This window comes from Eurytemora carolleeae, unplaced genomic scaffold (genome assembly GCF_000591075.1).
Source record: "Eurytemora carolleeae unplaced genomic scaffold, Eaff_2.0 scaffold923, whole genome shotgun sequence".
Lineage (NCBI taxonomy): Eukaryota > Metazoa > Arthropoda > Copepoda > Calanoida > Temoridae > Eurytemora > Eurytemora carolleeae.
In genome coordinates this window covers 4,429-76,517 of record NW_019396808.1, presented here as the reverse complement: position 1 = coordinate 76,517, position 72,089 = coordinate 4,429, and the positions used below count along the sequence as shown (strand labels likewise).

Sequence of the window (72,089 nt, the reverse complement as noted above, 5' to 3'; positions counted from 1 at the left end):
GCTCTAAGTAGCCTGTCCTATATTTAGACAGGAAGCGCTGCGCAAATTAACCATGGCGTCACAACACCTCTAAAACAAAGAAAGAAAATAGCTCGCCAGAATCAAGAAAAATAGAAACCTAGAAAGAAGAATCTTGAGAGGTGGGGAACCATGCACTAAGATGTCGGTTTTTACTCTACTGGTTGTGAATGTGATACTCAGTCGACTATAAAGACTGTCGAAAATGCCACATCCTGAAGCAACAATGCCAACAGCTCCCAATTTTTTAATGCGGTGCAACTAGGGTTGTTAATCGTTTTTGAAAACGATCATTAAACGATCGTTTTTTTCGTTTCCCTATCTTTTTTTGTTTCGTTTTCCAATTATTTTAAAAACAATCGTTTTAAAAACTTTTAAAGAAAACGATAGCTTTTAAAACGATCGGAAAACGAAACAAAAAACGATAGGAAAACGAAAAAAACGATCGTTTTTCAAAAAAAAATTAAAACGTTAACATCCCTAGGTGCAACTCCAATGGGGAAAAACCTTAAATTTTGTAGAGTGGGAAACACTGTAAAATCGGAGGAAAGTAGGGATTTTCTATGCTGGTCCCTCGATACCAATACTTCCTGACCTATTCAAACTTCCAACTCCTACACCTCAACCCTATCTTTTTGTCTCAAACAGTATTTGGAATTGAATTCTTTGTGGACAAATGTTGTGTGCTCCATGTTTAAGACTACTAGGTGTAACCAGGATTTTGACATGAAACTCAGAATATAATTGCAGAAACCTACAAACAAGAAACAAGAAGAAAAAATAACATTGCACATGAAAAATGGTAGGAACTCTGATGATAAGCTTTACACCATCAATTATCAATTTTCCTGTTGGGAAATGGAGAAATCATAGGGAGAAAGGGCGGGAGACGTCCCCCCCCCTCCATTTTACCTCCATTTCAGAAAATATATCTTAAGTATGAGTTAAATCTTAGTCAGCACTGTATTCACCTTCAATCACAAGTCAGGCATTCTTGAGTTAGGCAACAAACAAAACTGAAAACTAATAAAATGGAGCAGAGTGTCCCAATAAAAACTGGTTTCGAGAAATAAAATTTTTTTTCAAAATTATCAGAATCAGGGTCAGTCAACAGAAGGCAAAGAAAAAAGGAAGGAGAGAAACAATGACAAAAAGAAAAATCAAATCCGAATTTGTCTGTATCAACTGTATCAAATTTAAAAGATTAAAAATTCAAATAATAAATTGTTAAAAAAAACCATCATCCTTCGTTGAAAAAATATTTAGCATTCCCTGTATTTGTTCATTGCATTTTAATTTCTTATTATCTTTTTTATTTCTTAAATGTGAACCTTGCAAAACTTCTGTTCAGATGGGAACTCGAGATCTTTGCACAATGTAAAACTTGAAATGATGTGGTGCTGCTTTATTTAGCTGAACCTTAGGTCATAAGCTGTTTTCTGATCATGGCCGAGCCAATTGTGTCGCCTCAATCCAGCGGTCTTCAAAACATACAGATACTTTTAAAGACCACCCGATAGTAGAGCTTCTGAATTGTTTTAAGATACAAAAACTTCAACCTCAATTTTGTTCTGATCATTATTTTTTATTTCAGTCATCGTGGTAAACTGTACAACTACTGTAAAACTGATAGTAGTTGTGACCCCTGGTGCCCGGTTAAACCTGAACTAGTATCAGAGCTCGGAGCCAACACAACCTACTGTACTGAGGATATCCTAGCTGCTTGTGATGCAGAGAGAGAATCTAAACCTAAACCTACCTGCCCCTGTCTTGATGGAGGACAGTGGTCCTACAAGGGGATACCGCAGAGCTACTGTTCAAATCCGACCAATAGTAACAGGTATAGCTTTACGCTACATGCTCCACATTATTAATAATCCCACTGGGAGGGGATGATTCGTATGGTGTAACGTCTTAAAATAGTCTGAAGTAATTTCAAGTGACCCCACACTTGAGAAAAGTTGTATGCCCAAATCACAGCAGTACAATTTAAATATTTGTCTTTGCAAATATGATGTTTACCTTATTTGTTCAGTTTTAATTGCCACCCCAGACTAACCAGGGCGAGATGCATTTGGTTTCTCCTATTTATATTCAATCATGTGTTGGTCCATAATTCAAAAATCATTAGGCTTAAAGGGACTGTAAAGGAAAAGTGAAAGGGGGTATAAGCTGAAAGATATTTACTTTTGCTCTTGTTTGCGACCCATGAAAGTTATATCTGATGTTCCTGTCTCGAGAAATTGATAAAAAAAACAGTGTCAAATTTATACGAAAATTCACATATATAATTTAGTATAGAAATGGTAGGTTAGGTATTCAGCAAATACGCAACCAATCTGAAAACGCAGATATCCCAAAGAAACCTAATTGCAAAGAGAATAAAATATATATATTTGAGGGGAATTTACTAGAAAAAAGTGTAAAACGGCCATTTTGTTGTACTGTTTCCATACTGCAGGTGTACTTCACATATTTATTCTATATAAACTTTTGGGCCCTGGAATATCATTCTATAGAAAATCTAAAATTAATATTAAAAGAAAACCAAATTATGAAATAGGCTGGTTTCATAATTGACCAATGATCATTTCACATAGACTCTATGCCTTTTACTTTACAAACGATGATTTTCCGTTATAACTTTAAATCAAGTGATGTTTTTTATTCACATAATTCATTATAAAGTTTATTTAACAGCTTTAAAAAATTCAAAATTGAAATGGATAGTCTAGGGAACATACTGTATTATTGTACTCTACTGCATATAATTTGTGAACATTGTACACTTTGAACTCCCTTTCAGGCTGAAAGGGACTGAAAATATTTATACCGAGAGATTCTCTAAATTCCCCTCTAATATATATTCTATTCTCTTTGCCTAATTGTAACTTAGGTTTTCTCCAACTTTTATTTATGATTTTTATTTTTATTTCTAATAGATATAATTGATAATATTATTTATAAGTATGTATGACGTCATCAGAACTCCCACCAATGGTAGTGCAGTATACTGGTTACGTGATACAGACAGAGACACATGACCAGTATACTGCACTCTCATTGGTCATCAAATATAACTTTCATGGGTTGCGATCAAGAGCTAAAGTGAATAGCTTTCAGCCTTTACCCCCTTTCATTTTTCCTTTACAGTCTCTTTAAGTAGTTATCATTTCATAATTTTTTGTTTAACACGCATATGCCAACAAAAAGTATAAAAAAGAAAAGACGAAAAAATTGTTCTCAACATGTCAAATTGTGATCGAAAGGCACAGCTCTCTTGGATAAGGCCCAAACCGTTAAATCCCCTTGTTGCGGTTCTCTATTAAAGTGACATGCTAATTTGTCCAGTAGAGTCAAAATAGCAACTTTTTAAGGAAGAAATCCGACGATATTTTCCAATCATTGATGAAAAAGGGCACCTCTATGAATCGTCATGTGACGCTTTTAACTAAGGGACTTCAAAAATATTATGTGAAGATCTAAAAATGTGAATGCAATTTATCCACTCTAAAGCACTCTAAAGTGCAATTTATGTTGATATGGGATTTAGTTTTAACTGCTTGTAATCTAATTTAACTTTAAAGAAACTGCCATTATTTTCTTCTTTGAGATTACCTTCATTCTAACAGGGTTACGGATTTATTCCCCCCCCCCCTTCAACAAGAAAGGGGTGCTATAGGAAAGAATTAAAACTAGCAAATTCTACAAAAGATTGGAATTATATATTTAAGCGTTGATATATCTAGTTCACATACTTGATCAGACAAAGCTTTAAAGGGTTTTTAATCGAGAATTGTAATTTTTATATGCAGGGTCACATAAAATTATGCTTAATACAATCTCTAATTGTAAAATTTGCTATCGTTAACCCTATCCCTATTTTTGCCTAAAATAGATTTGGGGGTAACGCTTTCACCCCCTCCCTCGTGAGTTTTCTCTTAGAATTGAAATAGGGGAGTGTGATACATTTATCTTTAATGGTTAGGGTGCAAGGGAGGATTTTAAAAAAGTTCAAAAAGTACGTCGGAAAAATGTTTAAAAATACATATTCTTAATTTTGACAAGTGACACATGCTATTATATCCATTTTTAAGGGATTTTTAAATATATAAGTTTTAGCCATGTAGTTTAATTAATTAAAAACATTTCTGATGTCGGCCTTTTAAAAGTTATTTAAAAAAAACCACATGGAGAAGGGATAACACCCCCCCCCCCCCTCCATCATGTGAGGGTAGAGAAATATATAAAACAGTGGACATTTTACACCTTTATCTCAAGGTTTAAAATTAAAATTCTGTTATCAAATTGAATGAAATTTTCAACTTTTTTATACTCTAATTTATAAACTCTTTTACCTTTACTTTAGTAAGAATAACGTTTTCTTGAATTATCTTCAGACAATTTATTTCTTGTTGTCAGATAATGTTCCTGTTTTTCAACAGCTTTCTACTCTTTTTTTTGAGACACCCTGTGCAATTCAAAATTGACCTAAACCATTAGGATACAAAACTTACATATTTTTCATTCTCTAAAATTCACTCAAAAATGAAGTTCAAAAGAGTGAAATGCATGAAATTATTTTTCCCAAAAATGCACGAAAACAGCACAAGATGTAAGTGTCAAGATAAATAAAGCAGGAACTAAAATTTTGCATAGACCCAGACAATGACAAAATCTAGTTTTTTTCCCACAGTTTCACTTTTTTTGAGACACCCTGCAGGAAAACAGGAATTTTCAAATTTAAAACTTTAAACCTAGCAAAACTGCAATTGTTTCCACATTATTGATCAAATAAAGGTTTCAAAGGTACCGTTCCATGGATGATTACTTAAAATCAATCAGTCCCTTTAAACACCACTTCTGCAGGGCCCCCTGGTGTACAGTCCCTTTAAACACTACAACTGCAGGGCCCCCTGGTGTACAGTTCCTTTAAAAACCACTAATCCAGGGCCCCCTGGTGTACAGTCCCTTTAAACACCACTACTGCAGGGCCCCCTGGTGTACATTCCCTTTAAACGCCACTACTGCAGGACCCCCTGGTATACAGTCCCTTTAAACACCCCTACTGTAGGGCCCCCTGGTGTACAGTCCCTTTAAGCACCACTACTGCAGGGCCCCCTGGTGTACAGTCCCTTTAAACACTACTACTGCAGGGCCCCCTGGTGTACAGTCCCTTTAAACACTACTACTGCAGGGCCCCCTGGTGTGAAGACAATGATGGAAATGCTAAATATTGTCATGGAGATATAGAAGTAGCATGTAAGGAACTAGAAGGAACACAACCTGTGGATACGGAACTATGTCCTTGTCTATCTGGAGGGGACTGGACCCTGATGGGGAGACAGATGTCGTATTGTCAGCTTGGATCATGTCCCAAAACTCACAATGTGCTTAATAAGAACAATTGGGCCAAATGTGGGAAAAAGGTAACTGTTTCTTTGATTTATTTTATTTTTAGTCTTAAAAAAAAACATCAAAGCCAGATCAAAAAATGGCAGAAAAGATTATTTTAGCTTAAAGTAGGAAAGTAGCAGATTCTGAAACTGTGTCGAAGACACTTTAAATATAATTTTATAATCAAATAATTTCTGAATTTTAGAGTGATTTAAATCTGAATTTTTAAGTTAAAATCTCAAAGTATTTTATCCTTTTATAAATATATACTCAAACTATTCAAGATTAGCTACGTAGTTAAATCCACGGAATTTAACTAAGTTAAATTGTTTTAAGTTAATATCTCTTGGAATAGTTTTTAAATTTTTGATTTTCAATAACTTCACATTCTTTTATTCAACACTCAAATAATCAGAAACAAAGACAAAAGTAAAATAACTTACTTGTTATCTGTCAGATGATTTATTCACAATAACTTAGAGTATAGTAGTAATACATTATTCATACATGGTATTTATACTAAATCACAAAGTTTTGCGCATAACATATTGTTAACCATTAATTTAAAACCTCTATAAAATGTCGTCTTCAACTTGAATCTCCTGTCGGAGACAGCCAAACCAAATTTTCAGCCCGCAATTCCCTTTGTCCTCCTCCGACGGAGCTTAAAATATTTTCGTTGTTGTGAAATCATTAAAGTTAAGCAAAATATTTTCATAAGAAGCATAAGTGAATTTCGTTAAATATTCAACTGTAATTTTTCAGAAGTTAAAAAAACGTATTTCAATACTGATCAACAATAAGTCACCCCCGACCATCCTTAAATAATTCGTAAGATTTTTTCTACTATTAACATTCATTATAACATTGTACAATTAAACATGACCTATAATTTATGTTATTTTTTAGGAAATAAAGATTTTGTTATCGAATTTCTGAGACGGGGTTACTCTGTTGTGTGTGTATTTGTGCGGCCTATCGGGAAAGAATTGTCTGGGGATAATAAACATCCCCCACCAGAATCCTAACCGGCCTATTATCCTGATTTGTCTAGCGTGTTGCTGTTTTCCGTCAACACATATATATATAATACTATACAAAAATAACATCTAGCCTCGCTATACATTTTTCATTGGATAAAAAAGGATTTTACATCAAATTTTGTTATGTTATTGGTCGATAGAAATGGTTTCATGGTTCTATTGGATAAAGAAGAATTGTACGTCAAATTTTAGTCAACTATTGGTCGATAGAAATGGCGCTTAAGCCTAGCTTAAAGTTGGGATTTACTAGATTTTTTAGACGTCTAAAATATTTAAAGTATAGTTATTTGGAGTTAAAAAGGTGAGAAAATAAAAGGACTCTAAAATATAAAAGGTCTTAGACATAAGATTGTATAGATATAAGGGTAGAAAGATAATGAATGTGGCTAAAGATCAGTTCTCTTATACTATATTTATGTTTCAGTCTTTTAAGTTCAAAGAAAAAAAAAAGTTTTTATTTTTATTTTGACGTCCTTCGAAGATATCATTAAAAAACAAATACTAAATAATTAAGAAAAGGCCCCCTACCTTTGTTGTACTGAGAACCCTGTCAATTGATTTTAATCAAAATAATTAAGATGAAAAATCCTAATTAAAAACATTCAAATGAATTTTCTTTCTTTCTTTCATTTTCTTTAACTTTGTTCTTGCTTCTGAAAGAGATAATGAAAAGAAATCGAAATAATAGCTCAGCAGTTCAGCCTAGGAGAAATTGTTTATTTTCTAATTTAAAAACAGAAAAACTTTTTATCTTTTTATTTGTTCTATTTATCGATAAAAAAACTAATGATAAATTTTGAAAAGTTTAATCAAAAATTAGTTTTTTTGCTCCTTCTTGTGAAACATACAGTGAGAACCAGAAAACTGAGGAATAGGAAGACGACATTGAATCAATAATAAGTGTATTTGATGTTGTTACAAAGAAAATAGTTTTATGAGATGACTTAACATAATCCCCCCCCCTCTTATGATCTTATTTCAACCCATAAAATAAATATAAAAGAAACATTTTTCCACTTTTTCCACTTCGACAATTAAGCCATAAACCTTCCCTTGGGTTATATCTATTACTACAGAAAATGTGGGCCAAATCGGTTTAGTCCTTTTGACGGTTTTTGGATTTTAACAGACATACAAACAGACAAGCAAAATATATATTTATATAGATATATAAGAGAGAGGGGGGATAAGGGGGTTATGTGCATAAAGATTTGTTAAACTTCCAAATTCCAAGAATTATATATAGAGACTAAAATTAAGGTTTCATTATTATAACCTTAATGGAAATTATTAACGTTTTTGGTAATCCATTATTCTGTCTGATTCCTAGGTAAAACCGAGGTGGTAAAACGCTTTATTAAAAGTGTGTCTTTGAAAAAACGTAGTTTATACCAGAACCTTATTTTTGAACAAAGTTAGTGAGTCCTGGCAACAAACTCCAATATTCTTATTCCTATCTTCGCAACCTGTTGGTGTAAACCTTTGATATTTCAAACTTAGACTATATTAATCCAATAGGATTCATATGAAATAACAAAGATCTTTGACATAAAGTTAAACAAATATAAGGATTAAAAAACTCAGTTCCATTTATCTTTTTTTGGGCCTGATTTTAGCGAAGGAAGCGAGTTTTTGCCACAAACTCTACTCTACCCATGTTGTAAAGTGAATAACCTAGAATTATGTTGCATCAAAAAATGTAAGTTTGAAATATCAAACGTTTACACCATTAGATTTCAAAGATATAAGGATTGGAAAATGTAAGTTAGTGCAAAGATTTAATTTCTTTTATTCGCGTTTAAATTTTAAAGTTTACATCAGAGTACAAAATTATTACTGATCTATGGTGCAATCAGAAAACCTTTTATAAACATTTTTTGATCCAAAAATATTTGATTGAGGGTCTTACATGAACCAGCTTCAGGGATTTTTCTATAGACACTTCGTATTTTACTCTTGCACCTCATGAACTATTTAAACCAGAATTTTCAAGTTCTAGTTTTTTTAATCGGAAAAAAAAGAGAGAGAAAAGAGAACAAGACAAAAAAATTTAAAACATTTCAAATTCAATCAACAACGTTCTCCTCTAGAATTTAGTTCATATTAAAAAAATCACTCATCAATTCTCCAATCTTTTTATCTTTGCAACCTGATGTCTTTTTTATATTTCAATCTATAAATTTTGTCATGATCAATAAGTCAAAGGTTCACGGTGATCCAAAGGTTGCGACACTTCAAAGTCTTGAAAAAAATTTAACTTTTTCTGGATCTATGTCAGTTTAAACCTTCAAGTTGCAAAGATTTTAGGATTGGAAATTAGAGTTTGAGGCGAGTAATTAACTTCTTAGATAGGCCAAAAAAAAACAATTTTAGTAAAATATTTCATCTCTGAAACATATCATTTTCATTGGTGCAGGAGAAGGCAGCCTGTGATGTTCTAAAAAGTTTAGAGACTGAAGAGGGTAAAACTCAGCTCTTTGGTCAATACACCTCAGCTAGCACAGGTTAATAAAAATCAATGATTGATAAAACAATTTAGAAATAACAATTGTTTCAATGTTTTACAAAGAGAAAGGAAACGAAGGGTAAAGCCAATGTTGTAATGAAAGGAAAGTTATTTCAGAGGTGTACGCATTCTTTTGTACTGCAGTGTATACTCTCTCTGTTCGGTAATGTAAACACAAGACGGATGTCGAACCCTGATATGGGATCCATCTTTTACATCAAAATCAATGAAATATTCTGGTCATAGGAAACTATTATGTGAATCATCAAAATTATCAAAATCAAATGCTTTATCCTGCTTGGATACTAAACGAACACTGATGCATCTATTCTTGTTTACAAATTCCGCCCAGAGAGAACTGGTTTCCATATGTACGCACAATATACGCAACTGCAATTTACTTTCCTTGCATTACAACCTTGAGTAAAGCTTACCTCGGATGTACACAACCAACCACCCCATGTATTAGTTAATAGGGTGGTCGCTTGTGTACATCACAATATGTTTACATAGATAACCAAAGAGAATAGAATATATATTAGAGTGGAATTTACTAGAAAAAAGTGTAAAACGGCCATTTTGTTGAACTGTTTCCATACTGCAGGTGTAGTTAACATATTTGCGCTATATAACCTTTTGGGCTCTGAAACATCATTTTATAGAAAATCTAAAATTAATATTAAAAGATAACAAAATTATGAAATAGCCTGGTTTCATTATTGACCAATGATCATTTCACATAGACTATATGCCTTTCACTTTACAAACGATGATTTTCCGTTATAACTATAAATCAATTGATTTTATAAAGTTTATTGAAAAGCTTTAAAATATTCGAAATTGAAATGTGTAGTCTAGGGAACATACTGTATTAATGTACTCTACTGTATATAATTTGTGAACATTTACATGATTTGTACACTTTGAACTCCCTTTCAGGCTGAAAGGGACTGACATAATTCAAACCGAGAGATTTTCTAAATTCCACTCTAATATATATTCTATTCTCTTTGTAGATAACACTGTACACCTGTATATAGAGTGATCGTATTTCTAGGGGGGGATTTTATGGAATAGTGCAAATATAACTTGAGGGATATATGGTGGAGTCTCCCAACCTTAAAAGTGTTTTGGAATTTTTTAAAACTCACATTTTTACAAGACGAATTGTTCGTGTATTTTTTCGCGAAGCAATATTTTGTCATTTTGTCTGAACTAAACTGGAATGTAATTCAGTATACAACGCTGTGTTTACAATCCATTTTAAGTGTCTATCTAACTATCCATATACAAATATTCAATTATCTACATTTAACCACCCTCAAGATTTATGATTCCTATATATATAAGTGTACAGTGTTAGATATGTAAACAAATTGAGCTGTTAATAGGGTGGTCTGTTGTGTACATCTGAGGCTTTTTACCTCTTCGTTTCCTTTCTATATGATGTATTTAATCATACAAAATCCTCTGAAAGGCTAATGTAAAAAAGACATTTTTGACCTTTTTTCATTTTTTTAACCTCCGTGGAGAAAAATCCAAACCATAAGAGGTATAATTTTTATCTTATCTCTGTCTGAAGGAGGGTGTGCAGGGCTGCCATGAGCCCCGCCTATTGACCTTCAGAGCCTCATACACAAAGAATGACCTCGCGCGTCTGTCTGCCTCGGCTATGTCTCCAAGCCTCCGCCATTCTGGTCTCCAATAAAAATATTTCGCTTTTAAATCCACCTAAAGACTTTTTTAAACAATCTCAACATAATAAATAGTTTTTAATAATACATAAACAATCTATATATTAAAGCGTGTTTTACATTCAGATTAAGAGTTTTATTTTTGTGTTCTTAATTTCACATTTCAGTCTTATTTAATGGTGTGAGATGTAAACAAGTTATGTTCATTTAAATGAATATATATATATTTGAAATTTGTGGATTAAATGGTTCTTTAAACTATTGGGGATTCTACTATGGAGAGATATATTTTAATTTTTTGTCGGTTAAACCATAAAAGGTTAATGCAAAATAATACATCAAGTGGAGATCAAAATGCGGGGCATGTACGGACACAGAATGGCACAGACTTGGTGGCAGGGCTTGGATACGTTTCTGCTTATTAGGAGGCTTAAAGGTGATTCTGCATGGCTCATTGCAACTCTGCACCCCATCCCTTCCTGTCTAGGTTGTCCCTGCTGGTTTGATATGACCCGGACCGACTGCGCCTGCTGTAATGATGATGCTGTACAGTGTGGGGCTCCTATGCAGAACTATTGCTATAAGGTTATTTTCTAAGTAGATAATAAAAGTCCTAAACACTGATTTAAAAACAAATTAATGCCTAAACGATTAAACGAAAGACTTGATGATGGAGTTATGAGGGCAACATGTTGGAGGTTAATGAGAAATGTCAAGTTTCTTTTGTTTAGAAATGGGAGGGAAGGCAACGTGGATGTCCAGGGGTACCAGCAAGCCAGTACACACTCTCTACTACAGGTTAGTGTACAGTACTACCAGCGAGCCAGTGCACACTGCACAGTCTCTACTACAGGTTAGTGTACAGTACTACGTAATGATCATAATGTTTACACACTTTCTAAAATGATTATAGTGTGATCGAGTTGTTAAACAAGGAAATTAGGTGTATGTTATAGTTATGTTTGCACATACCATTTTTTTGAGGTTTTATTGGCAGAAAAAAACTTGCATTTTTATGTTTAATTTTTCATTTTTCCCCAAAGATCGTCAAAAAATCCCCTGGGGGAAGTAATTCTTAAAAATATACACCCCTATCAGTTTTTTGGCTAGTGCTTGGTTCCTTTTGTTACCTTAAATTTTGAAAAAACGATATTAGCTTCGTAGAACTGTGCATTGAAGAATTCTATTGAAGATAAAACAATCAATTTTCTCAGGTATTCACGGGGGTTTTGTACTGTAATGATTTTCTTCTTTTTTTATAGAAAATTCGTTTTAAATTTCTTGCAGATAACCAGTGTTAAACACTATTATATTACGCAGTAAGAATCTTCTTTTGGAGTAAACACTTTTCAGATGAAAGCTTTTAGGTTGCTTTGAAAGAAAAAAATGATGTGCATTAAATACATAGTGATTATCAGTTTTTTTATGAGAAATAATCCCGTATCTGTTCAGTAATGGTTTTAGCTTTAAGAATTGGCGTTCCTTAGTTTTCATTTCGGACCAGTCATAAAAATTTTCTTGGGGGAATGTAAGTTTCTGCCTCTCCTTGCTACAGAAGAAGAAGGAAAAATATATGCAACATTACAGATACGACTTTGTGACCTCGTAGCTCCTCTAGTGCAATTTACTTTAGTTCGACGTGTACTTTACGGTCAGCTGTAGTACATTTGAATATCCTAGCCAGGTCAACCTTTCCGGTCCCAGTTAGTACTGTATCACCCGGCCCGGACATTTAATAAATAATGAAGAAACTCAATGGGACTAGCTGTTGCAACAAGGTTGACGTGGTCACACTATGTTAAATTTACTTTTAATAAAGGGTCAGAGGTGCGTGACTACAGCTGTTTTTACGTTTATTGAATACAAACAAACAAACAGACTAATACAATCGATATTAATATAGATTTTTTTGTCAAAGATATGATTACAAAAATCAGTTCTAAGGATAAGATAGTATTTTAAGTTTTTTTTCTCTCTTCTTTTTTTTCAATTTATACTAATTCACAATAATGACGGTAAATTAGAGGTCCTGGTTTTAAGTCAGTGAGCCTCAACTTTACCACTCATTTTGCGATTACTTTATACATTTTTGTTGCGCTGTGTATTTTTAACATTAAAATACAAGTATATGAAAATACTCAAATACAGACAGGATGTACAGGATGTCCCACGAAACATGACAGTTGGTTAGTAGTTTAAAATGTCTTCTTCCATAATATGTCAAGTTGTTTGTTACCAAAGAAAATAATATTAAATATTTTATGGCATCCATATTTTAGTAAAATTGATTTCTAAGTAAAATATATTTGATTAAAGTTTTTATAAACTAAATAAACTGCAAAAAGTCTTTAAAAGACATTAAAGACTATTCACCAACTGTCATGTTTCGTGGGACACTCTGTACTTTAAAGTAAATAGTTTATACTGCAATATAAGTACTTTGTAAAATCCAGCCTTAAAAAAACGGACAAATCCTTAATATTTTTCAATTTTATTTTGAACAAGGGAAAAAACATTGAAAAGCTATACAGTGAGTACCAGAAAACTGCTTGCTTTGTTACAACATCAAATGAACTTTAGTATTGCTGCAATATCGTCTTCCTATTCCACAACTTTCTGGTTATCACTGTATTGCTGTCAATATTCTCACATAATCAATAAGTGTGTATAGGTCATCACTGTATTGCTGTCAATACTCTCACATAATCAATAAGTGTGTATAGGGCATCCCTGTATTGGTAACCAGAGCAGAACTGACTGTGCTTGGTGTGCACCAGGAAAAAAATTAGAATAATTAATGAAGATAAAAAATTTAGATGCTTACATAGATATTACTTTTACGGTAAAAATATTCAAATAATGAGAAGTCATTTTAGTTTAGAAGAAAGAAAAAGGGAATTAGATAAAAATAATTTGAATTGCTTCACCTTGGAAAATACCCTTAGATAATGTTTTCCGAAATGCCATTGGAAAATGGTCTTGGGAAATGCTCTAGGGAAATGCCTTCGGAAAATGCCCAAAGGAAATGTCTTTGGAAAGCAGTCTTGGTAAATGTCATTGGGAAATACCCTTGAGAAAAATTCTTGGTGCATGCCCTTGAGAAATTCCCTTGGGAAATGCCCTTGGGAAATGCCCTTGGGAAATTCCCTTGGAATTTGCTCTTGGAAATGCCATTGGGAAATGCCCTTGGGAAATACTCTTGAGAAATACTCTTGAGAAATATTCTTGGTTCATGCCCTTGGAAATGCCCTTTAGAAATGCCCTTGGGAAATGCAATGTGAATTCTCTGGGAAATGTCCTTGAAAAAACTACCAGAGAACCTGTCAGAGAAATGTTTCTGAATTCAACAATATTTTATCTTGAATACATTTATGCTTTCACAGACCTTTATTCCTCTTAGATAAATGATATTTTAGAAGAAAATATTCTTTTTCAAATGATTATTCTTTATGTTTGAGCGTGCTGATGATGTTTCATACAAATGTCTAAGAGAGCAGTGTATAAAATCAAAATATTTACGGTTTAAAGGCAATGTAACTGTAATCTAAAGTGACCCTCCTTTGATAGAGTGGCATTTGTGATTAACAACGGTACCTTAGATTGAAAATGCATTTTGAATCCCCGATTTTTGTTGAAAACTGGTTTTTTTATTAGCGGTTGCTCTGTAAAAGTGACATATGTAAGACAATTTTGAAAAAGTGATATACACATTTCTTGCTTCAAAAACAATATGGGGAAAATTATCAGAATCAAAAAATTTCAGCCAGCAAGAAACGACATCATCATTCATATAGTAAACAAAATTAAGGGGTTAAGGTTGTGATTCTGACTCTTTAAATGGAGGTTTACTTCAAATTACGTTTACAAGCCCTTTAAGAGGAAATATATTGATAAAGAGGAATTGTTGGCAAAGTCCACATCCGCTGACATTACATTAGGGTTAAATAAGATCTTGATTAAAGGGACTGTATGCGTTATTTCAAGCGACCCTTCATTTAAAGATGTCTTGATTCACAACGGTACCACCAAAAGCATTGTTTGATCAAATGTTAATTAGGTATCTATTACAGAGTAGATAATATAAGATAGATATATAAGGTATTATATTGTCTATAATTTAAAAACAGATTCTTTTCAATTGTGGTGGTTCCCGCATTTGTAGTCCATGAAAACATATGGGAATTATCAAAACTAAACACTTTTAAACCTAATGAACAAAAATATCTTCAACGTTGTGAATCGGACATTGTCATCTTTGCATGGTGGCTCACTTGAAATTAAGGTTTAGTCCCTTTAAGTTAGGAAGCACTCGAGAACTGATTCGTTGTTCGGGTCCGCCACAGTTTTTCATATTTGACAAAATCAAAATTTGAGAAATCTGACAAGCACAGTTCTAAAATTAATGAATGATTTTTTAAAATTAAGATACCAGCAAAGGTATCCGGTATTGCCCGTGCCCATACGATTTAGAATTTCTTTGATTTCCCATGTTTTCTCTCAAAAGTTTTGACCAAATGAGAGAATAAGGTAATCTTATCTTTCAAAAGTTTCCAGTTCTGCAGTAAAATCCTGAAAATTCAAGATAATCCATCCAAAATTTTATACCTTAAAACTATAATTATTGCTTCTAGATGTAAATACATTATGAATAACGAGTGTATTGAAGGATAGAAAGATGAGTAGGACTTCTCTGATTCCAACTTACAGATTTTTTATAATTTTCTTTTGGGGATTTCATACTCTACAATATTTCAATTTTTACCCCTGAAGGAGGAGGACAATGCAGAAATGAAGATTACGGACAAGGTGACATTTAAAAATTTATTAAAACAAAAGTTTTTAATTGATTAAAAGTAAGGGCTATTCTAAACTATCTTTCTATATGCTGCGTAGAGTGTACCCTACCCTCTGCAGCCCAAAACAGAAGTAACAAAAAATCTATTAAGTTTAAAAAATGGGTTTACTAATTATTCTAATTAAAAAATTAAAACATTAAAACATTAAAACATTAAAACCTTAAAACATTAAAACCTTAAAACCTTAAAACATTGAAAAATTTAAACATTGAACATTAAAATGTTAAAACATTAATACTTACAAATATAAAATATTAAAATATTAAAATATTGAAATATCAAAATATTAAAATATTAAAATATTAAAATATTAAAACATTAAATCATTAAAACATTTGAACCAAAAAACATTAAAAAATTCAAACGTTAAAACATTAAAGTATTAAAACATAAAAATTTAAAATATTAAAACATTAAAATATTAAAACTTAAACACATTAAAACATTAAAACCTGAAAACCATAAAATATTGAAAAATTAAAACAATAAAATATAAAAACATAAAAACATTGAAGCATTAAAACATTGAGCTAATAAAGCAATAAAACATTAAAAAAACATTTAAACATTTGAACATTAAAACATTAAAACATTAAAACATTAAAACATTAAAACATTGAAGCATTTAAACACTGAGCTAATACAGCAATAAAGCATTAAAAAACATTTAAACATTTGAACATTAGAATATTAAAACATAAAAACATAAAAACATAAAAATATTAAAACATTAATTTAGACTCTATACATGGAAACAGATGCTGGAACCCCCAGGTCAGTTGTAAAATGTAGTTGATTAGGCTTTTGCTTAAACATTTTCATTCTCTCTGTATTGATATTTTTAGTGGGGGGGGGGGGGNNCCCCCCCAACCGTATGAATGGGGTTAACAAATGAAACCAAAGCATAAATCTCTAAAATCACAAAATAACGTTATAGTTAAAGACTCACTTTTAACAATTTATTTTTAAATAAAATAAAATGGTATGAGGCATAGTTCATTAGCTTATAATAAGTTTGTCTTTTTTCCATTCGCACACCTGTCGGTTCTCATTTTTTCTTGATTATTTGGCCCGTTCATATAGTTTAGCACTGTCTTTTTTTTAAAGAATAAATACATCCCTTAGTTTTTTAATTAAAGTTAAATATGAAGTTTTTAAAGTAATTTACAAGTTTAAAATAATCAAATTTGGAATGTTTAATAAAAATATTTTTCTTGGAAAATGTTCAAATATTTATTAATTGTAAGGCTGAGTGTACTTTTGACCGGAAATTTGGCGCAAATTTAGAGATCTCCTCATGCAAATGTAAAACTGGATGGAAAGGAAACGGACTCGAGTGCTTCGACGAAACTACAGGTAGTTAAACTGCGATTATATCTATCCGTGGTAATCCTTTAAATACGTACATTTAACCTAAATTACGCTGTAAACATGTGCGGAGATAGCTTACTACGTTATATCCATCCTTGCTAATCTTATAAATACATACATTAAACTTTAACTGTGCGTAAATATGTAACATGTTTGTCATGTGATATAGATAGGGATGTTAACGTTTTCATTTTTCAGAAAAACGATCGTTTCGTTATGAAAACGACGACGAAAAATCGAAAACGAAACGATCGTTTTTAAAAACGATCGTTTTTTTAAAAAGTTCGTTTTTTAAAAATTGTCGTTTTTAAAACGATCGTTTTTCAAAACGCTCGTTTTTAAAAACAAATCGTTTTTCAAAATGATCGTTTTTATAAAATTCGTCGTTTCGTTAACGATCGTTAACGACGACCCTTCGTTAACGATCGTTACCGACGACCCCTTCGTTAACGATCGTTAACGAAGAGAGGAAACCGACCTGAAGGGCATCTGTACTTATCATTGAGTAGTTTTTAAGTAAAAATCAAGGAGTTTAACTCCCCCACAACTGTTAAACTTCATGTAAGACGACATTTAATAAAGTTGCATGTAATTTTTTTCCAAAAACGACCGTTTTGATAAAGTTCGTCGTTTCGTTAACGATCGTTAACGACAACCCTTCGTTAACGATCGTTAACGACGACCTTTCGTTAACGATCGTTAACGACGACCCTTCGTTAACGATCGTTAACGACGACCCTTCGTTAACGATCGTTAACATAATTGTCAATACGTTTTTTTAAAAACAATCGTATAAAAAACGGTCGCAAATCGTTTTAATAAAAACGATCGTTTACAAAAACGATCGCTATTCGTTTTCTAAAAGTTCAAAACGAGTGGGTCGTTTTTAAAAACGATCGTTTTTTTCCGAAAACGAAACGATCGTTTTTGAAAAAGAAACAAAAACGATCGTTTAACGATCGTTTAGCGATCGTTTTCAAAAACGATTAACAACCCTAGATATAGATAACGACGTAGGAATTGTAATTACATCAATTCACCTAAACTTTTAAAATAAAATATCTTGTTGAAGTTAGTTTATAGAGTAACTCCGTACTGTTTACTGTAAGAAATTAATCCTGAAATCCTGTTTTGATAAAACAGGTCGTCCCCATCATTTGGGATCAATATATAGCTTGTTTGATAGCTATAGGCTTGTGTCCCTGTGTGACGTTTAGAGCGGATCGTCCCTATCATTTGGGATCGATATATAGCTTGTTTGATGGCTAGGCTTGTGGCCCTGTGTGGCATTTAGAGCCTGGATTAATAGATATCGCGTGCAGTGGTACTGGCATTGATAGTTCGCGGGATTGTAACCGTGTGGATCGTGTCCTGGTTGACTTTGATAGCGGACGGGTTGTACTTGGATAAATACGTTTCGAGAACTTGTTATGGAGTAGATGTTTACTACACTTCTACATGCAAAGAAGACATTGCCGATTCACAGCGGTATCCTCAAAACCTTTATCTGAACAATGTGGAAGACATTATCGGTGTTCAGGTTTAAGAGTGTTTAATTCTGATAATTTTTATGTTTTCCAAGAGTAGAAACGCGCAAGTAACATTATTTAAACACACACAAAATGATCAGTTTTCAAAATTATAAGCCTTGATATATAATTCATCATTGATCAGTCAAATCTTTTCAGGGTAACGTTCTGAATCAGGCATTACAATCTTTGAAATCACGCTTACAGTCCCTGTGAAAAAAAAGGAATTGTGTAAACCACCTTTTTCGACAAATTGTAATAATCATGTTTGTGGGATTGAAAGAGGTTTCAGACTGGTTTAGGTCGCTTGAAAATATCTAAATCTTCGAAACTTCATATTAAATCCTTTTAGTTGTTATGTTAGTCTTCACAATAACAAGGGACTGTAAGCATAATTTCAAGGGACCCTCCATGCAAAGATGGCAATTTCCGATTTATGCCGCCCTTTAAAGCCTTTTCTGATCAAATATGAAATAGATAGCAATTGGTTTATAATTTGGAAAACTGATAATTTTCAATTGACTTGCGCATTTCTAGTGCAGGAAAACATAGAGGAAATATTAGAACTAATAATCACTTTAAAACATTGAAAAACGAACATTTCTTTCACATTATTGATCAGATAAAGTTTTCAAGGGTACCGTTGTGAATCGACTTGAAATTACGCTTTAGTCGTTAAACAATAATTGGTACCATTAGCACCAGAGTGAAAGATCTGAACAATCTCTTTAATTAAATAATATTTAATTGTTTAGGAGAAGCTAGTGTGGAGGTAGAGGGAGGAAATGGTGTCGAGTTAACAATAGGAATTCATTTTATCAATTTAGTAACTTTTTCAACGTCTATAATTTTTAGTTTTAAAAATAAATTTTGTCAAAGAACTAAATATTCATCAAAAATAAAAAAAATATTCTCTAGAAAGAAGGTTAACTGAAATTTAAAAAAAATATAAAATTATTTTAAAATTATTAAGATTATTTTTTTCTGAATTGAATATGCATTTTTCTGCCCCCCCCCCCTTCTTTTATCAAATTTAATACGCCCCTGCGTGGAAGACAATAATTTATTCATTGAATTGGATATATACAATTTACAAAATTCTGTAAATTCTAAAATAGATATCGGGTGTTTCCATTTAATTCATCCTTGTATCGTTTCCAGCTAGAATATACAATTTATAGAATAGATAGCGGGTGTTTCCATTCAATTCATCCTTGTATGGTTTCCAGGTAGAAATATACAATTTATAGAATAGATAGCAGGTGTTTCCATTCAATTCATCCTTGTATGGTTTCCAGATAGAAATATACAATTTATAGAATAGATAGCAGGTTTTTCCATTCAATTCATCCTTGTATGGGTTCCAGCTAGAAATATACAATTTATAGAATAGATAGCAGGTTTTTCCATTCAATTCATCTTTGTATCATTTCCAGCTAGAACTATTAAATTAAGCCTTAAAGGGACAGACCGGCAATGTAAGCTAGTTGAACTGAATATTCGTTAGCCCGTGATGGTTATACCCTGCAGGGATAACTGTATTGCAGTGATCAAGCATTGATCCTCAATTTTTAAGTGAATATTGGATATCGAGATTAAGCTAGTTCAAGATTAACATGAATATCAATTCAAAAGTTCTGATCTTATGTAGCAACCAGTCCCCCGGGCTCGCTTCCTGAATCCATGCATAGCAATTGATAAAATAACCCTTGATACTCAGTGTTGAGTAACGAAGTGTACACCAAAGGCAAAGAACCGGTTCCTCCTTCAAAAACAGGTAAATATTTACAGGGTCACTCTCCACTGAACTCCACTATTTCTTCGGTCAGAGTACTAAAAATCACTGCTGTACACACCGAAAACTTAGTCGAGAGTGGGGTACCAGTAAAAATATGAAGACGACAAGTAAGCCACAGTGAGAACCAGAAAATTCTGGAATATGAAAATATATAATTATAAATGTATGTTGAGCTGAAAGAGGGGGGGTCTCACAGTAAGATGACTATTGGTTGCAAAGATTTCAGGCTTTTAACTAAATTTGAAGCGTGAGCGCTGCACGTGAGGGTGTTTACTGATCTGTCGTTGGTATAAAATGTTTGGTTTGGCCACCGCATAAAATCTTGGTCAAAGACGACCTTGCAGCGGAGTAAGCTTAATTGTTTTTGGTTAACAATGTAAGTTTTTAAATCTAACTCATGCTGCTAAAACAATTTGTTCAGCAATAAAAATGGAAATATAATCGGTGTTTTAATCATTAGATATATATGTAATATATACATATTTTATAATCTGTATGTATATAATGATAATATATGATATATATGTATTATAGTCTGTATATATAAATATATAATTCCACAGTTTTCTGGTTCTCACTGCATATCATCAACAGCAAATAGTTTGAGCTATTTTGAGCTATTGAGCTATTATTGAACTTTCATGTAATTTTTCGATTTATTTTTTAGGCAAAAAACGAAAGCTTGACTTATTTTCAAATTTTGAACAAAAATATTTCTCAAAAAACTGATGGTTTATTTTTTAAAATCGATGAAGATTGCAAAATCAATGAAAAAAAAAGAAAAGAAAAATCATTCCATACTGTTTTCTGCTTACCACAGTATTTGATATTCAGGATCTGAATTGCTGTCAGCTGTCAACAGTATCATCACAGATGGACAGCAGTGTACAACAGATGAAACTTGTGACGGAACGTTTGCTGTTTTCACAAAGAAACCTTAGATCATTATAAGGATTTGTCTACATGTAACTTATTCATTAAAAGTCTTGCTGACTTAATTACAGTTAGTTTTATTGATGTCAACAAAGCATTTTTGAATCCTTGCAAAAGAAAATTTTGGGACTGCAGAGTGCAGGATGAAAACAATCTTGATCTTTAAATTGCAAGATTTTTAATTTTATTGCGACTGACTGTATACTACTAATAGTATATTGTATACTTGGTTGTTATGTATCTAGTGTTTATATATCCTGTAAATATCCTGTAACCTTTAATAAACAATCGCATACTTTTATTTTCATTTTTACAAGAAGATGTCTAGTACAGGAACCCAGCTTTGTCTGGAAAATAAGTTTTTTCTTTAGAAAAGTTCGCCTTCTCAACTTTAAACTTTTGAACCAAGCTAAAGGGTGTCCCAATAAACATGGGAATTCAGTGAAGAATTCGATATCGTCTTTTTAAATAATTCTTTGATTTAGTATAGTGATACCTACTGAGAAAGCTGTAATCTGTAAGAGTTTTGTCTGCTATGTTCACATTTTGTTTGTTTATGTTTTGGCTGCATACGGTTGTACTTAGTAAAACAAGAAAATTACAGTATACAAACAGAGTAAACTTGTCCGTCTTCACTGTTCATCTTGGCGGAGACTGCAGTCACATCTTTACAGTCTTTTACCCTTTTCATAGATAAACTCTAGCAGACAATAGTAATATTATGGCTTTTGAAATTAGGTATTACAATGCTAATTCATAACAAAGACGATATCCAATTCGTGACTGAATTCCCATGTTTTTTGGGACACACTGTATAGAACATTTCTATTTTTTACCGAGTTCCCCATTCAAAATTTGAGGCAAATCGGTCAAGGGGTTCACAAACAAAGAAACAGAGATTACTACTTCATATACAAGATTAGAATCAAAAACACAATTTGTGTCAAATAAGTCTATAAGGAGAAAGAATAAAAATGAGAGGAAAAATTATCAGAGTTTTAAATTCGTAACCTTGAGTTTTAACTCTTGTATCTTGTAACTTGTAACTTGTAAAAAGCATTTAGAGTAAAATTATTTCTTTATTCCTTTTGATTGGAACAAGGNAATAAAACCCTTACCCTTACCCACAAAGAATGAGACTTCAGCGACGACTGTGGGTAATTTTATCAGTCTCTTTACTTACATTCAAGGTTTCCTGCAGCAGCATAAAATGTCTCTATTTTGTTTTAAACTCATAAAGAAGTACAGACTTTATTCATATATGAGGGTCAAATTTAACCTTAGAATTGTCATATTTAATAAACTTTGGGTCGTCATTGAAGTCTTATCCTTTGTGGGTAACCCTGAACCAGTAAATGTGTCTGAGGAATATTTTTGAAACAAAAACTTAACATTACTTAGAATTAAGATCTCATTAATATTTTATATATGATAAAATAGATAAAACATTTTAGGAGAGATTGAAGTTTGCAGCAGCACAGTGGGCCCCCTCCACTGGAGCGAAGGCCACCGGAGGGAAATTATTTTCAGCAGAGGGAATGCAAAATTACAATTCAATACTAATTACTCCACCGGAGGGATTGTAATTAACCCTCAGGACACTTATTACTCCACCTGAGGGATGGTTATTAACCCTCAGGACACTTATTACTTCACCTCATTAACACTCAGGACACTAATTACTCCATCTGGAGGATGGTTATTAACCCTCAGGACACTTATTACTTTACCTCATTAACACTCAGGACACTAATTACTCCATCTGAGGGATGGTAATTAACACTCAAAACATTAATTACTCCATTTGAGGGATGGTAATTAACACTTAGGTCATTAATAACTCCATTGGAGGGATTGTAATTAACACTTAGGACACTTATTAATCCACCTAATTACCACTCAGGACACTAATTTCTCCATCGGAGGGATGGTGATTAACACTTGGTACACTATTTACTCCTTTGGAGGGATGGTAATTACCACTTCGGAAACCAATTGATCCATCGGAGTGGTGGTAATTGATACTCAGGACACTAATTACTCCATCGGAGGGATGATGATTAACACTTGGTACACACATTACTGCATTGGAGGGATTGAAATTGCCACTTCGGAAACCAATTAATCCATCAGAGGGACGTGGTAATTAATACTCAGGACAATATTTACTCGAGCAGAGGGATGTTAATTAACCCAGCGATGAAGTAATTAGAGTCCCAAGTGTAAATTACCATCCCCCGCAGCTGTAGTCATTAGTGTCCTGAGTGTTAATTACTATCCCTGCGGTTGGGTAATTAATGTCCTGATAGTTAATTAGGTGGAGAAATAAGCGTCCTGAGTGTTAATTACCATCCCTTGGATCTAGTTATTAGTGTCATGAGGGTCAATTAACATCATTCGGATGGAGTAATTAGTGCCTTGAGTTTTAATTAACATCCCTCCGATGGAGTAATTAGTGTCCTGAGTGTTAATTAACATCCCTCCGGTGGAGTAATTAGTATTGAATCAAAATTGTGCTTTCCCTCTGCTGTAAACAATTTCCCTCCGGTGGCCTCCTCTCCTGCGGAGGGGACCCAATATGCTGCTCCAAACTTCAATCTCTCATATTTGAGACGTAATTATTGAATAGTGTATACTGTACAGTGTACGGTAATATTTTCTATCGTAGTAGATGGTGGTTCATTCTTACGGGAAGGATGAATTTTAGAAATTGCACGGAAACTGAATACTTTTAAGGCGCTTACATAAAGGGCAACATGTGAAGTTAAAATGCCTGCCAACTTTTAACGATATTGTAACTCGACCATCATTATAATGTTGAGAACATGAGATGATTTATTTGGTGTACTGTCTCGCTCTACTATTGTCTATTCGTAAGCATACTGTGCAATTTGCGCTCCTCATGCATAAGCGCGTCCAGTTTAAGGGCTTCCAGCGGAATGGAAAAATCATACCGCGCAAATTTCATGTTCTGTCGCAAATTCCACATTAATTACGAAATTGGTTGTTTGGCGCAAAAATGCGAATTCTGCAAATTTTGCTCGAAAAAATTAAAAGATGGTTAAAATTGCGAGGGAAAAATTGTAGTTAAATTAGACATGGATCAACAAATATAAATTATAAATATATAATATAATAAAACTGATGATTGATATTGGATGGTGACTGTAAATATAAAATATAATAAAACTGATGATTGATATTGGATGGTGACTGTAAATATATAATATAATAAAACTGATGATTGATATTGGATGGTGACTGTAAATATATAATATAATAAAACTAATGATTAATATTGGATGGTGACTGTAAATATATAATATAAGAAAACTGATGATTGATTTTGGATGGTGACTGTAAAGCAGAGATTTCCACGTAGTAGAAAGTTTTGCGAAGAATTGCGCATCATTTGATCTTGCTTCCGAAAAAATTATTTTTGCGCAAAAATGCGGAATCAAAGGAATTTAATTTTTGACGCAAAATCACATTTTTGACGCTTATTTTTTGAAACTTGGTGTAAACCTTTGACATTACATTTGACATTTGACATTTTGATCAGATTTATTAGAATTCATAGTTTGAAATATCAAAGGTCCACTCGACATCAGGTTCTAAAAATAAAGGGGTTATAGAAAATCTGAGTTTGTGGAAATAACACAGTTTTTTAGCGCGAAAGTTTGCTTCCGCTAGAAACCCTACATAGTAGTAATGATAAGGCAATGTAAAGTATAAGTTCGACTGAGATTGCAGCAGTATTTAAGACCAAAATATTATGTTTCATTTAATAACTTAGCGAGCAGATATTCAGGGGACATTAATTCCAAAACTAACACTTAGCCCGTTTCTAGCAATAGCGTGTTAGAAATGGGTGCAAATTGAAGGACTGGGTTTTTGGGATCCCGGCCAATATCCAAAGTAAAAGTCGACAATAAAAACTATAACCAAAATTTTAATAAACATGACGAGGACAACAATTCCCGATTTTAAACTTTTTTAAAAATCAAAATTATAACAGTAGTTCTTTTTATATTAAATCTCTTGACCGTTTTCAAGACAATGTTAGAATTTCCATTTTCGAACTTATCCTGAATTTGCAACATTGTCACGTTATCGAGACAAACCCCACTTTCCCGTTTTGAGTATAATCCTCAATACACCAAAACTCACTTTCATAACTTACAAAATAAATCACTGAAAACAAAAATTATCGTATGAAGACTAAATTAACTTCTGATTTTTTTCTAGAATCTAAGCTTCCACATTTTATCTATTAAAGAGAGAATACCAATTGATTTATTTTCAAGCATTTTATACAGTTTCTCGTATTTCTAGTTAAATCTATATTGTAAGAACAAATGATATTAGTATTTTGATTTCTAAATGCTGTTATGATTTTTAAATTACAAAAGAACAGTTTGTTTTTATTTTCTATTTTGTTTATATTTTACCTTATCAAATAATCCCGTTTTGTTTCATAAGTGCGTTAATACTTGAAAATTGACATTGATATTAATTCCGGTAATTGTCCCAAAATCAGGATATGTTCCGAAAACGCGACATGAGCTGAATTCCGGTATTGTCTCAAAACCTAGATAAGTTCCGAAAACGCGACATGAGCCGAAATCCGGTAATTGTTTCAAAGTAGGGATATGTTCGAAAATGAAATCAAGAATCATCAAAAACTAATTCTCACACCTTATTATTAGTTTAAAATTGACATTTATTGTTTCAATATATACTTGCAGCCATTTTTTATAAATACATGGTGTAATTTTGTTCTTCCCGTCTTGGATTAAAAGATACTCTTGAAAAAGATAGATCTGCAGATTTAGCCCATTTCTAACACTCAATGTTAGTGTTTAAACTTAAAGTTAAGTTTGAATCGTCATTTTAAAGATTTTTACTTTTTCATTATGAAGAGGTTCTACAGTTTTATAAAAACGTTACAACTAGCAAGAAATATGAGAATAAATACATCGCTTCAGAACACTAAAATCTACAAAAAGCCTGTTTATTTTTAATTATTTATTTAATCTATAATGATGGGATGTAATTAAAACAATTTAAACTAACTATATCCCCTTCCATCTTTCATCATAAAATATTAATTCATGTTTTATATATTCCTCTAGAACAGGGTTATTAATTATTATACATATTTTTTTAGGATAATAAACATGGATTGATAAAAAAATAAAGGATAATTTAGGGATAGGGGAGGGGGAGGTTCATTATTAATATTTGAGTTTAACTCCTAACTGTTTTAGGTTTAAATAACTTGATCCGAAGGATCTACAATGTCCCACGAAAAATTGAAATAATTTGCAACCTTAATTTTAAGCAAAATTCTGAAGTTAAAAAAATACCCCTGGTCATGGAATTTCTAAAATGTGGTCTACCTTTATTGCGCTTTCGATAATACCGGAGAGGGTGAGAATTATGTAAAAATTTAGAAAATATTGGATTTATTAAATAATTTGAAATCTGAACGAGATTCTTATTATCTCCGATAATATTGTCAGCACACAAACAGTAGGAGAATATTGTAATCATCATGCTTCAAGAATCATACATGTAAAGAATGAATGCCGCAAATAATTTCAAATATCAAAGACGATCTTCAGGTTTCGTGAACCACCCTGTATATACCCATAATACCTATTAACATATTTAGTATTGCATAAATATCAATTAGCATGAATAATGAATAATAACGGAATATTAATTATGTCCAGGGAGTAAGGAATAGAAGGGAGATATAACTGACGCGGTTCGCCCTACCATATGATTATGCGTGCTTTGCAGACGGTACTACATTTGAATAAAAAATATTCATAATAGGTTATTGCATACGCGGTTATAGTACATCAGACAAATATTTCTTATACAAATGGAGTACCCGTCTGCAAAGCATGTATAATCATATGGTAGGGCGAACCGCGTCAGTTATATCTCCCTTCTATTCATTACTTCCTGATTATGTCCAAGGAGGAAGTGCTAGGAAACCAAGATCCGTCTTTAAATAAATCTTAGGTTATCCACAAAGAACCAGACTTAAGTGACGACCTGTAACTCTTAAGATACACTGATCGAAACATTCAACTTGGCTTTCTGTCTTCAATGTATAAATAACAAGTTAATCGATTTAGAATAGAAATAAATTATCTTATGTCCCTGCTGGGAACCATATTTGAAATAATAAAACGTTTTTAAAATCACATCCTTTGAAAGTAACCTTTAGAGAAAAAATTTAAATAATATTATGTTCCTTCCAGCAACTGCAGTACAATTTAAGTAAACAAAGATATCGAGTTCCTAGCTTCAGTGTTCACCGCCCCAAAAATTACAACATTTAGACACTGGCATTAAAACACTGGATAAAAACGACTGTATGTAGGTGTAACGGTATAAAAGAATGTCAGATTTGCATTACGTTGGTGATCAAATTTCCTCCATATTTTTCATTTTTTTTTACAATTTCTATCCTTCACTAATTGTTATGCAAGTTTTTATATGACAGGAAATGAGGCACAATACCGGAGCTGGGTTTAAAAATAAAGCATCAAATAGGGGTCTGGAATTCAATAATTCCCTACACATCAAATATTTCCGGAATAGTTCCGCATACATACAATTTTTCCGGATGTATTCCGAATACAATATTTAGGGAAGCATTCAAGATTCCTGTACTTTTTTAACAATTCCGAAAAGTAACACATATCCGAAATCTTTAGGATCATACAGAACTCCCAGAAGCCAATAAATATAGAAAAAATAGTAAATGTAAAATGAGAATTAAATTCTGGTTTGTTAATATCCTGAATATTGATTCAATCACATATTAATAACAATATGAAGATAGAACACTAGATATCGTCTTGTCAAGGTTTCAGAGTTTTTTGTTTACAATTATCCTGCGGCAGAAGCCCAAAGGGGTTCCTCGCAGGCAGCGTTGAATTAAGAGAGCATGTGCCTAACTCCTGTGGGGCCTCTGCCTCAGGGTTATTGCAAACGAAAAACCCCTAAATCTTGAAAAGACGACATTTAGTGTTCTATCTGTATTAACATTAATCTATGGATTTAATTCGTCTCAATCCTTTTTTCATCCCTTTCAGCCCTTTTAATATTCTTCCTCATTCTTCTTGTGTTCTAAACCGCCTCAACACCAACTTTCAACTGAAAAATTTTAAAAATCATAAATAAAAAATAATTTAAAAAAATGAAGATCTAAAACTTACAATTCTTCACAAAATTAAATCTGAAGATGCTGAATGAAGAAAACTTCATTAGCGTCCTTATATTAAAACTGAGATAAAAGAACTTTCATTTACAGAATCCAATTCAATCTTTCACCGAATTAATCAAATATATCTTAAGTGCGCTTTTATAATAATTTTCACCTTATTATATTTTTCATTTTAAATAAAACCAGTCAAAAATCAAATCAAATCAAATCAAATCAAATCAAATCAAATCAAATCAAATCAAATCAAATCAAATCAAATCAAATCAATTAACTTTAAATAAAAAAAGGGTTCGCCTTCATAAAATATTATTTCTTCCGAAAATCTGTATTATCAGCGAATATATATTTATTTCCTAAGTCCCCCACGCCCCCCTCTTGTCCCAAAAATACATGCATGCCCAATTTAAGTAATGATTTGTTAATCCCAAAAGCAATACTTAAACACGGGTACTTTTTATATTAGGNAGGTGATGCAGAATGCAGAGCCCCCTTTGCCAATTTTTTTGAGTTAACTAGCATAGAAGCGTTTAAGTGCCCTAAAGCCAATAAAAAAGTTCCCCTGAGAGTTTTTAAAGGTCCTTTTTTCAGTCACGATTCATGAATGTGCAGGAAAACATTGACATTTCTACTGAGAGAAAAGAAACAAGGTTCAGCTTATTTTCATGTGTGATCCAAAACTAGCAGATACAACAAAATTCCCTCCTTTTTCCTTCCCCTACCCCTTTAGAGAAGAAATATAACACTTTTCTTAAACAGTGTTAGCTAAGCCTCCTGTGGTAGCCAAAACCAGCAAATACAAAATAAATTTTCCTCGTTTTTTCTTTTCCCTTTCCTCTTCAACCTTTTCCCCTCTTTCCTTTTCCTAAATCCCCCCTACACATCTCATACAGGGTGACCCACATTATTTCGGATCGTTTATGGCCTGCGATTTTCGGGAAAAATCCGCAAATTAAAATAATTGTACAAGCCTAAAATAAAAATTTGAACGCAGAAAAGACTTGGTTTATCCAATATGATAGGGAACACTCTTAAAATGACTAGTTTACACCACTGTTATAATGGGATAGTGTTCTATTCTTCCTTAAAATGACTAGTTTACACCACTGTTATAATGGGATAGTGTTCTATTCTTCCTTAAAATGACTAGTTTACACCACTGTTATAATGGGATAGTGTTCTATTCTTCCTTAAAATGACTAGTTTACACCACTGTTATAATGGCATAGTGTTCTATTCTCCCTTAAAATGACTAGTTTACACCACTGTTATAATGGCATAGTGTTCTATTCTCCCTCAAAAACGTCTTCAATTCTTTTAGAATGAACAGAGGACACCCTTAGATAAAGATCCTACCAAGAATGCCTCCCAGGCCTGATGCTGATTATGAGTAAGCGTGAGAAGGAATCCTATATCTAGGGGTTGAGGAGGAACTAGAGGTTCTCCTAGTTTCTCCTCCTTCTCCTCCTTAATCCAGTTCAACACAGCCAGGATCAGTTCTCTCCACACACTCACAGATATCTTCTCCTGACCTATAACATCATCAACATCATCAACATTCATTGCTAAGGATTATTTCATTTTGATCTTGATCCGGATCCTGGATTCGCCCTGAAAAAAGAAGGTTCCGGATTCAGTTCCTGAACATTTTTCAAGATAAACTGGGATTTTTAACAAATACAATTTTATAAAAAATAATTATCTTCTTTTTTGCGTAGTTTTACGCTGAAAAATAATGTCCCATTAAAAGAAAAGTTTTTTACATCTCTTTTTAGTTAAAAATTTAGATTTGTGTTTTGAGAACAACAATTATTTACTTATCATAATAATAATAAAATGATTCAGGTAAGAACTTTTTCGGCGTCATAGAACCGGACTTATTAAGTTCCCTTGATCGGGGTCCAGAAACTAATATTTTAAACCAGTGTTTCGGATCCGGATCCGGTCGGATCCGTATCATTTGGTCGGATCCGTCATCATCACGGATGCGGATCCGCGGATCCGGATCCGAATCAAAATGATATGGATCCGAAACACTGTTATAAACCATGAAATCTTAAACCTTTAATTGACTAGTAACATTTTGTTCGAACCTAGTCTTGTCGAGGAATCACAGATATACTCGGGGTTGCCCCGTCTTGAAGGACGTCCCTTGCTATTATTTGTTGTTGTTATAAAATTATTCTGAGAAATAGGGGAAAATCTTACATAATATAAAATATATAAAGTTGTAATCTCTGTTTATTTGTTTGGTTGTCCAATCATAAATCAGGAACCCCAGGACCAATTTGCCTCAAATTGTATTGGTGAACTCGGGAGAACCACGAGAATGTTCTTAACATGGTTGAAATTCTACTTTTAAAGGGAAAAATAGCTAAAATCGTAATTTAAGACTAAGCGTGGGTGGGGCGGGAGTAACTAGGAGTAACTCATGGGCAACGCTTTGTTCCCTAGCTAGTATTATATATTAAAGTAGATACATTGTTTATGTCCAATCAGATTATCAGTGAGAAAAAAATAGAAAAATTATGAAATAGTAGATCCGAAACACTCCTGGGATTATATTTGAACAAGGAGAATACGCATCAGAGTAAGAATCATTACCTCGTTTTGCCGCTGAGGCTGCTCTATATATAACAGCAAGGAGGGTTGACACTCCTAACGGTGTTGTGAGTATTAAGGTTAAACTGAGTCCCCGGGACCACCCAGATACTCCTCCCTCCAGTATACTCAAACTTAAAAAAACAAGACTGTAGACTTAATTTCAAGTGACCCTTGGCAGGCAAATCTACAAATCTTAAAAAAAAAATCTGCAAATCTATCTACGAATCTTTTAACAAAAATTGACAGCTTAGCGGCATGTTACGTAACACTAAAACTTCCAGTGAAATACATTTTCAGGGAGTAAATTTTCATGCGTCAGGGGAAAAAGGCAAGTTTTTACCCCCTTTATAAATAAAATTTTTCAATAAAAAGTTCTGATTTCTCCCAGTTTTGTGATTAATCCCATAAAGAAATATGTTCCGCTCCGCGCAAACGTACATAACTTATGGGAAAAAAGAAAAGAATTATTTTCAAAAGATGGGGAGGGAGCGGGGGGGGGGAATGATTTGTAAAGAAAATATACACCTCTGAATTAATTTCCCGCTGGGGTTCAAGTTACATAATATTATTGGTAGATCAATTTCCTCATTCAATATATTTTACCCATTTTGAAGTTACAAGGTTTTCAGCCCAAAATTAGAAGGTTCTTTTTCTTTAAATTAATTTATTTTCCCTAAATCAGCGAATAAATATCAAAAATCATCAATTGTGTAAAAAATAACGTTTCAACTACCTTACATAGCCGGTCACTCCCTTTAAAGCTAAACCTTCCAAGTACTTTTTTAGCGATGGATGTAAAGAAAATAAGAAAAATATTACATCACTAATGAAATACCTGGCATATTTTATTAGCCGCAGCACCCGGTAGATGTTTCAAGCATCTAGACAGCAATCCTCGACCCTTCCTCACCTAATAAATATAATAATAGTTTGCAAGGACAATTTTTTCCAAATCTTATTATTTTATTATAAATTTAAGAGGATGTTGGCGGACCGAAACAAATTTGATTTAAACAAAAAATGGAACTTCTAATTGATCCATGCAATTCTATTTGAATTAAGTTCGTTGAAATTATGCCCACATCTGGAGAAAAATATTCGAATATAAGGGGGGGGGAGAATGATTTTTAAAGATAATATACATTGAAGACCCCCCTGTAAATATAAAATGTGTACACACCATCTCTCTCCCCTAGAGACCTTGTGTCTACACAGAGTGATGTAACCCAATTAATATCTTCCTCAATCTATTTTGTTAAATCAATTTGTTTAAGAGGAGAAAAATTGCGGGAAGCGGCTTAACTGTTACATTTTAACTAGCTGAAGGGCCCGGCGTTGCCCGTTCATAATTTTTTTTTTAAATTTTGAAAAAAAAACAATTGAAAACAAAAAATTCGATTTTTTTAGCTTATAACACGGGGGGTGTCCATGACCCATGAGTGTCCACAAAAAAATTCAGCCCAATCGGTCCAGCCGTTTGGCCGGCTATACGCAACATAAATATATACGAATATCTTGTTTTATTAAGATTGTTAATTAATCCTAACCCCCTCAAAATTACAAACTATAATTTTATAATGGTTGCTCTTTATTTAGGATTATAATGATAATAACAGTCAACGGCGGTGGTAATGTGGACATGCAATCCTTTAAATAATAAATATAAGGTCCCTTGAAATTATGCTCTAAGTCCTTTTAAAGGGAGAGATCGGCTAGAAACACCAAATTATAAAAACAGCAAGGGTATTCAGTATTGATAATAAATGAAATGAAATGTCGATTATACAGTTCTACTTTGGCTTTCATCGATAATTTCTTTGAAGAAATTTGTTCCTAAATAGCAATTTAGCCTATAAAATAATTTTTAACATGTTTTGTTCGGGTTATCGAATAATTGTCAAAGAACGTTTCTTCTGCTGACTGAAACAACTGGTAAAATATTACAAACGACTTTACGCTCGTATTTAAAAGTGTACACCGTAAAATAAATCCTAAAGTTTTTCTCTACAATATACTTTAATTTCAGCTCAATTACCATGTCTGTCTAGCCGATCTCTCCCTTTCAGAAAGTATAACGAACCTGTAGGTATTGAGGGATGAGAGAGGGCTTGTTTAATCCCGCAATTAAGATTTGAATTTGGCGGGTCAGATCCAATGTAACCTGGAGAAAACATTCAAATATATAAATCTGAACTAGCCAGAAGTAGAAGGTAGGAAAAGGATTTTACAACAAAATATACAGGGTGTCCCACATCATATTAGACCGTCCGTACCTTTAATAGCGATTTTCAGCAAATTTATAAAGATGAATCATTTAAAAAAATTGTATTAATCAAATATATAAATTTTTTATGCAGAAATTACCAAGTTTTTCGATTTTTATATGCGTATTTTGGCGTTAAAGCTTAGATATAATCGAATGTGAAATTGGACACTATGTATAATTATTAAAAACTAAAGTAATATTTGCGTATTTTGGCGTCAACAGCTTGAAGATAATTTAACATGATATGGGACGCTCTGTATATCCCAGGGTTAAAATATTAGACCTGTTCTCTGAGAGGTGCCCCGGTAGGGATAGCCGAGAGTTTAAGTTTTAGACTCTCTAGTTCAAGTAGGATATTGTAGACACGTTCTAGTTGGAGCAGGGTTCCTTTGTAATCCTGGGCTCTAACCAACACAAGATTAGTAATTAAATGGACAGTAAGCGTAATTTCAAGTTAAAGAATGCAATTATAATCTAAAACTTCGAAACTTCATATCGAAACCATAATTTTATTGGTATAATTGTCTTTACTAGAGACTGTAAGTGTAATTTGAAGTGACCCTCCATGCAAAGATGACAATGGTCGATTCACAGTGGTACCATTGAGTCCGTTATCTGATCAATAATGTTGAAGCTATTGTAGTTGTTCTGCACTCAGTGTTTCAAGAGGGATACCAATCTTAATTTATTCAGACGATTTTTTTCCTGACTTACAATTTGATTTACACAAAAAAAAGCAAAACTATGAAGGAGTTAAAAATCATTAAAAAAAATCTTATATATTTTTATAAAATGTATCCAAGAAATGTTTGGTACTGGTGCAAGGTGGATTTGAGCATTTTTTTTAAAAATAAGTGCCGTTTAGTTTCACCTTTACCTTTAGTGGAAACTTAAACACAATAACCTTGCAATTGTTCACCATAATATAATAATATTTCCAGTCCAATTCTTTCGGGATGAGAAATAAATTTTATGACGTCTGAATTTGAATATACCGCATTATATTAAATTAAATTATCATTGTGAAATAAAGTTAAAATATTTCGAGTCGTACACAAGATATACATTTGTACATACATCCACACTCGCGCGAAAAAAGAACACAATTGCGCGGGAGCTCTTTATGGACGCACCCATGATAAGGACGAAAATTGTGGATGTACATTAAAAGAGCACAGTGTGACATAAATAAATTCCAGAATTAAAGGGACTTAAAGCGCAATTTTAAGTAAACCTGCATATAGTGATGGCAATGGCCGATTCCAAAAGGTAGCCTTAAAAGCTGTTTGATATGATTCAGTAAGAATTAGATTTCAATGTTTTCGTTAATTTTATTTTTAACTATCAATTTTCATTTGTGGGTTTCCTACGTTTAAAAAGCAATGGCGGAATTATCTGAATTGAACACTTTAACACCTCAGAAAATGACCGTTTCCTCCATATTTTTGGTTAAGGTTTCAAGAGTACGATGGGGCATTGCCTTATTTGCATGGAGGGTCGCTTGAAATTTCGCTTACTTTCCCTTTAAGAATTATAATATTGTACCGCCCAAAACGCGTTTTTTCTTCTTAAATTCTGTTTCTAAATTATTTAAATGTTTAAATATTTTAGACATATATTTGTTAATCTCTTGAAACGGAGTTTTTTTTATAAAAATGTGTTAGTTTCCTATTCTGGTCTTTAACTACAGTTAATCCTGGGTCTGTAACTGCACCAGTATCATCTACTGGACTACTTGTCTCCTGAAATCAAATAAGAAAATGTCAGGATTGCTCAATCAAACAATTACAGGATGTTAATTTAATTTATCATTTAAACAATTGCCTCTTTTAATGAAATTAATAAGTATGACCTTTTGTTGTATATCGGTTCAAGAAATTACAACATTACACATGCTTCAAGGGACTGTAATCCTAATTTAAGGGACTGTAATCCTAATTTAAGGGACTGTAAGCCTAATTTAAGGGACTGTAAGCCTAATTTAAGGGACTGTAAGCCTAATTTAAGGGACTGTAAGCCTAATTTAAGGGACTGTAATCCTAATTTAAAGTCAAAGCAAATCAAATAGTACTACACCCGTCTCACAGCAGTGTTGTTAAAAACTTTGTCTGATCAAGTATGAATTAAATATGAATGTTTATAATTTCAAAAACTTTTCCCAATTGGGGGTTCTTCACAAAAGTGACTTGCGCATTTCTACTACAGGAAAACATAATGAAATTAAGAGAAATAAACTCTTCCTAACCAGGAGTAACGACAATATCTTCAACGATATTCATCAGTTTAAAGCTTCAATGGTACCGTTGTAAACTAGGCACAGCCATCTTTAAATGGAGGGTCACTTTAAATTACGCTTACAATCCCTTAAAGCATGTTTATATTTCTTTTGAATTTGTTTAAAGTGAAATAAAAATCGAAATCAGACCTCATCTATATAAGTAAGTTAACGAAAGATTGAGTTTTGTTAGTAAATGAAATCATATGAAAAAAAAACATTATATGAAAGCTAGCACGTATGAAATGATGCAATATGTCAGCCATCGTAGTTTAAAAATTAACGACGAGAATCCTAGAAAAAATGAATGTAACAGGATACCAAAGACTACTTGAACGATTATTTATAAATATCTATCTCGGATTACTATACCTGACATCTAACCACTCCAACATCTATGATTTGCCGAGGTGCTTTCACAGTGACAACCTTTAGAAAATAAATTCTTTTTTAACATCATTTTTTCAAAATTGGAGAACACAAAGCCTTCATTAATTTGTATGATACGTATTGCTAGAGGAACGGACCATCACATCAACGAATCAATTATTTTTTTAAATATTCTGAAACAATTTAGCCTTTTGTCAAAATATCGCATTGTTCATTGATTTCCCTTATTTTTCGATCACCTATTATTTTAAACAGTTCACACTTAACATCGATTTCAAATTATCCAATTTGTTATTTTTTTAGTTGGTTTTATTTTGCTCGATCTGCTTTTCTGCATATTTTTTTTAATTTGTTAAATTAATTTAGTTTCACATAAAAATACGTTAATTGATCCGTTTCTGATTTTTAGTTTTGTTCTGGTTTTTTCTGTCTCCGTAGTACCATGATAAGTGAAAAAGGAATGCTACAAGTAGCAAAGGTGAAATCTAACATGGAGTTTACAGAAAGAGTTCTGGATCTGTGTAGGAATATATTCCTGTAAACTATCCTGGAGTTTACCAAGAGAGTTCTGGAACTGTGTAGAAATATATTCCTGTAAACTAACCTGAAGTTTACCAAGTTCTGGATCTGTGTGGGAATATATTCCTGTAAACTAACCTGGAGTTTACCAAGAGAGTTCTGGAACTGTGTAGAAATATATTCCTGTAAACTAACCTGGAGTTTACCAAGTTCTGGAACTGTGTAGGAATATATTACTGTAAACTAACCTGGAGTTTACCAAGAGAGTTCTGGAACTGTGTAGGAATATATTCTGTCTCTGCATCTCCACTCTCCGAGAGTTCAGAAAGTAGGAGCTGCGCTGTATTCCCAGGATCTTGCCGCTGCTGCTGCCTAGCGGAGAAAACTTGAATTAAAGTGATTGATATCGTTGTTTTGAGTTAGCCTCCATGTGAATAATGGTCCCCTTTAAATCTTTGATTCAGAATAGCGTATATATTCCATTCTTATATCGTAGATAATTGTGTACCGCGACCGGGAAATTTGAGTTACACCGGCTATATATATACACTAAAACATTAAGTTTCCCGACCATCAATTTTCAGCTATAAAAATAGGGATATCTACATCACCCCCTCATAAGACCCTTACACCTTGAATAAACAAATTATGTGTTTAAACTTTGGATTCAAGCTCTTCTAACCTAATTTTAACATTAATATTAAGATTGAATTTGATTAAACTTCAGCACTTCACAGAATTCCAAGAGTATAAATTCCTTCTAATAAAAAGAATAAAATAAGTTTTCCACAGGTGGAAAAAATTCTCTGTGGCGAGACTTTAGATTTTAAAAATCCCAAAAATTACTATGTTTTTTATTCTCCAGCTAAATATGATGATTTAAACCCCTCCCCCTATTTCTTTATTACACGAGCACATAATTTTCTAAAACTTAAATCAAAACACATTTTTTTAGAGATAAATGAAAATAAAATTTTCTTACTTGGCAGTAAACATGGTGAAGTAGTAATCGTCTACATATGGATTATCACATTTCAACTAGATATTCACAATTAACTAACATTCAGGAAAAGTCGAGAGCTTATCAGAAAGACCCAGAATTAATCTACAATTAATCAGACGATTTTACAAACTAGTTTTACAAATATTAGTGATAAAAAAATTCCAAAATGTGGTCTGCCTTTTTAAGCATTTAAAATTGCCAAATATATATATTTAATGTCGCCTAATTAACTGTCAATTATTTCCGAGTCTTTCTGATCATGATTGTAGGATAACGAAAAATGCCAGCAAAATTATAAAACCTGGACCTTACTTAATTCTATAATTTCCTCTAAAAGTCGTTCATTTCCTGATGTATTTACTGATAACAATCAAACTTTTGTAGGATCTAATGAAAAAGCAGAAGGTTTTAATGATTTTTTTGTCAAAGTGGGACCTAGGTTGAGTTTTCCGAAAAAATACATTTCATTTCTGTCGAAATATATTATTGATAAATTAATCGATTTTCATTTTGAATGTCGAAAATCCTTGTCTAAATTTTCCGGCATACGTGTCTTTTTTTTTGGAACCAAATTATCTAATCGAAAGCATCCCAATATTGCAGGATCCACAAAAAGTTGTAAATAAAAATCTCCTTTTTTATTTCAGATTTGAGCAAAAGCAAAAAAATATAAATCTTTAAAAAAATTATCAATAAAAATGGATAAAAATTAAAAAGAGAAAATTTTAATCAAGTTTCCTGATCAAAATATTAATTTATCTGTCGAATAATCGGTCAGGAAAAATTTCTTCCAATTAGATTTTCCAATTATATGATTTACTAAATAAAAATATTTCGTGATTTATTTTGATATCATGATATAATGAGATCATTATAAATATATCAATACAAAAACACGTATACTTTGAAAAATAGAGCAAAGGTACAATTTTCTTGATCCCACCTCACTGAATAGTGAGTACGAAAGTTGTTTAGATATTTTTCAGCCCAAACAAAATTTTTTGTTTTCAAACGCACTTTTAAAATTTTTGACTACTGCGAGATTATTTAAAACCTTCCTGAAGGAGTCAAAACTTGAGTTGTAAATCTCAGGATCAAGCGTTGATCTCAATCTTAATCCTATTCCTGCTGGGGCGGGGGTCAATTTGGCCCCCCCCCCCCTGTAGTTTTTTTTTACATAACTCAAAAAGTATTGGTCTGAGGCTGTTGAAATTTTCTGACTTTTCCTACATACCCAAAGCCCTCCCTTTAGGCCTAAAACCGGGCTTTAATACTAACTGCCTCAGTCCTCAGGCACACTGCTAACAACCTGTCAAAGTAAATTTGCCCATTTTTAGTTTTTCTTGATTAAAAATCAGGTTATTTAAAATTTTGCAAAAATTTTTGCATATTTAAAATGGCATGGTCAATGGCTTTTCAAAAATGTATAATTTTTCATTTTTTGGACAAATTTTTTTTGCAAACATTTTTACTATACAACTGGATTTTGCGATAAAAATTCAGTTTTTGCAAATTTGCAATTTTTTTGCAGATTATAAAAGTAGAGCACAAGAGCTTTCCAATGATGTATCATTTGTCAAATTTAGACATCAAACATGGGATTTAGAGGGAGGGGGGGGTCAAATTGACCCCCCCCCAGCATATCCTGGTTTTCAAGTACCCCAGCAGAGATAGGGTTAAGCAGATCTTTGGATTAGTTTATTTCCTCTTTAATATTATGAGTTAACACCCAGCGCGGATAACTGTGCCTCCATTGAATATAATGAAGCGTTTAAGATTAACAATATCCAAAAAAAATCATCAAATGGTTTTCGATTTTCGGTTTACAACTTTAATAATAAAATAGATTTAAATTAAAGGATCAAGCATTGATTTTCAAATTTAAAAGTGTCCACAATGGATATCGAGATCGATTGTTCAAGATTAACGATACTCAACGCAAGTTCCAACCTTCTAATTATTAAATATAATCAATTTTCTGCATAAAAATTTAATAAAAAAGGAAGGATTCTTAAAAATAATCTTGTTAGTTATTATTATTTTGAATATTCCTGTGAGAGCTGGATATTGATAATAAACTGTTTGTCCCTATGAGACATTAATCCAGCATATTCGTCTTCGGTTTCATCAAACTCACGACATCTAGATATTAGAAATATCAATATTTGACATCTAGATATAAGAAATATTCGGGGGGGGGGATTATAGGAAATAAAGGAAATTATTTTATGCAAGGATGGGGAAGCCTGGGGGTAGAGTCGGAGATGATTTCTTTAAACAATAAATATCCCTGCATGCTGCTGAGCGCTTGACAACTATGATTTACCTGTTGGCTAACTCCGCCTGCTCCTGGGATAGTTTAGCGTCTAGGACAGGATCCCCGGTAGGCTCAAACAAGGGTGCATCATCGCCCAGACAATCGTCTTCAGGATCACGCAAGCGCGGCTCGCGTGAGTGGCGCAGTATACCTTGAACATGAACCTGCCCTGGCATCAGATCTCGTCGTGTGGCGCTATCCCTGGCTCTATTCCTAACCTCATTCCATCTCCAGCTATCCTCTTCCCACTCTTCCTCCCTCTCAAACCTCTTCTGTTGACGATCATGATGATCGTAGCGGTCCTCCTCGTTCTGTCGGTGGTCACGGTTGTCGTAAGGACGGTTTCGGTTCATATTATCCCCAGAGCGCTGATTCCAGGACTGATTTCGAGAATTGTCTTGATATCGTTGATTTTCTTGGTAACGTTGATTAATATTATCCTGATAACGCTGATTTTCAAGCTGGCGCTGATTCTCTTGACGCCGTTGACTGTTAATATCATTATAAACCTAAAATAAAGAACAATCATTAAAAAATCTTTTCTGATTTAAAGAGGGTAGATTGCAGGGATTATTTCACAATGAATCTTTAATTAAGATACAACAGAGACCCCCCCCCCCATTTAGCCGCGCCCAGCAAATTTTCTGCTGTTATCGAATTATTCAACAAATTAAATAGAGGAAGACATTAATTTGGTTACATCACTATGTGTACTGTGTAGACACAATGTCTCTAGGGAAAATCATTTTACCCCTGAGTAATTAGAAAATATAAATAGATTAATTAAAAACTTGTTAGTTTATCAAAAAATAAGGTCAGAATCGTCCGGAGTTGGGGAAAGGAATGTCACGCTTGTAAAAATGTTAAATCTGTCATATTTACAAAAAAAAATACAGTTTCTGAACATCATCAATATGTTAAGAGGGGCCAGATTTTATGAATTTGTATCTCCAAGTAGCTGAATCGCATAGATGTAGTTCATTCACTTCTCTTGAGCGCTAATTCAAAAGACGCTGTTTATTAAATTCATTTAATCTGGTCCGAGAACATTTACACGGATTGTAAGAACAATTTCAAATAACCCTCTATGTAAAGATGACAATGATGGATTTACAACGGCACCATTGAAACCTTTATCTGATCAATAGTGTTGAAGCTATTGTAGTTCTTCTATCTTTAAAAGTTTTTAATTTCTATATTGTTTTCCTGCAATAGAAATGCGCGAGTCACTTTCGAAAGAAACCACAATTGAAAATTGTTAATTTTTAAAATTCTAAACATTGATATCTAATTCATGCTTGATCAGAAAAAGCTGTAAATGGTACCGATGTGAATTGGAAATTGCCATCTTTGTATGGAGTGACACTTTAAATTGCACTTACAGTCCCTTTTAAAACAATCCCTTAACCCTTACCCGGTTGGACTATTTTTGTCTAATATCCCCCCTCCCTATGATTTTTCCCTTTCAGTTGTGAGATAGGGGAGAGTGGCACAAGTCATTAGTCCATCTTGCAAGGCCTGCTCATTAAAAAAAAACCTCCAACTTTAGTGGTTAGGGTGCAAGGGAGAATTTAAAAAACGTTCAAAAGTACGTCGGAAAATTATTGACCATTTCCGGTTTCTTTTTCGACACCGACCCGAAGTTTTACTGTCTTACACCCTAGTCTATTCACCAAAATTTTTTTTTGCAAAAGTTCACAACTATGATGTTGAAAAAGCGAGGAAGTTTTAGCGTTCTAATGTAAACAGTTTTTGAGTTATTTAGAAAAAACCACAGGGGGTGGACAACACCCCCCCCCCCATCCCCATCGTTATAGGGTTAAGTTCTAAAACATATAACAACTTCTGTAGATACCTGGTGTCCCTGCCTATCCCGCATGCCGGGGTAGTTTAAGTTTCTATTTGTTTGATGAAACTGTTGTTGCTGTGGGTGCCCACGAGGAGGTGGATAGGCGTGTCCAACCCCCCGATTGGGCGGGAAGCTAGGCCCGACAGGTTGAACAGGACGGGGCCCGTACAGAAGTTCATGTTCCACATCCTAATTATTAAAAAAAAATGTTTTTAATTTAATTTAACGTGTATTAAATATCTAAGGATCTAAGGAGCGTGTGAAAACTAGTTTGGGCTGATAGCAACGATAGACAAACAAAATGTCAAAAGGAAGGTGACAAAAAAAAAATAGATAAAAACTATAACAGGAAAAGGGAAAAACAAAGAAGAAAAGTTAGCAGTTGTGCCACAAAAGTAGTGTCGAAGTGTTTGCAGTGGACAACTGATTGACGACGGTACATCTATTTTATATAAAACAAATCTTCGGCATTTTTAATTTTATATTTTTTGGTTTAAAAACTAAAAAGAATGTAATTTGACAAAAAAAAGTTACAAATAATAGAGGAGCTCTATTGTTAAACCAGAGGGAATTATTAGAAACTCCTTTTTCATTGTTGATTTTATGTGACAAATAAATTCTTTTGCTGGCTTTTATTTGAAATAATTAGTACATTACTTATGAAAAGTATAGTACACTACCATATTAAATGGATAGATCGACCTTAGAAGTATTCTTCATCATTGGTCCGTAGACGGGATACTACTATACATTCACTCCCAGTTCTTAGTTTGAATAAAGAAGCTTTTGATTATACAAAATTTATTTATTTCTCCCTTAAAGTTACTTAGTGATAGCAGAACCCTTACAACAATATTCCTAGCATATTGAGAGAAAAACTTCTCAAAAAATGAGATTATCCGACAAATAATACCTGAATAGTTTTGAATCCCATGATGTTGGCCGGGAATGGTGTCGGATAAGAGTTGGGTTGAAAGCTGTTGTTCTGTGGAAAGCTGTTGTTGGCGTGCTGGAACTGTTGTTGTTGAATGACAGGAGGATGGGTGGGAGGAAAGTTACCCCGAGGCATCTGTATCTAAATACCAACACGATTACAACAGAAAAGCGAAATTAGGATACCAATCAATCAATTTTTCTTCCCCTCCAGCCCCCATTTAAAAATCTTTTTTCCCCCTCCCATTAATCTTTTCTTCCACCAGAAGTTATATATGCGTACCAGGAGTTGAAAAAAATAGGAGTTTTATTTGCTGAATAGGGGAAAATCCTGTGCTAAGGATCAATTTAGTTTTGGTCGTGATCCGCACTGGAAAAAAATGGATCCGGATCCAGGTCATTTCTTTAAGATTTACTGAATTTTTTCAACAAAAAATAATTTAAAATTTTTTTTCTTCTATTTTTTTCGCTTATTTTTACCTAAAACTTGATGAACCATTCAGAAATGAGGAAATTTTTATAAGCTCCCTTTTTTTAAAAGTTTAGATTTGAGTTTTAGGAGTAAGTTTTTTTTTAAGTTTTCGGTGGATTTTTACCCCTTGGATCAGATCCGGGATCCACATATTTTTGCGGATCCGGATTATCCAATATCTGATTTGTAAATAACTGAACTCTAAAATTAGAAAATACGTTACAGAAACACGAATATCAATCGGACAGGGGTTTATATTTTGAAGATTTAATATCGGTTGATTTGAGGGAAAACCGAAAAATTTGATTTGTTTGTCTCGCCTAAAAGATCCTCTTAATTATAATTTATAATATAAATCTGAGAAAAAATTATGCGCATACTCTGGGGGAAAACGATTTCTGAAGAGACAGGCGGGGGAGGGCTCCTGTACCTGTGTATACTGAGTCGGAACCTGGTTAATATTCGGTAACTGGGGAGGTTTACTGAAGGACATAATCGCAGGATCCATCAGAGGGTCTTGCACCGTCTGTACTGCTTGTACATGCTGTACTCCTTGTACTCCTTGTACCGCCTGGAAGTGGGAGGGAGGCATCAAGTTGTATTGAACCTGAATCAATTTTATTGATCATGCATTTTTTATAAAAATTGATTTTCCATATTAAAATCTATCAGTGGTTGAAGTAAATTTGGCGAATTTGTTAAGTATTATTGATTTTAAATCTGAAAGCATATGCATTTCGGGTAAAGAAACAGCAATATTTTTTTTTAAACCCTATTGGTTTTGAACGGCGAAGACGTTGAAGTTGAAGAAAATTAAATTACTTGATAATTTATAAATATCTTCCTTTTCCAGAGTTTTAGAATTCAAAATAAAATCACTGTTCAGCGAGGCTCGATACTATGTTGCCTATCTGGGAGGCTCATGGCGGACGTAGTATCCCTACCTCGAGGGGGGGAGGGATACCTGTTGTGGAAGTTGATAAACAGGTTGAACTCCTTGATGATAAACTCCTCCCTGTATGGAGGGAGGTAGAGGAGCTGGAATAGAGGTCTGGATGGATAATGGAGCCTGCTGACTTGGCTCCAGGCTGAGCTGAGACAGCTGCGTAGCTGCTCCGTTAGCTCCATTATGCTTCTGTAAAGGCTCCAATGAGTCTCCGTCCTCGGAGCCAAACTCAAAGAAGTCATTAGAACTCTGGAGAGCAATTCGTTCCTTAAATATTACATTTTTTAAGTTTACCAGCTGATCTAACCTATAGAAAATAAAAAAATGATATTATTAATATTTTTGAAAGTTTTATACTAGGGTTTTAAGTTCTACAGGTTTTTTGACAAAGAATGTCTTGAAAAATTGAGAAAAAAATTAAGAACATTGGGAAAACTATAAAACTTTTCCGACAGAAATTTTAAACATTAAAAACGAATTGCTGTTTTTAAGCCATATCTTAAATTTCAGTTCTATGAGCTTAGTCTAAGCTGCTCTATGAGTTGATCTAACCTGCTCCATGAGCCTGATCTAACCTGCTCCATGAGCCTGATCTAACCTGCTCCATAAGCCTGATTTAACCTGCTCTATGAGCCTGATCTAACCTGCTCCATGAGCCTTATCTAACCTGCTCCATGAGCCTGATCTAACCTGCTCCATGAGCCTGATCTAACCTGCTCCTTGAGCCTGATCTAACCTGCTCCTTGAGCCTGATCTAACCTGCTCTATGAGCCTGCTCTAACCTGAAATAAGAGCCTGATCTAACATTCGCTATGAGCCTGATCTAACCTGAAATAAGAGCCTCATCTAACCTACTCTTTGAGCCTATTCTAACCTGCTCTGTGAGCTGATCTAGCCTGCTCTTTCAGCTGATCTAACCTTTTCTATGATCTAACCTTCTCTATGAGCTAATCTAACCTGCTCTATGAGCCTGATCTAACCTGCTCTATTAGCCTGACCTAACTCACTCTGAGCCTGATCTAACTTAGTCTATGAGCCTGATCTAACCTGAACTATGAGCTGATATAACCTGAAATAAGAGCCAACCTGTTCTGTGAGCTGAGCTAGCTCTTCATGAGCCTCCTCTTCCCATTCTGCTGCTCCTCCGAAGGTTTCATCGTTGAAGGCATCCAGATCATCCTCCGGTTCTAAAATATATAGAATTGAAAACATCTAGCATGAAATTGTTAATACATATTTTTTAAATTTAATAAATTTATTTAATTCATAAATTAAAAAAGCAATATTATATCAGGTATAAGACTAGCAGTAATTAATTTGTACAATCTAGCTGTATGCGTGACTTCATTAATTCTGTCTATTTATTGGTTCTTCCAATTATAGTAATTTTTTACCGGAAAAATAGATTGTTTTACTCAACAAGTTTAGAATATCTTAATATTGTAATAGTTACATTTCATCAAGATATCATTGCCGTTTATAACAGCTCTCCTATCCAAACCATTTGCATTTTCTATGATCCATCCCCCCCCCCCCCCCCCCGGTAAATTTAGCAATTTACCCCAATTAATAAAGAGCGGAATGATTTTTAAATAACTTGTTTACCCTTAGTTAATGTTTCATTTTTCACTTACGAGTCAGAACAAAATTGCGATTGTTTGTAAGAAAAAGATTTCAAAATTTAGGGTGTTAATACTTCGTTCCTTGGTACCCTTAAATAAGATTTCAGGGGAAAACATCTGATTTTTTTGGATCGACCCGGATGAAATTTTTTTCTTCTAACTTCTCATTTCATCCTCCCAATTCATCAGAAGTACCTCCCCAGAGGACGTTCCTACCATAAACTACATTGGTCGACAACTTGACGTCTCCTATATTGGTCGTCAAGTGTACGGTGAAATTATCTATCAGATAAGAATTCAGCATGAGACATCTAGCGGACAACATATCTACTAAGTACGTGAACAACACCACCAACATCAATAGAGAACGGGCCGGCTCTGATTGTAAATCTTTACATTATCTGTACCCTTCATCATCCTTCGTCCCAAAACTAAGACAGGGTATTGTTATGAGAACCAGTTTTAAATTTTAAATGGGGTCAGCCAGTTTTGTATAAATAAATATTTTGACTATGAACTCTATCTTATTTAGTCTCCATTTTTCTTTTTCTCCATTTTTTCGCATCTCTTAGAATACATCAAAATCTACAGAAATGTTAAGACCCCAAAAAGAAAACTGGAGAGTTTCGTTCAACGACTCTTTTAAATTTTGCCCTCTTGCATCCCGGGACATTTTTTTTCGACGTCCAAGGAAGACACGTTGTTTCAAACTTTCCTGGAACAAACATCACATCAGACATAAATCAAGGGCCTGAATTAAGAATACTTTTGAGTTAAGATCTTGATTAATCTAATTCCTCTACCCGTGGTGAACATACCCTGCAGGGATTATTTGGGATCAAGCAATATTTCTTAACTTTAAGTGTCCTCAATGGGTATCAAGATCAATCGTTCAAGATTAACGATTCTCCAGAAAAAAGGTCGGACCTCTGATTGATTAATAATTTGTCAGGAGAGGTTTTTTCTCGCGCGAACTCGAAAAAAACTATGATCAAAACGAATATAATTATTTATTATTATTGGTTGCAAACAATTTAACTTTGATGGATGTGAATGAATTAATAATTCAGGAAAGGCAAATAAATCACTCAAATTTTTGATCAATTTTCAATTTTCCCCAAAGCTTGGAAAATATATACTCCACACTTTGTCACGGCGTGAACAAGTCTCAAAACACGACCGGGAAAAATACGCGAGAAAAAGTAAAATGGAAATTGAAATGAAAAGGCACTGCCTAAATCTAACAACAAAAAATCGGAAATGTTTATCCATAATTAAAATCCATGCAAAAATTTCAGTGCGCGGCGGCGCAATATTTTAAATCAACTATTTGCTAGAGGAATTTGTTGAAAATTTCCCCAAAAGCCCAAATGTTAATTTTTCTCACGATATTTATCAATCGAATATGTAGCCTCCCTCTACCACTTAACAAAAAAATCTTTACATCAAAACCATAAATACCATATTTTGATTCTTAAGAAATATAACCGGAATACCATAATTTGGTTCTTAGGAACAATTAAACTACGAAATACCATAATTTTGTTTTTCAGAAATACAAAACTACTTTAATACCATAACCTGGTTCATAGGAGATAAAAAAATCGAAAAACCATAATTTGGTTCTTAGGAAATAAAAATACATCAAAATAACACGAGTCTTGAAAAAATAAAATACATGGAAATTCCAATATTTGGTTAAAAGAAAATATAAAATACATCGAAATAGCTTATTATGGTTCTTATCAAGTATAAAAACATCGAAATATCGTAATTTGATTCTTAGGAAATATAAAATACATAATGGGATCCTTAGGAAATATAAAATACATAATGGGATCCTTAGGAAATATAAAATACATAATGGGATCCTTAGGAAATATAAAATACATAATGGGATCCTTGGGAAATATAAAATACATAATGGGATCCTTTGAAATATAAAATACATAATGGGATCCTTAGGAAATATAAAATACATAATAGGATCCTTGGGAAATATAAAATACATAATGGGATCCTCGGGAAATATAAAATACATAATGGGATCCTTGGGAAATATAAAATACATAATTTGATTCTTGGGAAATATAAAATACATAATGGGATCCTTGGGAAATATAAAACTACATCGAAATACCATAATTTGGTTCTTAGGAAAATAAACTACACCGAAATACCATAATTTGGTTCTTAGAAAATAAAACTACAGCGAAATAACATAATTTGGTTCTCAAAAAAGAATATTTACCACGCAGTAAAATCTCATTATGTGTTAAAAAAATAATTCTTTAAAAGGGGTGGATTTTCATAAAAATATTAAACAATTAAGATATTTTACGGTGAGGGCATCACTGTGCCGGATGGGAAAAAATTCCAAATTCAACAATTCATCGCAGAGNCCTACTTAAAAAGTATACAAGGAATGGTAATTCTTCAGTTATATTCATTGCTTTCTTATCTATGTCGTTTGACAAATTGGAATTGAATTCCTGACAAGAGAATTTAGAATAATTCTTTTTAATTAACGACATAAAAACGCTCCTAGACGCTAATTTCTCCGCTAAAAATTGCTTACTTATTGGATACTGCATGTAAACAAAAAGCTCAAATTTTAATAAAAATATGAAGCGAGCTAAGGCTTAGGAAACTATAGCTATAATTTCGACCGAAAGGGAAGCATGCCTGATTCTCAAAGTATCATTCTACATTACGTTGCTTAATTCACAATTTGTTTTTGAAAATTTCCTTATGAATTGCAAATGTTACATTATTAAAAAACAAAATCAATTTACAAGGAGAACAAGGGTACAGTTGTGCCTTCTAATCCACATTTCTTCGGAAATTTTAGGTAAGCGTTAAAATCACACGTCATAAACTCCATTTCGAGTAGGTTGAATAATTTTTAATGACCTAAAGTGAAGTCTCCGGAATCCGGTGGTTGCAACAGCATAGAATTACTCATTGTAAATTTTATTTTTTCATGTTTTTATCTGAAATATTAACAAGGAATAAAAAGTGTTCTTGTTGATAAGGACAACTTTAATTCTTAAGTTTCAGGGATTTATTTCAAGAAATACAAATTTATTCCTTCTTGCCGCCGCCCTGGGCCTTCAGAACCTTCATGACGATCTTCTGCTCTTCGATCAGGAAAGCGCGGACGATCTTCTCCCTGACGGCAGAGTGGCTGAGGACTCCACCGTAGGCACGGTAGACGGTCTTCAACCTCTTGCTCATCCTGGACTTCTCCTGGTTGGTCGCGGGCTTGACACCCTTCAGCCTCAGGCCGGTCATGGGACATTTGGGGACACTGGGCCTCTTCTTGAGATACTGGAACACCAGTTTACCGCCGGGGGTCCGTACGGTCTTGGTCCTGTTGGACCTGGTGTTGTAGGAAAGGCGACGCCTGTAGGTAATTCTCTGAACCATTTTGTATCTGAAAGTAAACAAATATTAAGTCACACATTTTGAATGCTTCTAAAATATTTAAGTTCGATGTAAAATGTTCAACAGAAACGCGTGCCGAAGTATGAACACGGCGTGAGGGTTTTTGTAGAGAACGATTTTATTTACCCCCAGGATTCTAGGGGGGGGTATTTACCCCCAGGATTCTAGGGGGGGGTAAATAACCCCAATAACCCCCCTTATATCCGCCACTGGACTATGGTGTCCAGTCAAAATTATGTTACGCACAATAACACGTAACAATTTCTTTCACTTATGCATGACCATTACACGAAATTACAGGTTAACAACGTATATGTGCAATAAAAAATGTCTTAAAGCTAATTACGGGAAATTGAGAAAAAGTAATAACAGATTTTCTCAGTCTGCTATGAAAAGTTGCATCAATTTACAATACATATGGTCTTAACAATTTTGGCTTTGATTTTACAGCTCTAATTACTTTTACTTTTTATTAGCCCTAAACATGGTTATTTTAGAACTTTCAAGCACTTGCATTTAGCTTTAATTTTTAAAAAGTAATTGGCAAAATCTCATCAATTTAAGCTTGAGAGCTTGCAACCTTTAAATCACAGTGACTTGGATGAGTTGGTTCATCACTGTTGGTTCATGATTACTTCAACTTGTTCATCCGGATCTAAAAAATTTACAACTAAATTAATGGTTTACTGAGTCTAATCAGGAAGATACATTTACACACTCCAAAAAATGTCAAATTTTCATCTAACAAAATTTCCCGAACCACTGGATCCAAATTCAAATTTTTTTAAATGCAAAGGAATTGATTCTTTACCACAAACTCTAATCCTTATATCTTAGCAACCTATGGGTGTAATTTGAAATTTGAAATTTTGATTATTTGTTCCAACAAAATTTACTGTTTGAAATATCTAAGGTCTACAACATTTGGTTGTAAAGATATAAGGATTGGAAAATTTGAGTTTGTGGCAAAGACTTAATTCATTTATTTTTAATCAACATTGTGTTAAGAATTGTGCTAAGTTGAATTTGGCTCAAGTGCTCCAACAAATTTTGTTAGATAAAAATTTACATTTATTAGTGTGCAGAGAGTTTTTTACTCATGCCTGTAAATTTGTCTGGTTTAATTAAATAATTGCAATGTATCTTGTTCAAATATTTAATTGCAAATTGGTTGAAGGATTTTAAAGGAAAAATTATAAAGAAATTGAGTGTCTGCCACAAACTCTGATTTTCTAATCCCTATATTTTGCATCTGGTGATATTTCAAACTATTAATTTAGTTAGATTTTAAAGTCTGAGTTTGAAATATAAAAAGATTACACCATCATGTTGCAAAGATAGAGGGATTAGAAAATTTGAGCTTGAGACAAAAACTCAATTCCGTTTTTCTTCGTTTTAAAATTTTTTTGTTTACACATTTCATTGTCCAATTTTTGTATAAATAAGCTTAGCAAATATAACAGATTTTTGGAAATTTGGTATAGTCAGGAACTACAAGAAGGCTTTAATTTGCCTAAAATGGAGAAACGTCTTGTAGAATTTCTAAATCTTAACTACATATTTTCCAAAAAGGAATTTCTCAAAATAAAGACAACAAGCTGAAATCTTTCTCTACGTATATAAAAATGTTGATAATTTTAAGGGTATCAATATATCAACTGTATAATCAGTGCTTTCTCTCCCTATCATATTATAATGCTCTTTTTTAAAAATTTCTAAAGTTTATTGAACAAAATAATATAAATAACTTTTGAGCTCTTTAATATTTGTAATAAGAAGATCACTATTGCAAAGGTGCATTGCCCTCCTCCCCTCGCAAAGGTGTATACGCCCTTCTTCTTCTTTAACACGTATCCAAACCCATTGAAAAATCTTCAACCTTGCTCTTTCAAGTATCCTTTTTCCTTGTACATACAATAAATTACTTTAATCCCGAAATTTGTTTAAAACGTATTGATGGCCTTTTAAAGAAAGTTTCCGCGCATGCGTCAAAACTGTACACAGTAGATATTCCATCCAAACTTCCTTTCCTCTTTCTTTCCGGCTCTCCATGTGGCACGAATAACACGTTTTTTCCGTAACTAATATAAAAAACGAAATAATCATGTCTGGAGGACTTGACGTACTGAAATTGACTGTAAGTATTATTTAGTATTGTTGTTTTTTTATATTTTGAGTCATATATTTATACTTTTGTTCTTGTTTTATGCGTATTTGACGGACGAAAGTATTTCTGATTTGTCTTGAAGGCCATAACGTCTGTCATCCCCCCCCCCCTACGTTTTAAGTTCGTACTTTATTGTACATGTTGGTATGGGACCCCTCATCAATATTTCTACATCTAACCCTTGTTCAAATCCGGACATGAGGCCGTGCGCTTGGCTTAAAACTTGTAGCCCAACCATATTCGTTCATTAATCCTTAAATATGTTCTTGGATCGTGTTCAATTTCGTGTGGGGCAGGGTTTTGGGTCTTTAATTGTAAATTAAACTGATTTCATTGATTTTGTGGTTGCGGCGCTCGGCCTCCTAACCCTCGGCGCTCCCCTCAGAAATTGACCTTATCTTAATATAATATAGAATGAATAATAAAAATTTTGTTGAAAAACAAGTGGTCGTGTATAAAATTGATAGGGAGGGGTGGGGTCCAAAAATTATTCCCAGGACATATCCTACAGTAATTTCATTTTGAGGAGTTCTTTGCAATCGTCTTGGGTAAGGGTGAATCTATAAACGGGGGCTTCGTTGGAAGATTTTAATTGACACTGCTAAAGTATTGTGGGTTTATTTGGGTCTGTCCTAGCGAACGATTTTTGGACCCCCCAGGCCCCCCTCCTCGTAACAATTTTGTACATGACCAAATTAGTTTTTATTTAACATTATTTAGGGTTAGGTTAGGTTTTTCTGGGCCGAGCGCTGCGGATAGGATGGTCTAGGGGGCCAAGCGCTGCGGCCACGGGTTAGGTTAGTTAAGACACTTTCCGGGCCGAGCGCTGCGGCTAGGATGGGCTAGGGGACCGAGCGCTGCGGCCACGGGTTAGGTTAAGTTAAGAAACTTCCTGCAACACCCATGTACAAAATTGATAGGAGGGGGGGGGGGGGGGGGGTCCAAAAATCGTATACTAGGAAATTACCCTCGTTATTTAAAACCATGCAGATTAAGCGAGAGACATATCATTGTTGAAAGTGGAGAAAAAATGACCCGCGTAACCACGTGCACTTGACGACATTTAACAGAGGGCAATTATAAGTTTAAAATAAGAAAATATCTTTAGACAACAAGAAAAGTTGGTAAAATATTAACGCATTTAAAATTCACAAGCTCCGACAGAAAAAATTTACAAGATATAGAAGATAAATGGTTGTTTCGATTAACACTGTCACATTGTTCATTCCAAACCAAACCTTAGCATCGTGTATTTGAAATATATTTCGAGGTTGCGTGAGAGTAAAAAAGGGCCATTGATACGATCATGTATAAGGAAGACGATTTTTGCAATTTTTGGAATATCTTTAAGCTCTTAATATGATTAATGTCGATAGTCAAAGGATAAAGGTTGCTAACTTCTACTAAAGGTAGGACTACAGGAGAAAAAGCTAAGGGGGTTCAAAGGGCCAGCCATAAAAATGCTTTGTCCGAGCCACATTCTCCCCCTTATCCTCAAAACAGCTTGTGCTTTTTTCCCATAACAACACATATTTGAAGAATGAAAAAACTTGAATTTTATCTGAAAGCAACTGTTATATTAAAAATGAAATTGTTGAAAAATGTTGAATGTCACAATAAAAATCGTTCACTAGGACAGACCCTTTTAGTGCGTCCTCCATGGGTGTCAATTTGTCAATGAATTGTACACTCGATTGCATTTATACCTACTTAATCCGACAAACTTTCTTCAATTTTTAATTAAAATTGTGTGATACTGTTCAATGTTGACTTAAAATCGTTGAAATACTGAAATAAAGCATGGGTTTAAATTTTATGTTAAGCCATACCTACTTTTTTAACTTGTTTTTAAATGCTATTATATTCAAAGTTTTATACTGAGTTTGTAAAGGCAAATCTTCATTGAGACCATGTTGACATTTTTACATAAAATAATTAACAATTTACAATATTATTTGCAGGAAGATGACGTCACTAAGATGTTGGCTGCCACCACCCACGTTGGTCCAGATAACTCTGAGACCTGCATGGAGCAGTACATCTTCAAGAAGAGGAACGATGGTGTGAACATTATCAACCTGAAGAAGACTTGGGAGAAGATGGTCCTCGCTGCCCGCGCTATCGCTGCTGTTGAGAACCCCGCCGACGTTTTCGTCGTTGCCAGCAGGTAAACAACATTTTCGTTTTTAAGAAAGAAATAAATTTTTTGGGAAGTTCAAATCGCTGGAGTGTACTTTCTTGAAAAAGGATCTCCACTTTGAAAATACTTTTTTATCCAAGAAGTATACGTGGAAAAGGATGATATGTAGCATAGTACCCAAGGTATAAATGCCAACCAATAATTTTTTATTTTCGAGGGTTCCCAATAAAAATATTTTTTTGTAACTGCGTCCTGTAGATAAGCAATAAAAAGCATAATGTAACTCTAAATCTTCGTTTTCTGACAAATTTTGTCTGTCTTTTGGGCTAATAAGATATTATTGCTAACCTACATTGATAATGATGATCCAACATATATAGGAAATGTCGTCTGAACCATAACTGAAGCTAACCTGTTCAACTGACTTCATTTGAACCAATGAAAAATACTTCTCTCAAGAGACTAATTGTTTTTTACTCTTAACCATGTTAAGGCCATTTGCCCAGCGTGCCTGCCTGAAGTTTGCTCGTTATATCGGAGCTACTCCCATTGCTGGACGTTTCACTCCTGGAGCATTTACCAATCAGATCCAGGCTGCATTCAGGGAACCCAGGCTTCTGGTTATCTCCGACCCCAGGACTGATCATCAGGTGGGTGTCAACTATCTTAAATTATTTTGGGGTGTGTGCACTTAAGTTTAATGATATGCTTGGGTCATTTTTTCCATAAGATGTCATTTTTTCTGAATTATTTTACAAAACTACATTAATAATCCTCAACTTTTTAACTTATTGGGGGTGCTTAAGTTAAGGAAATTTTTCATCTGCGAAATAATGAACTTCTTAGTCGTAAATTTTCAAAAAATCTAGAAATTAACTATTGCGCTGGATTACCTGAACTGTTTATAATGTCTTTGCGAAAAAATATTGTTTCCAAAGTCTTTTATTTGTCAACTATTTAGTTTTATAATTTTTAAACCATGTGCATACACCTAACCCCTATTCTGGGGGATTTGTATCAGTAAATGTGATGATCCAAATTATAGGAAATGCCGTCTGAACCATAACTGAAGCCAACTATAAAAACTGATTACATATTAGAGCTCACTTTTATAAAATGATTCTTGAAAAAATAACGTTGATAATATTGTTTAGCCCGTAACGGAGGCCAGCTATGCCAACATCCCAATCGTTGCCTTCTGCAACATCGATTCTCCAACCAAGGTATGTATAATCTAAACTTACATCTCAAAATTAAAAATTGTTTCTTAGTTGATTTTGATGGATATAAATATTTATATTTTAAACGCATAAGATACGAATTTTGCGCGTGACATAGCAGTGTAACTATCGCCCCCTAAAGTACGTGAACAACACGGCCACTGTTTATATATTGTTAGGGAAAGAACGGGCTCTGATGTTTATTATTTAGTTAATTTCCCTAATAATTGATTTTGAAATTCGACATTTTTTTAGTTTGTTGATATTGCAATCCCCTGCAACAACAAGTCTGCTCACAGCATTGGATTGATGTGGTGGTTCTTGGCCAGGGAGGTTCTAAGGCTCAGGGGATCCATCTCCAGGGATATGCAGGTAATAAATTCTACATTTTTTCTGCCAGTGCTTAGGATCCATTTAATTTTATGCGGATCCAGATCGTGGATCCGCACTGGGAAAAAACTGATTTCTTTTGGATTTACTGAAATTTGGTAATAATTGTCCCTTTTCGCTTGTTTTTATTCTAAAACTTGAACCATTCAGAGATAAGGGAAAAAAATTATCTTCATACTTGGGGTTGAGTATAAAAGTTTTTCCCTTCAGTTTTTGGTTATTTAGCTCCTTGGATCCAGATCCGTTAATCCTCATATTTTTACAAGTTAGGATCCAGGAAGCCAAAATATTGCAGAACCAACGGGTCCGGATCCTAAGCACTGTGGACCGTTAGTTAAATAATATAGGGGAAAAAATTTGGTAGTAAAAAAAAAATAATTTAAAAGAGGAAAAATGACTTTTCAGGAAAATATGCACACCTGAATTCTGGTCTCAATTCCGGTTTTTTGTGAAAAAAAAAGCTTTCTGACTCCATAACCAGGCATCATGTATGTTTAATACATTACACTGTGTTTACGTTATGGTAGATTAAACCTAGTTGGTCGCTTGGACAACTGCATATACAGTTGCCCTTTGAAACTACTAGTACATACCAATCAGGTTTACCTTTTATTTGGTGTAAATCAATGTTGTTCAGACTGTTGTCCGTTAATGGGTGTAAAGGAAAAATTAAACCTAAGAGGAGGACTATCTGACGTATAGTTAGATAAACATTTTAGTAAGAATTTGTATGACTCAAGAGTTTTTTGCCAATTTCTCGAGGCAGGAACATCAGATAGAACTCTAATGGGTCTCGATTAACTCGTAAAATGCTTAGGTTTTAGTCTAAACCCCCTTTCATTATCCCTTTACACTCCCTTATTGATTGCTTATTCAACTTTAAGTTCTATTATCTAAAATGAAATATTCTAAGGAAAAGGCTACAGAGAAAAAGTCTTAAATTTCTCTCGTTAACAAAAATTTATTCATCAAAAAAATATATTCAAATAGACTGTTTAAAAATTTGCAAAGTGAAACACTATTTCTAACTATAAATTATTGAATCACGTAAAACTAGAATAAGAGCTCTTAAATAAATATTTAAATTTAAATATCATAACTTGATACATATAACATGAAATTATTCAAGAAAGCTCTTCGCTCATAGTTTTAAGTAAGCTTAATTTTTTTTGAGGGAACCCATGTAAACCTTGGGTTAAACATGAGCAAAATAAAAATGAAATTTTTAAAATTCCAGAGTTTTTTGTTTCACGGGCAACGCCGGACACTTCAGTTTGTATCTTTATAAATTGATACATGCATGAAATACTTCTTAAATAATATGTTTGCAGTGGGAGGTTATGCCCGATCTGTTCTTCTACCGTGACCCTGAGGAGGCTGACAAGGAGGAGAGGGAGAGGTTAGAGGCTGCTGAAGCATCCAAACCCGAGATGGCAGTTCCCTCCAAGGAAGACTGGGGAGGTGATGCTGACGATTGGGCCGCAGATGCCGCTGCTGCTCCCGCCCTTGCAGCTACTGCTGCTGCTCCCGCCGCTGCTTCCTTCCAGGTATGTAGTGAAATTCAAATTTTAAATTATGAACGATAAACTCCGCCATTTACTCCAGAAACTTTAAAAAAAAAAAATTAAAATATATGACCTAAACTTTTAGTTAAAGCAAAGTCTCTCAAATCGTGAGTTATTTCAAATAATTGGGTCTTTCAATTACATTAAATGGCGAATTTTATCATTCCTTAGCTGAAAACTATAGAATTGAATACCATTAATCCCGATCGCTTATATTGAATATCCACTGGAAACTTATTATAATCCTTTCTTTCACTCTTGTACACTCGTGACCGGTGGAATTCTAGGCATTTATCTCGATATCCACAATTCTAAAGATTTCAACTCTGGTCTAAATGATGATCCAAATTATAGGAAATGCCGTCTGAACCATAACTGCAGCTAACTTTAATAACTGAACATTATGTAATTAAATGTATTTAATGTTATCTTTATAAAAAAAAAACTAAAAATTAATTGATATCAAGGTGACCGAAGACTGGTCCGCTACCCAAGAAACCACTGATTGGGCCGCACAGACTGCTGCTGCTCCCGCCCCTGCTGAATCGTGGGGTGGAGCTAACGCTTCCCAGTGGTAGAAATCAGCTGATTCATCCATCTTGAAAATGTTGGCGCCAAAATCGGCCATCTTGGTGATGGCCGTCACGACTGTGTCGCCGGATCACGGTTGGAAAAATGTAAAAATTGTCTTTATTGAATAAAAGATATTGACAGCCCACATATTTTTACGGTAAAGAGAAACGAGATTAGACTTTTTTAATCTGCTGGTTTAATTAAGAGTTTTAGAAAATAGATTAAATTAATTATTTAAAGATGCGTTGGTACCTTATTCTTAACCCGTACATGATATTTTTTTAAATCAGTTTATCTGTCTTCCTGATGAGGGAGAAAAAACGCATTTATCAGACCACAAATGAATGTTTCGCCTAACCACACCTTCTCTTCCTCATAAAATGACTTAATTCGAATTTTGAGCCATCATGTTTAAATTTAATTGTTAAAAATATTTTCAATCTTTTAATTGCGGATCATCTTGTGAAGGTGGGTGAAGGCAGGCGGACATCAGCAATATTTTTACCTTCCATTTCCCAAATCAGCTATAGTCTTATGCATTTGTGTTTCCTGGTAGTTGTTACGTGTTAAATGAAGTGGTTTATTAGAAATTACGACTTATCTGAATGATGTAAAATGTTCAGCTTATTTTCCCCAAAAATAAATTCAATCTTTTCTCTAAAATGGTATTTTTGAAAATATTCTGAACAATAACATCATGCATAATTTTAAATTCACCTTAACCGAAAATTTGAACTACCTAACTAACCGAAAATTTACTACTTAACCAGTAAATTGCAAAATGTGTTATTTAGGAACTCTGTTCCGCTTAGTTAATTACGGTTAACATTGTGATTTTTCTCGTCTTCTTTAGATTACCTCGAAACAATTTGACTTGGAGCCCGTTCTCTCTCGACTCTCTTTAGACATAGTGGTCGTGTAGCTCACGTATTTCGGGGGATGTTATGTTGACCGATAGATGCCTCATCCTAAATTCTAACCTGATAGATAGATAATTTCATTGTACACTTGACGACCAATATAGGAGATGCCAAGTTGTCGACCAATGTAATTTATAGAAGAAACGGCCTCGGTGCCCACAGTGCGTAAAATGATGCAAAATGTAAAACGTAAAGCAGTCTTCTAAACTGAATATACAACTCTTTGATCTTTAATAACTTCTTAAATTTCATAAAGGTATAAAAAATTTCTGCGGAATGCGTCAGTATTTTTGAAAATTTTAATTTTAATGTGTCATTTAAAACGTAGAAATCGCTGGAAGACAGAATGCTGTGGCTGCCAGAAGACAGAAAAGACAATATGTAGCATGGAAGGGGAAAATGTTGTGGCTTCTGGCCGCTTGCCTTCTCCCGTGTTCGTACAATTATAAAACAATTAATAGAAATTTTTATTTCAGCATACTTTGAACAAGCGAAAACCGCTCGCTATGCTCCTTCTATATATAAATTTGGCTTGTCTGTCTGTTTGTTTGTTTGTATCCAATAAACTTCAAAGCGGCTGAACTAACCGGGCCCAAATTTTTTGTGAGACATCACGTGACCACAGGGAAGGTTTATGAATGATAAAAATTTAAAAAATGTGCTTCAAAGGTTTTTAATTTTGTAAAAAAATTAAATTCTTGGAAATCCGCGAATTTTTTTTAAAATCCTTAAAATTTTTTTCTTTGTTTTAAATGTAAACAAAAAGAACATGTTCACAATTTAAATAGAAGATGTTAATTTTAAGTTGTAGATTCTACAATCCCCGGTTAGAAGTAAAATAAGAAAATAACAGAAAAGTGTGTGGTCCTGACGAAAAAAAGGTATTTTCCATTTTTTGCAAAATTGGGCTTTAATATCTTTTTTTCAGACAAAATCCAATCATATTGAATAACATGAAGGTTGTCTAAATTTGAAAAACGTGTTCTATGATATGATAAATAATATACATAAAAAACACAAGCAAGGCCCGGACGAAAAAAGATGTGGTTCAAAGAAATATAATGGTGTATTGTGACATCTTTTATTGTGCACCTTTCCCCACTCGCCTGATGTAGATGTTGATAAGTCAAAAGATATTGTTGAAATTTATATTAAGAAATTCGATACTTTTTTCAAATAATTACATGTGTTAGTTTCATTTCGATAATACTACGACAATTTTTACCTTCTTATATGGTCGTCATAAGGTAACCTTAACCCTATCCCCGCTGGGGTACTTGAAAACCAGGATACGCTGGGGGGGGGGGGTCAATTTGACCCCCCTCTAAATATCCCATGTTTTATGTCCAAATATGACAAATGATACATCATTAGAAAGCTCTTGTGCTCTACTTTTAGAATCTGCAAAAAAATTTGCAAATTTGCTAAAATTGTATTTTTTATCGCAAAATCCAGTTTTATAGTAAAAATGTTTGCAAAAAAAAATTTGTCCAAAAAATGACAAATTATACATTTTTGAAAAGCCCTTGACCATGCCATTTCAAATATGCAAAAATTTTTGCAAAATTTTAAATAACCTGATTTTTAATCAAGAAAAACTAAAAATGTGCAAATTTCCTTTGACAGGTTTTTTGCAAAAAATTTGCAATTTTTTTTTCGCAAAACTTGTGCAATCCGTTTCCTTATGTCATAGGCTTTCCAAAAAGCTAAATTTTATCAAAATCTGACAAGTGAAAGTGGGTCAAAACAAAGATTTAGTTTGCTACAGGCAAAAGCAGTCATTCAGGCAGTGTGCCTGAGGACTCAGGCAGTTAGTATTAAAGCCCGGTTTTAGGCCTAAAGGGAGGGCTTTGGGTATGTAAGAAAAGTCAGAAAATTTCAACAGCCTCAGACCAATACTTTTTGAGTTATGTAGAAAAAACTACAGGGGGGGTCAAATTGACCCCCCCCCCCCCCGCGGGAATAGGGTTAAAGTTATATGAATAATGCAGGGTGCCTCGTAAAGCATAAATTATCTATGCGAAATTGTTTGGCTATCACAATAGTAAAGGGTGTTCCATGAAACATGACAGTGGCAAGACTACTTGAAAGTCGTCTTTGATCTCGGAATTTGTGTGTCAACAGCTACTTTGACATTCATGATTCTTGAAACATTAGTCACAAGATTCTCCTAGTCCTGCCATTTCCAAAACGTGGTCTCCTTTTTTTTGCTGTCAATATTTCCGGAGATATATTAAGAATTTCGTTCAGATTTCGATTTTGTTATTAAACCAAAATTGTCGAAATCCTGGCGAAATTCTTAAAATCACGGGTAATATAAAAAAGCAAAAAGAAAGCGGACGACATTTTGGAAATGCCAGAAGTAAAAGTATTTTGTGCGTATTAACTTTAAAATTTTACTTCTAAAATCAGGTTGACAAATAAATGCAGAAAAATGTATTAAAAAACAAAGACGACGTTCAAATCGTCTTTCTATTGTCATGTTTCGTGGGACACCCTGTAAGCTAAGACAAAATTCATAACTTAATATTAAGTACTGGAATTTTAAAAATGTGGTTTGCCTTTTTTGTTTCAAAAAATTTTACTGAAATTAATGCTTGAAAGCTAGATCCTACATTGTAAAGATACAGAGCGTCCCATTTCAAATTATATTATCTTCAAGTTTTAATGCCAAAAAAAACATTATACTCAAGAAACCTTGCATTTTCCGCAAGAAAATTCTTATATTAGCCTTATTCAAGTTTTCAAAATGATTCATTCTTCTGAAATTATCTGATAAATCTCGAAAATCGTTATATAGACCGATTAACGATCTAATATGATGATGGGACACCCTGGACTACAATTCCGTCATTTGAATGTTTTTTGGGCCACATCCTGCAGACTAAAATGGGTTGAAGAATTATTGTGGAAATGAATCAGAAATAAATCCTTTGACTTGTGGGCAAGCAAGTAAGGGTCTTAGATTGGATAATGAGGAGGAAGAGAAGATGGGGGGAGGGGGGATATTAGATTCTGCGGTCTCTCCATCTACAAATTGGATAATGAAGGATTCCTTCAGTAAACATGCTTATACTGCACTATACCTGGATGGGGGGGGGGGTCATAAACTGATCAAAGGAACGACCCCCCCCCTCCACTTGAACTACTACAAATGACCCCCGAGGGGAAATGGATGTTAAATTCATGGAGACGACGGTATGGAATTTATATCGTCATCTGTTTTCTTATGACCAGGATTCTATAACTCCTACAAGGCTGCAATTGTAAACTTGTTAATTTGGCAAATTATTAAATAAACCACCAACAGATCTTTATGTAAGGTAAAGAACTTAATTTTGTATTTTCTCTTGTGATAAATGTTTTGCAGTTTTAAAATTTTAGAATCTTTGTAGTTTACAGTTTAAGATAATAAATCTTTAAAATTCTAGAAAAACAAATCATTGCAATTTGCATGCCTATCACTACAAGAACGTATTTTTATGGAAACACAGTGAGACTGAGAAGTTACTGAAGTGTGACATACGTATAACATACAATACTCAGTACATTCATTACAATACTCTGTACATTCATTACAATATTCAGTACATTTATTACAATACTCAGTACATTCATTACAATACTCAGTACATTCATTACAATACTCAGTACATTCATTTCAGTACTTAGTACATTTATTTTAATTTTCAGTGCATTCATTACAGTGCTCAGTACATTAATTACTATAATCAGTACATTAATTACAATAATCAGTACATTAATTACAATACTTAGTGCATTCATTACAGTACTCAGTACATTCATTACAATACACAGTACATTCATTACAATACTCAGTACATTCATTACAATACTCAGTACAATCATTACAATATTTAATACATTCATTACAATACTCCGTACATTCATTACAATTTCAAAGTACATTCATTTCAATACTCAGTACATTCATTACAATACTCAGTACATTTATTACAATACAAAGTACATTCATTGCAATACTCAGTACATTCATTACAATACTCAGTACATTCATTACAGTAATCAGTACATTCATTACAATACTCAGTACATTTATTACAATACTCTGTACATTCATTACAATACTCAGTACATTCATTACAATACTCAGTACATTCATTACAAAACTCAGTACATTTATTACAATACTCAGTAGATTCATTACAATACTCAGTACATTCATTACAATACTCAGTACATTCATTATACTCAGTACATTTATTACAATACTCAGCACATTCATTTCAGTACTCAGTACATTTATTTTAATTCTCAGTACATTCATTACAGTGCTCAGTACATTTATTACAATACTCAGTACATTAATTGCAATACTCAGTACATTCATTTCAGTACCCAGTACATTTATTTTAATTTTCAGTACATTCATGACAGTGCTCAGTACATTAATTGCAATAACCAGTACATTAATTACAATAATCAGTACATTCATTACAATACTCAGTGTATTCGATACAATACTCAGTACATTAATTACAATAATTGCAGTACATTCATTACAATACTCAGTACATTCATTTCAATACTCAGTACATTCACTACAATATTCAGTACATTAATTAATTTCACACTCATATATAATAAACATTTAGGAAGAAATATTTCTATCTAATTTCGGTCGCTTCATTCTGGGACGGGGGGGGGGACGGGGGGGATTATGTAAGTTTAAAAAAACTTCGAAAAAGGGACTAGCTGCACGCGTAATTAATTTCAAGTGATTCTTCTTGCAAAGATGGCAATGCAAGATTAACAGCGGTACTATTCAAAGCTTTTTTGTTTAAGTATGAATTAGAAATCAATGATATTTAAGGCAACTCATTATTTTCAATTGTGGTTTCTCTACAAAAGTGATTTACGTATTTCTACTGGAGGAAAAGCAAGGAAAGCAAAGAAAGCAAGGAAAGCAAGGAAAGCAAGGAAAGCAAACAGAAATGATCAGATTGAAAAAGCTAGAAAAACAATATCTTCCACATTATTGATCAGAAAATTATTTCAAGGGTATCGTTGTGAATCGGGCATTGATTGAAGGTGACATAAAATTACTCTTACCCTTTAATATCTGAAATTTTTAAATTTTAAACATTCTTAATACTTTTTCTTGATTTTTTGAAGTTATAAATTAAGAAGATAAAGAGAACATAGTTCCATTTCCTCATAGAAAATATTCAGTTATGGGCTCACATTCACGGAACTCTTTTTCCCTCTCTCTATGTTTCTTTCTTTATCTCTCTCTTTCTTTCTTTCTATCTCTCGTTCTTTCTTTCTTTTCTTTCTCTCACTTTCTTTTTCCCTATTTCTTTCACTCTCTTTCTTTTTCTCTCTTTCGTTCTCTCGATCTCTTCCTTTCACTCTCTTTCTATCTCTCTTTTTTTCGCTCTTTCTCTCCCTGTCTTTCTCTCTCTTTCTTTTTCTCTTTCTCTTCCTATCGTTCTCTCTCCTTCTTTCTCTCCCTTTCTTTTTCTTTCTTTCTTCCTCTCTCCTTTTCTCATTTTTTTCTCTCTCTTTCTCTCTCTTTTTCTCTCTTTCTCACTTTTACTCTCTCTTTCTCTATCTTTCTCTATCTTTCTCTATCTTTCTCTCTCCCTTTCTTTTTTCCCCTCTTTCTTTCGCTCTCTTTCTCTATCTCTGTACTTCCTGGTAGGAAATATTTAGTTCTTGTCTGACACTTTCGGAAGCGTGGAGTACTAGGGGGGGGGGAGGGAATAAGCAGATCAAATATAATATTAGGGATTTTCACAGAAGCTAAGCAGCATAAGATTGGTAAAGTGTAAATTTGTTATACATAGGCTATAAACAACTTTTACAACGATTATTGTAAAAGACTAACTTTTTTGCTATATACTTATTCAGACGAATTGCAGTAGATACATTGTTAACAACTTATTTTCAACAATTTTTTCAATAGTGTTGCAGTATAACCCTGTATTTTAAATTTACAGTGTATAGAAAATACTTTTGGGTTGTAAAAATAATTAACTTAAGAAATGAAGGAAAATTTTTGCTTTCGGGCTTTATTCCCTGTTTTGGGGAAATCAAAAAATTTTTGGGGAAATGAAGATATATTTGGGGAAATCAAGAAAATTTTGGGGAAACGAAGAAATTTTTGGGTGCAAAGAAAACTTTGTCGGCTATTGTTTTTATTAATTGTTCATTAACGGACTGTCAAATTCGTAATTTTTTTATTTCTCTGAACGACATCATCTTTCATGGAAAATTTCGATCGTTTGGAAAAATTTCATTTGTTCACAAAAATGAGGCCTGTAATTTTTGTCATTATTTAATTAGAATCATGGAAGTAGCAGCATATTTCTCTCGCTCCGGTCTATTGGAGGAGACCGAAGTAAACAAAATTCACGCAACCTCCCACCGGAGTATTCATGGGGGGAAGGGGGGGGGGGACACAGAGAAACCGGGATTTCATTTTTTAACTCTTGGAAGTTTTTAACTTTTCAACCGAAAAGAGATTCCGCCAATTACTCACTTCAAAGTTAAAAACTTAAATATATAAAACAGCTTTGAATCTCTGATGATATTTGGGATGACTATTTAAATAGATAGATGGATGGATAAAAGAAATGAAAGATACAGATGGACAGATAGGTATTCGATTAAAATAGAACAAGGAATGTAAAGATGAATTGTTTCTTAAATATATTAATATATATTTAGCCAAGAAGATAATGTTGATTAGATAAATGGATAGTTAGATATAAGATGAAATAGATAAATAGATAGATGGAGATATTTTGAGATGAATAGATGGATAGATGGATAGATGGATAGAAGTATAGATATTTAGATAAGAAGATTATGTTGATTAGATAAATGGATAGGTAGATGTATGATGAAATAGATAAATAGATGGAGATATTTTGAGATGAATTCATAGATGAATAAATGGATAGATGGATAGTTATGACTAGACTTTGTCCAGCAAATTATTCAATTTTCAGCCTCATATCCCCACTGTGCATAATCTTTATATATTATATATATACATACATCAGAATATGTATTACATTAATAATAAATACATATAATATATATAGAATCCAATACTCTTAATGGAAAACCCAACACATGGTTTACGCCAATTTCATTACAAAGTAACTGATCGCCTGATCTATGTAAAAATGTGGATTGTCTGTCAAAACCTACCCTATACATGAACCAATGGAAGCTTTAAAACTTTTGATGATGGTTATTGAAAAATGTCGACATGTATTATTTGTCCCAATTATAACAGAAAAATCCTCGGAAAATTTTTTCATGATGAACAAACGATAACTTCAAAGTAACAGTTAAACTAAAGTTGTTACTATCTTGTTGTTAGAGTATCGGGATCAAAATGTTTGGGTGAGCATATTTTGTGGAAAAAATCTGGATCAAAATATCTCGAAAATATATCCGGATCAAGATATCCAAATATCCAATATATCCATTAGAGGCTCAGTATGAGACCAGCGTAATTTTCCTTTGTCATTTGTAAATTTACAACCTATTTGTAAATTGTCATATATACATAAATTGTAATTAGTATATAATTCATTGGAAATGTAGACGTTTTTCGATAAAAAATATACAAGTAAATGAAGGATTTGTAAATTGTAAATTGTAAATTGTAAATGCCTAATGACGTTATTTTAATATTGAATAAACTAATTTGTAAATTGTAAATTGTAAACTGTAAATTTAACAAATATACACTAATCTCATATCGTGCCTGGTATCAATATACCTGAGTTGGGAACTTTTGAATGGTTGATATCGTGATTAATGCAAGGTCCACTCTTTTTCTTAATCTCGAGATTAAAAAATGCTTGTTCTCCTCTTGTTATTAATCTCCGGATTAATTAACCGATCGGGATTGAGGACATCCCATTCTAAAGTTTTCAGCTCTGGAAAAAAATATATTTTAATCGAAGTATTTCAGAATTTCACTGAAAAAGTCGAAAAATTGCTGCTTTTCCCCGTTTTATTCTGTGGAAGGGAAGAATATGGGGTTTCCTCCCCCCGGTCTTCTCATTAATGGTTATAGTAAGGTATAGTTCCATAATCTATATATATATATATATATATATATATATATATATATATATATATATATATATATATATATATATATATATATTGTATATTACATGTATTGTATATACATACATATATATAAAAGAAGAATGCAGCAACAATTACTATTCTTCCAATACAACCAGGACAATAGATCTGTTCTTGCAGATATATCTTTATTACCCTGCTCATACAATATCTTTATTATCCCGCTCCTTCAATATCTTTATTATCCCGCTCATTCAATATCTTTATTATCCTGCTCATACAATATCTTTATTAACCTGCTCATACAATATCTTTATTACCCTGCTCATACAATATCTTTATTATCCCGCTCATTCAATATCTTTATTATCCTGCTCATACAATATCTTTATTACCCTGCTCATACAATATCTTTATTAACCTGCTCATTCAATATCTTTATTATCCCGCTCATTCAATATCTTTATTAACCTGCTCATACAATATCTTTATTACCCTGCTCATACAATATCTTTATTATCCCGCTCATAAAATATCTTTATTATCCCGCTCATTCAATATCTTCATTACCCTGCTCATACAATATCTTTATTACCCCGCTCATATAAGATATTTTATTACCCCGCTCATACAATATCTTTATTACCCCGCTCATTTAAGATATTTTATTACCCCGCTCATACAATATCTTTACCCATTCTTACTTACTTAGCTTCTATCGTCTTCGTCAGTCTTGACATAAGGCTGATTCCACTGTCCCTTGCCAATTCAGCTGGGTTTCACCCCAGCTCATACCAAGGGTCTTCAGCAAAGTTGTTCTTGGCCTCCCTCTCTCTCTCCTCCCCCCATCTCAGTGCCATTTTAAGGATCCATCCTGCTCCATGCATAGTGTATGTCCCAAGCAAAGCCAGCTTCTCTTGTCATCTTCTGTGACTGGTCTGGAACTGGTTCTCTCCAAGAGCTCAAGAGCGTATACAGGGGGGGGGCAAGGGGGCAGTGCCCCCTAGAACTCAGAGCTTTCACACTTTTCAAATTTTAAACTGAAGAGAGAAGAACATAAAAAAATTAGTTTGTTGTTCATTCAGGATATCTTCTTACTATTACATTTAAAGTGGGGTATTCACAAAAATAATTTTCAACCTTATTCTGAGCTAAATGCGGATTTAATGCTACCGATACAAAGAATGTAATCTACAAAATTTACACTTACTAGGTACTTAGTTACTTTTGAAAACATTTATTCTTGATTCGAGGATTTTTGATAATGAAGACGACATTTTCACATTTTCCAGGAATGGTTAAAATCCAGCGCCAGCGAAATATTATTTAAAAAAAAAATCAAAAATATTGTAAAATATTAACTACATACGAATGCTTCGAAAAAAATCGATAACTATTGTTAGTAATTTCCAATGATTTGTTTGGAATTAAATTGATTATTTTACGATCCTTAAATGTTTAATGTTGCAACTTTTCGAATCTGTATGGACGCTACGTTCTTCGGTAAGAGTGTTTTTTTTTAACAATTTTCTCCAACAGATAAAAGTAAGATTAGTAGCGATCAAAATCGCTTATTTTTTGCCGTAAGCGTACACCCTTTTTCATTTTTCGCGAACACTCCATTTAAAGTCTGTTTTAAATGATAAGCTCTACACAAAAATTACAAAAAATATAAAGCAAAGAAAATGATGATAGGAGAAGACGGGAAAAGGAAAAATTAAGGGCGTACTATTAATTTTAGTAAGTGCATTTCACAGAAAAGAAGAGAAGATTGGAAGATTATTCATCAACACAGCTCTGCAAAATTATGAATAGAAAAAATACTTTTTTCCAGGATAAGCAGAGAAATTAAATTATTATCAACACTTATTTACAACAAAAAACGGTCTGATTTAAAGCAAGAAAATTCTTTATATTGTTCACAGTTCACAGTCGCTTCAAAAAGGCAATGAAACACGTTTATATCACGCACCTATGCACCTTTAGTAAAAGTAAATTCAACCTATATGAAGAATAAAGTTTGACCGCGTCAACCTTATTGCACTGGCTAGTCCTGTTCGTGTCTGCTTTATAAAACCCAATGTCCGTGCGGTACAGAACAAACTGGGACCGAAAAGGTTGACCCGGCTCGGAAATTCAAATGTACTATGGCTGCCAGTGATATTTGGATATTTATTTACATAATAGCTGAAATGCACGCTGATGCCCGTGGAAAAAATTAGAATTTTGTATGTAGCCATAACATTCCTCCCCTTCCCTCCTAGCCCCTCCCATTATCTCTGACCACACACTGATTATCTCCGGTACTCAGTGTACACACTAGATATACAATCTTCAATAAAAGGATAATGATAAATATAGATAAACAATACCTGCAAGATGGTACAGATAGATATGATAGATAGATTGATAAATAGATAGTTAGATATAGAGATAGATAGATAGATAGATAGATAGATAAATAGATAGATAGATAGATAGATAGATAGATAGATAGATAGATAGATAGATAGATAGATAGATAGATAAATAGATAGATAGATAGATAGATAGATAGATAGATAGATAGATAGAAATATAGTTAGATAGATATGTAATAAACACCATAGCAAACCCCACATTTATAAAGCTGAACACACCTAGATATATTATGTTGTTAGCTACACAACACTTGTATTAGAATTAATCTAACTACAATTGTAGATAACGGCGTAAAACTTGTAATTACGTTTATTAACTTAACCTGACCTGAATCATGGCATTCAAAATAGAAGTCAGTTGGAATAATACTCTGCTTTGATTATGGTGTTAAAGTAATTATATGCCTTGTGTATAACGAGAGGGATTAAGTTGTATCTTGTAAAATAGATACCAAAGAATACTGACAGAGTCGTATCTGGTTTGATATTGACTAAAGTATTACTGAACGAAATAGTTAGTGATTGAGTTGTAACTTGTAAAACAGATACCAAAGAATACTGATAGAGTTATATCCGAATTGATATTGACCAAAGTATAATTGAATGGAATAGTTCTTGATTGAGTTGTAACTTGTAAAACAGATATCAAAGAATACTGATAGAGTTGTATCCGAATTGATATTGACCAAAGTATTATTGAATGGAATAGTTCTTGATTGAGTTGTATCTTGTGAGACGGAAGGATACGGAAGGTTATACCTGAATTGGTACTGACCTAAAAGTTTTTTATTGGAGTAGGGCATTTACTACAAAAGTGGTAGCAACGGCAAGAATAAAGAACCCTAGTCAAATGTCACGGTCTCCAAGGAAGAAAAACCAAGTCAGTACCTGGTTTAACGAAGTCTACCTAGTGAGGACAAATCAGATACATAACTAAACTTGACTGAAACCGAAGCAAGGGAAAACCCGCAACTCTCAGAATATCATTCATGATGCAAAAGATGGAGCAAGTGGAGTTGAGATGCCAAGCTAGAGATGCGGTAACGGATGCAATACAGAAAGATTTGCAAGAAGTGAAAACGAAGAAAGGAAATCAGGCATTCATGCAGAAGTAGGAAAATAACGGAACACCGGAGGGCCAGAATCCTATTACAAGAGTGACAACAATGCTGGAGAGACCCAAGATTATGGATGCACACTGCACAGCAGCAATCTAAGGAGTCCCCAGATGCAAAGGTTACAAATGGGACAGCAACTAGTTGCGCCTCTGAATAATGATACGTTGTTTTTCTTTATTAAGGAACTATACTTTCAAATGATGAGAATTTTCCATATTTTGTTCAGGTTCCATATTTCTTGGTTACACAGCTTAGAAAAACAGATTCATAAATTATTCCTGTAAAAATATCTTCCTCTCTTCCCCCCCCCCTTCCTCCCTTCTCCCCCCCCACACATTTTCAGCAAAATCCTTTCTTTAATATACATTCAATCACTCCTTCCTTTACCTTTATTTTTACTTCTGTTAGCCTTCCCATTCCATTGTTGTTCTTTCCTTAGCTTATCCATTTCATTATTATCCTTCCTATTTCATTATTTCCCTTCATTTCCCATTGTTTCCCTTTCTTTATCTTTCCTATTCAATTATTATCGTTCCCATTCCATTGCTGTCCTTTCCCTTGTTTGTCCTTTTCATTATTTTCCTTCCAATTCCATTGTTTCCCTTCATTTTTCATTGTTTCCTATCATTTTCCATTGTTATCCTTACTATTCCATTGTTATCCTTTTAATTCCATTATTATCCTTCCTATTCCAATGTTATCCTTCCTTTTCCATTATTATCATTCCTTTTCCATTGTTATCCTTCCTTTTTTATTCTTTTCCTTTCTATTCCAATATTATCCTACCTATTCCATTGTTATCCTTCCTATTCCATTATTGCCCTTTTTATCCCATTTTTATCCTTACTATTCCAATATTATCCTACCTATTCCATTGTTATCCTTCCTATTCCATTATTGCCCTTTTTATCCCATTGTTATCCCTCCTATTCCATTAACATCCTTCAGATTCCATTATTATCCATCCTATTCTATTGTTTTCCTTCCTATTCCATTATTATCCTTCCTGTGGTCCTCTTATATAGCATTTTTTTACACAATATTTTTTTCTCCCTTTTAGTTTTCCTTTTTGTAAAATATTGTCTGACATTTTCCATTTTTCTTTTCTTCTTTACAAATTCTTAGAGAATAGATACACCGTGCAGTGCATACTGCATTGTACTGATTAAGGGCCTGTTCGTGAACTTTTACTTCAACAGTTAAATGCAAATGTAAGAAAATACCACTTTTTTATATTAAATTTTTACGCTGTAAAAATGTCTGACAGTGAATTCAACAATCCTTGATCGAAAGAGATTGCTGCAATTTTTGTGAATAATCCGTTTTTATTCTCTTCCAGAGAAACTTGACAATTTAAAGTTGAACTTGTTTTAAATAAGTTTTGAAAATTGTTCATCTTTTATCAAATTTCGAATTCAAAATATAGAAAGTGCATATCTTGCACTCGTTAGTCTTTAATTTCCAACTTTATAATTAAATGTTGAATAAGTTTTAATTCATAGTGATCTGAAGGTTACAAGCTCTAAAGCAACATTTATTAGAATTTTGCCAATTACTTCTTAAAAAACTAAAGCTGTAAGGAGACGTTCTTATATCTACATGCCTAGGGCTTCATAAAAGTGATTTAATGGTATAAAATCCAAGTACAAGGCGTGGCAACACTTCAAAGTCGATCCAGTCTAGAAAAATAATAAAACTTTTCATAGCAGTCCATGGATCTATGTGAATATTTAAAATTTTTGAAAATTAGAGATGGTTTAGACATGTTGTATAGTTGAAAATAAATGGTTTAGGCATGTTGTAGTTAAAAATAAATGGTTTAGACATGTTGTAGTTGAAAATAAATGGTTTAGACATGTTGTAGTTGAAAATAAATTGTTTAGACATGTTGTAGTTAAAAATAAATGGTTTAGACATGTTGTAGTTGAAAATAAATGGTTTAGAGTAACAGCTTGTAGAAAAGTAATTAAACGTTTTATACGTAGTAGTAGTAGTAAAGGGACTTACACATTTTTTAAATCCCAACCATCCGACCTGTACCTTGAGTCCACCTCCCCCCTTATGTACAAACTGAAGTCTTGAAGATATACTTAACCCTTTTAGGATGGGGGGGGGGGGGGGTTTCGACCCCACCCGGCCATGTGTTTTTTCTAAATAAATAAAAAACGGCTGACATTAGAACGCTTAAACTTCTTTACTTTTTCAGCATAATAGTTGTGAACAAATTTTGCATAGTGTAGGGTGGAGGACAGTCAAACGGTGGACTGGGTCGGTGTATCAAAAAAATCAAAAATGCTGAATAAAAGTTTCAATACTTAAGCTACAGAGCTAAAATTTATATATTCAAAAAGCCCTTAAAAAATGGATGTAAGAACACTTGTCACGTGTTAATATTTGTCAAAAGTAAAAATACTTATCTTTGAACGTTTTTCCGACGTCCTT

The 72,089-nt window shown here is 33.3% G+C and overlaps 4 protein-coding genes and 2 long non-coding RNA genes across 12 annotated transcripts in view; 2 read left to right on the top strand and 4 right to left on the bottom strand.

Annotated features, from left to right (window-relative positions):
* LOC111708905 (uncharacterized) overlaps positions 1 to 16,324 on the top strand; it is a 24,763-nt gene extending 8,439 nt beyond the window's left edge. The window contains exons 5-12 of the mRNA XM_023482410.1: positions 1,613 to 1,858; positions 5,216 to 5,447; positions 8,875 to 8,962; positions 11,146 to 11,243; positions 11,390 to 11,456; positions 13,382 to 13,435; positions 15,429 to 15,464; positions 16,254 to 16,324. Coding sequence (XP_023338178.1) covers positions 1,613 to 1,858; positions 5,216 to 5,447; positions 8,875 to 8,962; positions 11,146 to 11,243; positions 11,390 to 11,456; positions 13,382 to 13,435; positions 15,429 to 15,464; positions 16,254 to 16,306 — 874 coding nt within the window. The 3' untranslated portion in view covers positions 16,307 to 16,324. The remainder of the gene's footprint in view (positions 1 to 1,612; positions 1,859 to 5,215; positions 5,448 to 8,874; positions 8,963 to 11,145; positions 11,244 to 11,389; positions 11,457 to 13,381; positions 13,436 to 15,428; positions 15,465 to 16,253) is intronic.
* Positions 16,325 to 26,158: 9,834 nt separating this feature from the next.
* On the bottom strand, positions 26,159 to 26,879 carry LOC111708902 (uncharacterized). 2 transcript variants are annotated; one of them, XR_002766756.1, is made up of 2 exons: positions 26,548 to 26,879; positions 26,159 to 26,440 (listed from the first exon to the last, which is right to left on the bottom strand). It is a non-coding gene; the product is annotated as an uncharacterized LOC111708902 (long non-coding RNA). The 2 variants fall into 2 exon arrangements; XR_002766757.1 differs by having other exon boundaries at positions 26,159 to 26,406.
* Positions 26,880 to 26,927: 48 nt separating this feature from the next.
* Positions 26,928 to 31,123, bottom strand: LOC111708901 (uncharacterized). 6 transcript variants are annotated; one of them, XR_002766755.1, is made up of 4 exons: positions 30,996 to 31,123; positions 29,748 to 29,923; positions 27,384 to 28,324; positions 26,928 to 27,164 (listed from the first exon to the last, which is right to left on the bottom strand). It is a non-coding gene; the product is annotated as an uncharacterized LOC111708901 (long non-coding RNA). The 6 variants fall into 6 exon arrangements; XR_002766750.1 differs by lacking the exon at positions 26,928 to 27,164 and having other exon boundaries at positions 27,293 to 28,025; positions 28,169 to 28,324; XR_002766752.1 differs by lacking the exon at positions 26,928 to 27,164 and having other exon boundaries at positions 27,293 to 28,014; positions 28,169 to 28,324.
* A 695-nt stretch (positions 31,124 to 31,818) lies between these two features.
* LOC111708903 (uncharacterized) lies at positions 31,819 to 48,592 on the bottom strand. Its single transcript, XM_023482409.1, has 15 exons — positions 48,501 to 48,592; positions 45,052 to 45,152; positions 43,984 to 44,232; positions 43,450 to 43,626; positions 42,528 to 42,689; positions 41,621 to 41,803; positions 39,775 to 40,274; positions 39,500 to 39,590; positions 37,428 to 37,483; positions 36,694 to 36,817; positions 35,909 to 35,965; positions 34,930 to 35,003; positions 33,545 to 33,665; positions 33,076 to 33,156; positions 31,819 to 31,905 (listed from the first exon to the last, which is right to left on the bottom strand). Exons 1-15 carry the CDS (start codon positions 48,550 to 48,552, stop codon positions 31,819 to 31,821), a joined length of 2,115 nt encoding a protein of 704 aa, XP_023338177.1. The 5' UTR covers positions 48,553 to 48,592.
* Positions 48,593 to 48,636: 44 nt separating this feature from the next.
* LOC111708900 (60S ribosomal protein L34-like) lies at positions 48,637 to 50,570 on the bottom strand. The gene is made up of 2 exons (XM_023482407.1): positions 50,563 to 50,570; positions 48,637 to 49,023 (listed from the first exon to the last, which is right to left on the bottom strand). Exon 2 carries the CDS (start codon positions 49,014 to 49,016, stop codon positions 48,672 to 48,674), a length of 345 nt encoding a protein of 114 aa, XP_023338175.1. The 5' UTR covers positions 49,017 to 49,023; positions 50,563 to 50,570; the 3' UTR covers positions 48,637 to 48,671.
* Positions 50,571 to 51,060: 490 nt separating this feature from the next.
* On the top strand, positions 51,061 to 57,234 carry LOC111708907 (40S ribosomal protein SA). The gene is made up of 7 exons (XM_023482412.1): positions 51,061 to 51,171; positions 53,163 to 53,368; positions 53,835 to 53,991; positions 54,496 to 54,564; positions 54,817 to 54,933; positions 56,283 to 56,498; positions 56,984 to 57,234. Exons 1-7 carry the CDS (start codon positions 51,139 to 51,141, stop codon positions 57,092 to 57,094), a joined length of 909 nt encoding a protein of 302 aa, XP_023338180.1. The 5' UTR covers positions 51,061 to 51,138; the 3' UTR covers positions 57,095 to 57,234.
* Positions 57,235 to 72,089: the final 14,855 nt, after the last annotated feature.

Excerpts from the sequence above, each read along its gene's own strand:
- LOC111708907 (XM_023482412.1), top strand. The coding sequence starts at position 51,139 with ATGTCTGGAGGACTTGACGTACTGAAATTGACT. Across the intron at positions 54,565-54,816 it reads ACATCGATTCTCCAACCAAG|TTTGTTGATATTGCAATCCC; the intron begins GTATGTATAATC and ends ACATTTTTTTAG. Across the intron at positions 54,934-56,282 it reads CCATCTCCAGGGATATGCAG|TGGGAGGTTATGCCCGATCT; the intron begins GTAATAAATTCT and ends ATATGTTTGCAG.
- LOC111708903 (XM_023482409.1), bottom strand. The coding sequence starts at position 48,552 with ATGAGTAATTCTATGCTGTTGCAACCACCGGATTCCGGAGACTTCACT. Across the intron at positions 33,157-33,544 it reads GGGCACCTCTCAGAGAACAG|GTTACATTGGATCTGACCCG; the intron begins GTCTAATATTTT and ends TGTTTTCTCCAG. Across the intron at positions 31,906-33,075 it reads TCATCCCTCAATACCTACAG|GTGAGGAAGGGTCGAGGATT; the intron begins GTTCGTTATACT and ends TATATTTATTAG.
- LOC111708900 (XM_023482407.1), bottom strand. The coding sequence starts at position 49,016 with ATGGTTCAGAGAATTACCTACAGGCGTCGCCTTTCCTACAACACCAGG.